General features: G+C 39.8%; 2 protein-coding genes across 5 annotated transcripts; both read left to right on the forward strand.

The window, feature by feature from the left end:
• Positions 1-18,857: 18,857 nt before the first annotated feature.
• Positions 18,858-33,681, forward strand: tfap2d (transcription factor AP-2 delta (activating enhancer binding protein 2 delta)). The gene is made up of 8 exons (XM_053337124.1): positions 18,858-18,896; positions 19,559-20,077; positions 23,014-23,074; positions 28,644-28,809; positions 30,089-30,207; positions 30,358-30,499; positions 32,055-32,168; positions 33,465-33,681. The coding sequence occupies exons 1-8, from the start codon at positions 18,858-18,860 to the stop codon at positions 33,679-33,681; spliced, it is 1,377 nt and encodes a 458-aa protein (XP_053193099.1).
• Positions 33,682-43,599: 9,918 nt separating this feature from the next.
• On the forward strand, positions 43,600-55,748 carry tfap2b (transcription factor AP-2 beta). Of its 4 annotated transcripts, none has more exons than XM_053336825.1 (8): positions 43,628-43,675; positions 45,985-46,446; positions 47,912-47,966; positions 48,446-48,484; positions 49,168-49,363; positions 49,754-49,872; positions 50,930-51,071; positions 55,457-55,748. In XM_053336825.1, exons 1-8 carry the CDS (start codon positions 43,628-43,630, stop codon positions 55,746-55,748), a joined length of 1,353 nt encoding a protein of 450 aa, XP_053192800.1. The 4 variants fall into 4 exon arrangements, with proteins under 4 accessions (XP_053192803.1, XP_053192800.1, XP_053192801.1 ...); XM_053336826.1 differs by lacking the exon at positions 43,628-43,675 and adding an exon at positions 45,646-45,672; XM_053336828.1 differs by lacking the exon at positions 48,446-48,484 and having other exon boundaries at positions 43,600-43,675; positions 49,144-49,363.
• Positions 55,749-72,089: the final 16,341 nt, after the last annotated feature.

Below are 72,089 nucleotides of genomic sequence, written 5' to 3' on the forward strand. Positions count from 1 at the left end.
AGTGTTACAAATTCTGGCTTTCATCCATCACATTGCGAGGAATCTGATAAAAAAGGGACTTTTCTATTTTGAGTTTTCTAGTTTTAATCAATTACAAAATCTGTAATAGGTCTATAAATACAGTGTTTACAAAATGTAGTAATCTTTATCTACTAACAGCCATGCACTCTCACATGAGCTGGTTGAAAATGGGACAAATTCAGTATGATTTCTGCTGAGCGGTGGGCTCTGAGGAACAGAAGTATAATGAAGAACACACTGCTGGTCACAGTTGCCCTGCAACGTTGCCTCAAAATGTTGCCGGTGGCCACCAGCACCTACCCCTCACTTAGCTTAGATTCTCTGCTTCTGCTCGACCTATATTTAGCCCCAGTGGGACTTCAGTGATTATACTAATCTCTCAAGAAATCCACCATTCTCTCTGCAGGCTGGTAAAAGTTGGCAGCCATCTGTATTGTATAACAAAGCAGGGTTCCCTCAGATGTTAAACAAGGAAGTAAGGGGGGGGGGGGTTACCTCCAAGATTAAGATTTTCAGAGCGCCATAAACAAATTTCTCAGTTAACCAGGTTCAGAATAAAGGAAGAGGGGATATGTTTATCTGTCAGAAGCAGTTTGTTTCACCTTCATATCACCAAAAATTGCTCCCAGCTTCATTTTGAAGAGTCTGTGTCCATCATTTGAGCCGAGCTGGGTTTAGATGAAAATGAGGAGAAGGATTTATTCATGGTGTGATCAATACAAAACACAAAAAACTATCCACTTGACCTTCATTTTACCCAGACTGCCCTCACACAGCCAATCCTTACACTTCTTTTAAAAGATAATGTGACATTTTTAACACTTCGCCGTGTTATCTTTGTCCTTTATTGTCTGTTATCTGGGGGGCAAATCTTCCACTTTATTGGGGCTGACGTTGAACTACCCCCATGTTTACATCAGAGCCAGGGTGGTTGCCATGGAGACGGAGTGCCCCTCTTAACTGGTGCACTCAGGAATAATGCATTGTTGAACAGTGCCTGAGGCTACGCACACACACACCCATACACACACACTAATCCTTAACATCTGCTATAGCGTGTGTGTATATGTGTGTGTGTGTGAGTGAGATGCATGTGTAAGGGTGTATTTGTGCACGCGCATAAAATGCACATCAGTGCTTCACCCTGCAAAGTCATTGATAATCAGAGTTAAGGTGGACTCCATTAGGTTCATTGGTATTTGCCTACAGCAGTCTGTCCATATACTGTATATGTGTGTGTGTGTGTGTGTGTGTGTGTGAGTGACTGTATGTCTGTGTATATGATGGTCAAAGTCATGGTGGGGGTGAGTGAGGACTGACATATGTGAGCCTTTTTCACACTACTGGTGCTCCCTCTAGTGGCTGGTGACCCTCACTGCTCTCTCTCTCTCTCTCTTGCTCTCTCTCTCTCACACACACACACGCATGCACACACACTGTTGAGGGGGGGGGGGGGAGAGCTGAAAGAGGATAAAAATGAGAACAATGACAGATAATTTGGTACCATTTCTAAAATATTTTTATATTCAGAGAAGCGATCGCACTTTGAGAAGCAGGGGATTCACCAGGGGACGAGAAGACAGAGCTTCCTGTGGTAAAGGAGATCTAGCTGCTGACTAGCATTTTGGAGAAGATCTCAAAATGGGCTTATTCACAGTCCAGACAGATCCTGTTGGGAATCAGGTACTCATCCTGAGGCGTTGTACCTGCAATAATTACCCTGCTCTGGAAATAAGTTCATAAGGGACTTCCAGCTCTTAAAGCACCCATAGTATGGGCAGGCTCCAAGGACTGAACCAACGCCATTAGTAAGTTTCAGCTTGCTTCTGAGGTGCCAAAGTTTATATCCACTGAGGCTTATCAGCTGCAGAGTGGAACGAGCCAAATATGAGCAATAAAAAGCCAGTTAAAGAATATAGAGATGTTTTAAAAGTATAATTGGGGCAGAGCATCTCGATTTGTAAAGTCTGAGGCGCGTGTGGCAGAGGAAATTAAAAACCGGGGTCGACCTCAACCAATGGAATCAGACAAAAACAGCATTAGATTCCTGCACAACAAAAGCTGTTTAACAAGGGTAATTCTTGCTTGAAATTTGCAAAAATCTGATCTTTTATGCATGCATGCCACATTTAGGTGATGCATTCCTTGTTTGCAGCCTCCCAGAATCAACAAAACTATTTTCTTTTGTGTGTTGTTATTGCTTTGCCAACATTACGCTGCTCCTTTCATGGCAATGAACCTTGTTTAAATTTGAATGTGAATTTGAATTTTAGAGGATAAATGAGGGAGGGGATGAGAGGTGAGAGGAAAAGAAAGTGGGGAGAGAGGGAGAGAGAGAGAGGTTGTCAGTTGCCTGTCTGTGTTTAATGGAGGTCCCTGGTGTCGCCCTCGGGCTCCTTCACTTCACAATTAATGGAGGATCTCTCTGGGGAAAGCCATGCTTCTCAATAACACCTACACACACACACACACATGCACACACCTAACAGTAAACCTTCTGGTTTAGCTGAACTCTGCACCGGAGCGCTGCCTCGACGTGAGCCCCATCTCGGAGTTTGTGTGCTGTGGGTCCGGAGCCAGCTGCTGGTTTATCTATTCAAATCTGAACTGGGTCTGTTTGTGCCAGCATCACCAGCCGCAGCACTGAGCTCCACACAGGGGCTGCTGGAAGAGGGGGTGGTGGTGGTGGTGGTGGTGGTGGTGGAAGATGGTATGGAGATGAGAGGAGGTAAAGGAGGACTGGAAGGAAGGAGCGAAATGCTTTTTCCTTTAGAACTCAGGGTTGATTATATCTCTCCTCTGATCTGTCCGCTTTGGTTTTTCCTCACAGATCTGCAGCGGAGCAGCTCCCATTGTGGGTTCATATATGTGTGTTTGTGTGTGTGATTATATGATTGAACCACTCTAAACACCAGAGAAGACTTTCATATAATACTGTAATAACAACACAAGATTAGCAGACTAGATGTACCTATTATATTATCATATTACCTAAATATGTTTGAACTAAACCTCAAAAAATTAAGTAAAGGTTGGTTTCAACAAACTAGAAGCCAAATAAAAAACATATTACGCCCACAGATGTCATTCTTGTCATTCTTGTCACCTTGGTTCATTAGAGTGACTTTGACTTCTTGACTGGAAACCCCCTGAGGACTTCAAATCAACTCGCTATCTCATTGTTTTAGCTATAAACAACAAAATGGAAATCCTGAATCAAGCTCATCTCCAAAACCTCATGATATATACTATTAATATATCCTGTTTAATGACAGAACAACAGGTTTTATGCTGTCTTCTTAAATAAACCATCAATCGTGGTCTGTAACAAGGTTAAAACTACTGTAGGTTTAATGTTAAAGTAAGTAACGTACAGTAATCATGAGGTTTGAATGAGAATTATATATCATGAGACTGCGATTATATTTGAAGGACAGATTAAGATTAAGACTAAGATAATTTGCACTTCAAAATAATGGGATTAAAGTTAGATTAGGTTTATAATCCATACAACTGAGATTAGGATTAAGGTTCAAATTAGATGTGTAATCCATGTGTTTGTGTCTATGCAGGTTTTGTTATGATATAAGAAGATAATATTAGGCTTAAGTTTAAAATTGGAATTATTGTCTGTGATGTTAGATATTAGAGTTAAATGAAGAATTAGAGTTAGAAAAAGGGAGGCTGATATGAGGGTTAACAGATTAAAGCCACTTTTACTTTTAAAATCCATTCAATGAAGCCCAGGATTTGGTTTCATCTGCAGTGTCGTGGTTAGTCTTTATTCAGAACGGTGTTTATGATCAGGCTTTTATTAATTAGCTATCTTTATGATGACTTTCCCCCTTTTATGCCATTTCCTGCCACATCTCCCTCCCCTGGACGTCGAGTGCACGGCGGTCTCCTATTGGTGGGCTGCCGTTGTTCACCTGGACACTGCCGCTTTACCATTTACATATTCATCAGATGGCTCATGAATATTGATGCTCTGGCTGTGGGCGCAGTGGGTGCCCAGTGGCTGCAGGGCATTGTGGGAAATTAGCCGCATCACTAATTGTGATCCGCCGCCCCTCGAGTGTGTCAATCAAAATCAGGAAGGATGATACTTTTGGGGGCACCTGTAGCTCCGAATATGTATGCATGAAGGGATTGAGGGAGAGAGGAATGGAGAGACAGGGAGAGAGAGTGTGAGTGTGTGTGTGTGTGTGTGTGTGTGTGTGTGTGTGTGTGTGTGTGTGTGTGTGTGCGTACATCCAGGGCCACAAGACCACTCCGTTGCCATGGTAACCTCTACCATCAGAGCTATCGAGGCTAAGGCCCAGGATCTCAGAGAGAGTGATGGAGTGAGGCTGAGAAATAAAATGAGCTGTGGAGACAAGATGATTATCTATCCATCCGTCTATCCATCTATCTATCTATCCATCTACTTAGTGTTATGTTGCTGGTGAGAAAGGTGAAGAACATGTATGCTCTCTCTTTTATACAGATCAGTGAAGCTGTGAAGTTGAAAAAAACCTACTCTTATTGTATATACTGTGCAGAAAGCATTCCACTGTGGTGATATAAGAAGAACCTTTACAGTAAATACTCAGTTTGGGTTAAAGAGATACATGGAGGTCTAAATGCTCTTTTAGAATGTTATCTTGGGGCAAAAATACTGACAGGTGGTTTTTGAGGGCATAGGGCAATGTAGATATCTATAGATTTAAAGGTTAGGTATGGAGATATACTATAGCTTTCTTATTGTCAACACATTCCTTGAACAGACCAAATCCAATAATGAATTAATGCTACTAACAGGTATCGTCTGATATATTGTAATTTTCTGTGCCATAGAGCTCTACTTAACTCCTGCTTGAATAACAATTACTGAAAACTACAGTACCTAGTTTTACCACCAGAAATAGGCACAGTGAATGTTCATCTTTGGGGCTTGTAGAAGATGAAAAGTGCCACTCTTGTGCTAGTCTGTGACCTACTGCAGCTAGCAAGCTATGCAATAGCATGCTAGCCAGCAGGGAACATGTTAGCACTTGTCAGTCACAATATCTGTCCAGGCTACTTTCTGTTGTCTTGTGCTGAGCCGTTTTCTCCCCTCTGGAATTCTCAGCATCATTTAATATTCAATAAAGAGTAATTGAAGGGTGAGCAAGACTGTTAGCGTGGTTGCTAACAATCTTAAAGACATGTTTGCACCTCTGTCTACTCTTTTTGCAATCTATTCTTCTGTTGTGTTGCAGTGTATTCACTGACAGAGGAGCTTCAGTAAATATAAATGGTTTAACACAATAATAAGCTACAGTAGTTTACCTTGTGTCTGACTTACTGCCTCCCCTTTTGCTCAAAGGTTAGCGCTGTCAAGGCTGCAATTGGTCATCATCACACATTTCTATGTTGAAGTTCACCAATGTTGAAAACTTTGAATGGATTTACGATGAAATCCACTGACTGCAAGTATTCCTTTGCTGCAAAAATTATGATATTTCAAATGCACTGTGGCCTTTGGGGCATTATTTTGCCTTTTTAAGAACTTAAATGATCTATTCATGACCTCTATTTTTAAAGAGCTACATTTTCAGTAGGAACCAGAGGCACAGACAGGAAAGAGGGCTGAGAATGGTTAGTTTTGGTCTTTTTGTGTGTTGACAATATCAAAAACACTAGCCTTACCCTTTATTGTAATCTTTTAGACTCTGTATCATCTATTAAAACTCTATACTGGTTAAAATACGCTTTGAAATTCAGCACCAACAATGTATGAATAGAAGCAGCTGTTTTGCCTTCATTATTTGTGAGATATTGACTGATACTCCTGCTGTGAGGATGCACAAGAGTTCCTATGTAAGACAAGATACCTACTCTTATAATAAGATAGTAGGGGTTAAGTACAGACATGCTGCAATCTACCATACAGTATTTAAATACACATGTGATATCCACTATGCATTCAAAAGCTATGACCAGGAAGATATTTACATCATATATTTATACCTTATGTTCATCCTCGTTCCCTATCCGCCGTGCTTGCCTCAGTGTTTTCCTTACATGTGATGACTTTTACACTTAAATTATGTATCTGCCACAACAATTTATGATTGCACCATCCACAATTCAAATAAAAAGATATACATGTGCCAAAGCGCTAAGAAAACTACCTGACATGTGTTAAAGATGTGCTAAAATTACACGCCATCTTGCATTTTTACCACTTGATGTGACGCTTTCTGACATTCCAGTGTGTGTGTGTGTGTGTGCGTTCAGGGACAAAGCATTCAGTGTTATTTCACCTTTTTTTTTCTTTATCTTTTTTTTTTTTTTCGTGAGTGGAAGTTTCCAGAACTGTGTCTTGATGAATTGCATGGCCCGGTTTGGAAGTGTAAGATACAACAGTGTATTGCAGGTGAGTGAAGTCATTAATATTTCCTCTGTATCAATATCACTGGTGGAATGGTGTGTGCAAAAAAAAAAAAAAAGAAAAAGTGTGTGTATATGTGTGTGTATGTGTGTGTGTGTGTGTGTGTGTATGTGTGTGTGTGCGCTGCAGATTGACAGGTGGATGATCTCAGTGAGTAGCGCACCCTGGGATCGACTGCATAATCAGGGAGACAAAGGAGCAGAGGAAGAGACGAAGAGCGAGTGAGTGAGTGTGTGTGTGTGTGTGAGGGATAGAGAGAGAGAGAGAGAGAGAGAGAGAGAGAGAGAGGGAGAGAGGGGGAGAGAGAGAGAGAGAGGGATGAGAGAAGCAGAGAAGTGCGGAATAGTAAAATTCCCAGAGGGGTGAAGGGGTTGTGTGCTCTCGTCTCTGTTTATTTCCCTGCATTTGTTTGAAATGGTTTGTGTGAGTGTGTGTGTGTATATACGTTTCTCTAGGCCTCGTGCTTGTGTGTATGTGTGTGTGTACTGGTATATGTAAACCTGTGTGTGTGTGTGCGTGTGTGTTTGTGTGCGTGTGTGTATGTATGTGTGTGTGTGTTTGGCAGGTGTTTGATGGTTTGCAGCCGTAAATGGGTTCATTGTGAGAACAGCAAAGGTTCCACATCAGGAGACTTCCCTGATAATTATACAGGAGCAGTCAAGTAACCATTCACACACAGAGACACATACACACACACACACACACACACTTTCTTCTCCCTCCCCTCCTCCTTATATGCTTATATCTGTGTTGTTGTGGTGTGTTTCCTGTGTATTGCGGTGTGTGTGAGTGTGTAATGTGGGTGTTTGTCTTGCCATAAAGCAGCAGGTCTGTGATCTCAGGTGCATGCGTATACGCTGCGGTTGACATCCACGCTGGTTGTTACACAGTAAACAGGATTTCACTGGCAGCAGATGACTTAAGAAAACAGCGTATGAGCTTATAGTTGACCAAAGGCTCAAAGCCGGAGGAGTCTGTTATAATTGACCAACTCTCGCTTTCAACTTTTTCCACCTCTCTCTCTCTCTCTTCTTTCTCTCTCTCTCTCTCTCTTCCAGTCCTCTCTGCTCGGTTTGGGTATTGTTTCATCTACTTTTTGTTGGTTTCAGATGCACCTCTGTTGCGTTTTTCAGGATAAACAAAAGCATTAGAGGGCTAAAAACACAACACTGTGAGACAGTTGAGTTTGACAGTGGGGGGGAAATCAATATGGCTAATATGGCAGCCTGTAAGAGACAAAGGCAAAATAATTGATCCTTTGTCATGTTGCACAAATAGAGAGTTTTTCCTCACATTGCAGATCTTTTACTTTAAGATTTTAAATGTGTTGTTACTGTCAAGCTTTCTACCCAATACACAGTGACATGAATCTAATCCTAACATGTTCTCCATTCGGGATACAATCCATTTAACTGAACTAATCTCGCTCTTATTTTGTTGCGAACTCACTGCGACCCCTTCAAGGACTCCTGGTAGACCCCAGTTAACAAAGCACTGAAGAACATAGTTGATACTCAACCCAACATTTAGCTTCTATCTATTTATCGATCCCTCACCTGCTGTACGTATTTCTATAATGATTGTTTCATCCTTCTCAAAGTCAGCTTGTCAGTGTTGTGGATTCCAATTGTGGAATAATGATCAAATATCAAGAGTAACTTCTCAAACCTCTCCTGCAGAGTAATTTGCTTTACTTTTTTCCAGCTGTGTGTGCTCGGTATGTTTCAAACATGACTCATACATGTGTTAGTACGTGCACATTAAAGTGCTTTTCTCCAGCTCGTTCTCCAGCTCGTTCCCCAGCGAGCCAGAGTAACCCCGTCTCTTTTCGTTAGTCGTAACTTCTCTTGTAAGTTTACTAACTGGCTTCTTCTCCCCCTGATCAAAACACCAGAAACCTACTTTTCCTGTCTAGATCAGCAGTATGATGAAAGAAGTTGTGCTTTTGGCCATATTTTGTCAAATGTGTGAATGTTTAGAGCAGGAATTAGGTTCAATCATGGGCCAGACATATTTTTTTTTGCAGTGTTTATTGTAGTGGTACAGGCACAGTGAACACACACAACGCAATATGATTTTCATATGAGAGGAGAGATATCATAATTCCCATTAGTAAGTGAGGACAAACAGAGTTACAGCAGTTTATGTCATTGCTGAAAAATGGTTTATGATCATTGACAGAAATGAGACTGGAACTGTAATAGATACTTTATCCACTGCTTCATTTATGGTGTAAAGTCATAGAGGCCAAATAATGTGTTGAATGTTACTAATCTCTTACATTTATAAGTTCATATTCATTTGGATTTGCATTTTTATCTATTGTAGATTTGTGAAGAGTCATGTAAAAGATTTGATGTAATCTATTAAAAGGGAAAACCTTTGTTAGGGGGTTAAACCTCTTTGTTGGAGGGGCAGTTTTGGTCTATGGGTCACTATTTAGTATCAACAGGTTTTAGAGAATACTGTACAATAGATTGTGCTGTCAGGGTTCTTTAAAGAGTTTCTGCTGATGTCTTCATACTGTTTTTGTGGTAGAATTACTGACTCATCTGAAGTATTACTTGAAGGGGCCCTCGGTGTACAGACAACAAACACACAAACACACACACACACACACACACACACACACACACACACACACACACACACATACATAGACAAATCTTTCATGTCCAGTTGCTGAGTCCAAGAAATCTTAGATACTTTCGGTTTCCCAAGGACTCGCAGCAGTGTAAAATGCTACCTGGAAGTATTCTCCTTAGTTCATTTAGAAAGTGTAAAATGTTAAAGAAACAAATAAGACTCAGTGTGATCAGATAAAGATGTCCAAACCATCACTATAACCAAAACTAGTTGGGAACACCACTCCTCTTTACCATGTTATCTTTCTTACTTCATAGACTTGACATATTACATGTAATGCTCCTCTCTGGTGCCAGATAAATGAATATATACAGATAATATAAGAAGGTTTCTTCATGAAAACTAGTCATTTAAGTTTAGCACAACCACTGAACTCCACAAAAGACAAAACTAGAAACTTTTACCTGCAATATTCAAGTCTACAAGGAGTATCTGATCCTCAGAAATGCTCACTTTAAGTCACATTGTTGCTCCTTCATAAAAGAACTGCCACCTCTTCGATTCATTTAATGTTATGCTGAATTGTGCCCACTGCATTATCTGAAGGCCACGCTAGACTAAAGGTTGTGTACATTGGGCAGGCGGCCAAAGTTGTGGTCTGGCAGTCTTGCTAGAGCTCTCACAGGATTCATTTGTAATTTCAAACCTGAATTGTTGAATAGAGTTTTATCAGACAGCGGCTTGTGCTTCCCATCATAGATTGTGACTGCATGGTGGAAAGGATTGGATGATTTTGTGTGTAAAACATGCAAAGATACAAGGAAAGACAACACAAAGGTCAAAGTTGAAGTTTTCTTAATCAGAGTTTATTTTGCATTTATTCCAGATAATATATTGTATTGAAGAACACTGGTGAATTAATTCATGTGGAACATCAATCTTCATTAATAACATAAAGGGGTCAAAAGGTCAGGGTTTGTAGCCTGGGGGTCTAATTGGCTCCTGTTAATGTTGTCTTCCAGTTGAGTGTGAAGTCTTCTGCTCTTGTTTTCAAGGCTAATAACCGTCCGCACGCATAGTCACACTCACACCGTAATGATGGAAGCCGTAAAAATTACGCAACACTTCAAAAGAAATGAAACTGAAGTGCATCCAGTCTACTGTCCATACTTTGTCATTTTCCTCCACTCTGAATCTGCCCTTCTGAATGCCAAAAGCTCTAAAACAAGCGACTGGCTCGGATCGTTTGATTCTTAAAGATTTTCTTTTAGCAGTAGTCTCGGCCTCTACTTCATCTAGTTAATCCAATGTACATTACGCCCATCATCACTCACACTGCCTCACACACACTCGCACACATACAACATACATTCAAACAGCTCTGCTTTAAAAAAGATTACAGAGATTACACAGGAATTACACGATCAAAGTCATTGAACCTGCGTCGCCCCCCTTGCATGTGTATGCTTACAAGCTTTGAAAGTGAGACAGGGTGTGAGTCAGTGTGTGTGTGTGTGTGTGCCCTCTCTTTTCTCAGAGACCTGCAGGTTAATCTCCCCTTGAGGTGCACTGCCAAAGCGGCGCACTCTGCTGGCTGGGACAAGAACAGCAAAAAAGAAGGGGGAACACCTTTTCATGCATAAGAATAATAAGATAAACACTTTATATATGGACATGTTTGGACTTTTCTCAGAGGATTATTACACACTGTTATAATGCATTTAATAGCTGCTTACTGGAAGGTTAAACAGGCTGTAATAAAGCTTGTTTTCAGCATTTCTTTCCTAGATGCCCAGTTTGGATCTTGTGGTAAAGATGTACCAATGGCAAGCAAGGCCGACACATATTCAGCAGATAAGAACCCAATAACCTGAAGTAGAGTTAGATGGATATCACTAAAGATTGGATAAGGCCTGGAGCTGAAGCTGAGGTAAAAGAGGCAGGAATGAACCTGTAGAGCTGAGATGAGACAAGGTTGTTGACTAAGTTAATAAATGCCAGGGTTTGCAGTGTTATATATAAAACTGAACATCATTTCAGTAATTTGCTTTGACCCTGTAGTCAGATCAGAGCTATCTGGTTAAAGATGGCCTTTGAGCTGTGGTTCAAGAGGTCACGATAAACTTCAGGCATCACTAGATGATTAAGAGGATTGGTTAGATTTGTCTACAGTGTGTGTGCACAAAGCTAAACTAAAAAATATACACACTAAGAAAGAAAGAGAAGCAATGTGTAGTAATCCAAAGCGTAGTCCACACATGGCAGACCTCCTTCATAAAATACACCAGACTATTCCACATCATCATCCAGCAGTGCTCATGATGTAAAAAGATTCAGTGTGAGAAGATAAAGCAATCCAGAACTATACAGACTAACTATACTGTACTGCTGTGATGAGTACCAGGAGTGTTATGTACAAGATGCCCCCCCCCCACCCTTGTGCTGGGTGTGTGTTACAGAGTGCTATGGCTGATGGCATAAAGGAATTCCTCACTGTTACTGTAGATAGCAAAGCAGATAAAACAATTCTATTAATTGACGATCTTACGTCTTCATGTGTCCAAAAATCATTCAAATACAACAAAACACTTTAGATTAACATGAAGCAGGGCACTATAGCATGTAATTCATTTTAATAAGGGATTTGCTAGGCTAAAGGTTATCAACCACTGCCTAGACTATCATTTCTTAGCCAAGTTCTTGATAGAAATCCAGCAGCTTGCAGTGATAGATGATAGACAGTACCATACAAATGTCTACTATAGTACCAATGAGGGAACAGCTGCAGAAAAGGTAGCATGTAACACTGCCACACATTTTCAATGACTACATCTACATGCTTGTGGGCAGTACAAAGATCCCCCCCGCTTACTATCTCAGCCAGCCAACCGTGGGAGTTCTTACGTCAGAGAATCTCCCCTGAAAGTAATAGAAACAGTGTTTGGTCCATTTTACACTGACACATCTAGCCAGCTGGAGTAGCTCTATCAGTTTGCTTTTATTTGTATAAGAACTATTCTATTGTATATACTGTATGTGCTAGTTTAACAATGATCTCATCAACTGTCATGACATTAAAACTGGCTACAGTGAGAATAAAGCCAATAGGTCAATGGCCCAACTTGACACTAAGCATTAAGCTCACCATGCAGAAGAAAGCCTCTATTAGAGCCCATTACTCAAGATCAATTTAAGATCCTACAATCACAGGAGAGATGCATCTTCTGCTTTAAATAAACTGAACCTAGTAACAGAGAATTTTCATATAAGTCACAAAAGTCAGATTTTACTGCCTGTTGCATCTAGCTGCAGGATGTTACAGTAAAAAAAAATACACCCAAAGATGAAGAAGAGGAGGAGAAGGAAGAGGAAGGAGAAATGATGAAAATCTGAAAGTACTTTTTTTTTTTTTTTTTTGCTCTTTCCTCCCTATCTGTACATCACCAAAAAAAAAACTGGATGGGAAATAGTCAAAAGACTTTTAGCTTCCGTGTGATCTGCAGGAGCACTTCAGAAACTCTTGAGAAGAGAAGTTAATGAACATCGATCTCGCACACACACGCACACACATGCACGCACACACACGCACACACACCATAAGCTCACTGATCCAACAGCTGCTGAAGTTAAGTTTTAGAGATCAATTTTTACAGCTTCGGTTATGGGTGACGGGTGATGGCTGTAATCGTCTATTAAAAATATTGTTAATCATTCACAGCAGAAGACATTTCATTGATTGCTTGAATGGAGAAGAAGAAAAAAACTCAACTGACAATCACTACAAGGCGTTTATATATTTTTTTTAGTCTATACCCGCCAATTTTTTATGAGGAAAAAAACATTTTAAGGAGTTTTCTTTCTTTAAAAAAAAAAATGTTGTTGTTGTTGTGTCTCAGTCAGAAATTAAAAAAAAGAAAAGAGGTCACATTTTAAATTCCCACAATAACAGACACGAAGCTGTGATCTCCAAACGCAGGGCTTATAATTATTATTATTATTATTATTGTTGCCATATACAGGCCGAAGGATTAACCATGTCCAGCCAATATGTTGGTGAGTGGCCGTCCGTTGGCAGCAGATTGGCCTTTTCTTTAGTCTTTTCGCAGCAGCTGACACGTGTCTGCCCTGAATGAACTTCTGAATTGACTTCGGGAGTAATTACAGCAACAAAGAACAACAATTAAACACGCTAATTGGCAACACAAACCGGCAATGATACCCGTTGGCTGCCTTTCATTCATGACAGGTAGCCTGAGCACCCATATTATTGCTGCATTTAGGGACCTTTTTTTTTTCTTTTTATTGTGGAAGAAAAAAAAGTGTTTCCTGGAGAGATGGAGGGTCCTTGAAGTAGCCGAAATGTCCTGCGGCTCTGTGTATGTGTGTGTGTGTGTGTGTGTGTGAGGGTGAAGTGAGGGGGGGTGGGGTGTGTGTGTGGGGGGGGGGGGGGGGGTGTCACCCTGGGGCGATAATAATTAATAAGATGTATGCACTTGACAGGACGTAAATGTATATTTGTTTTAAGCCCTAGATTTGATGGTAAAGCTCAAGAAAAAGGGGGAAAAAAGAGGAGAAGTAGAAGGAGAGAAATGCAAATAATCCAGATTCTATGCTTGTTTTTCTTCTTCTATCTTTCTGTCAATCTGTTTCTCCCTGACTGTCCATCTAACAGCGACCACCTGTTTCCTGTCCACTCCTCTCCACTCCTCTCCTCTCCTCACCTCACGCACTGCATGGGGAGAAATTAATTTGCTGCAAATCTTGAAGGCTTAAACAAGGCAGTGACGCCCCCCCCTCCCCCCCCCGCCCCCCAACTCCCCCTTCCTCCTTCCCCCCCTCCCCCCCTCCTCAAACCGACAAGTAAATCCCCACAATTAGCAGATCCATATTAGCATATTAACCTGTGCTTCCTTCCGAGGCGCATCCTTATATGTAGGTCACACACCATTTTTCTTAATTACTTTTTGCTGTTGATGGAGGACAAACATCCTTCTGGGCCGTTTGTTATGTTGCCTTCATTATGCCAGTCGTTATTTGGGCTGGAAAGGTGCGGGCCTACACAGACACACACACACACACACACACACACACACACACACACACATGCACACACACCGAGTTAACGGACGCTCTTGGCCATATGAGGTCGGTGTCTGATTAAAACCAAAACAGACTCATAAACAAGGCCAACACATGTGCACATAGACAGGAAGCAGACAGCACTGTGATTTCTTTAGTTGTGCTTTTTTTTTTCTTCTTCTCCCAACTGATGTATTAGACACATTAATGAAGAATGACTATGTAAACAGTATGCTCATCTTTCTTCTACATGTACATAAACCCTGGTAATATGAAACAGAATAAACAATAGCCTGTATAGCCTATAGGCCTATTATAACACAGTATTGATCCCTGTATACTCACTAAACGCACCATCACTTTGCTGTAAGTGTTACAGTTTGACACAATATACTTAAAGCACACACTTAAAGCTTGCTGCATGCACTGCTATAGCAATAGGCTAAATGACTGCAGGCTATGTAGTGATCTATTATAAATAAATTGTGGCCCACTATTAAACCATTTACACCAATCAGGGCTGCTAGTCAGTTTAAGGAGGGAGAGAGGGGTGACACCTCGCTGGGTAACATGGGGGGGAATGTGTGGGGTTTTATCATTATGTTGTTAGGAACGTGTTTTGATTGAAATTGGTGGATTTTGAGATTATTTCTTTAAATTTAAACCCTGAACTCCCTTTATTTAAATACAAATGTATGTATGTGTGATGAAAATGGCAGAAAACTGATGGTATATCAGTTTAAATCTGATACCATTCGTTCATTAAATAAGTAAAAGATGACTAAAACTCTAAGTGTAGGAGGAACTGTGGTTATTAAAGCCTCCTAACATGATTGTTTCGTCATGTCTTCCGAACACATTTCCACAAATATCGCGCGAACATTGTCTTCCATTGAAATAATAAAAGATCACATTATCAGTCTACAGTCTGAGCTCAAATCCTAATCGTCTTGCTCTCCATGCTGTCTTATTTTCTGACACTTGCTCTAGAAATATGACAACAGGGCCTCCCTGCTCTCTGCAGGATTCAGCGCTCCATCCAGGAACCTTGGGGCTGATCTAAATTCTCGCCTCTGGGCTGTACTGTGCGGGGTTTCGGGCCTTTCCCTGCCTCGTCAGGCGGCAGATGGACTGGCTCCTGTCCGGAGATCAGTGCGCATCTGGTGCGGCGCTCCCAGCCCCCGGTAAAGCGGGGCCACTCGTCGGCTTTAAGCCCTATTAGGACCGTCTACCGTGCAACTGGTGCCTCGGGTTGGCGGCGACGGTGGCTGCACACCCTGCATACATATATATCTGAGTCAGGCAGCAGAATCTACCATAAATACACTAAATATGATTCATGCATCCAATGATCTGTTAAGACACTGATCAATGGAGTGTGTGTTTTTTGGGGGTGGGAGGGGGGTTCCACCAATTTGAATTTCATTGCCTCTACTTTTTGGAGCTCATTTAAATGCTTTTAAAGTTGTTTTAAAATCCAATTAGACCACCAGGTTTGACTCATTTTTAAACCTTCTACATTCTTAGGTTCATTTATGTCATTATGAGTTGAGCAGGAACAGCTATTCCACTAAAGGCCTGTACTGTAGGCTATGTCAGCATGATTTCCCGCCCTAGTGTTTGATCAAGCTTGCCCCCCTCCCATCCTCAAAAAAGAAAAAGGTGGAATCACAACTACACCTTTGGACCCCCCCTCCTGGTTTGAGCTTGTGACTTCCAAACATAATTCTACACAGTTCCTCTTGATATATTCTGTCCAACAAAAGACCCCCCCCCCCTCCCCTCCCGTCCCCAAAAAATAAAAAGCACAACCTCATTAACATCTGATCGCATTTACAATCTCTTAAAGTGTCATTAATTGACACCAAAGCTCTCTCCATCTATCTATGCCCGGTGGCCTTTTTCTTATTCATCCTTCCTTCCTCCCCCCCATCCTCCTCCTTTCCTCCCCTCACCCTCTTCTTTTTTTTTTTTTTAAATACCTGGCGTGCGACAACCGGCCTTCACCGGTCTCGTCGCGCAGAGGTTTCACGTCGAGCCTCGAGGCAAAAACAATCGGTAACGGTTAATTAAAATATAAAAGGCCTTGAGAACTTTCTAAAGGAGGCTATTTAAGGCGACCCCTGCCCCGCCTGGGCCGTTTGTGTTTGCTATGAGGAGATGTTTTTTTTCTTTTTTTCTTCAGATATGACTTCCAGAATATAATCTAAATAGTTTTGATAAAGAAAAAAAGGAAGATGTTGTAGAATATGTTAAGCTTGTTTAGGGCTATTTTCAGCTATGCCACCAGTAATGTAGTGGAATATATAATAATAATAATAATAATAATAATAATAACAGTATGCACCATATAAAGACAAATCAATAAAAACTCAATTAAAATGGGAAAATGTCCACATTGTCTAATATATAAAAAATCAAGTTGTTATTAATATTATTGTTGTTATTATTATTATGGTCGATGAGGACAGAGAGAGAGACGCATGCAGGAACAGATGGGAGGGGAAATAGTTGTTTAATTAAAGTGCAGAGTCAATCCCGGCGTCCCGGCGTCAGCACGGTCACAGTCTGCACTTTAATAATATCAGAGTCGCTTTGGTTACAGTTACAGCTGAGTGGGAGAAAAAAAAACATCCAAAACAAGACTGATTAGGGCTTATCTCTGCTCTGAGCTACTGGTCTCTCTCTCTCTCTCTCTCTCTCTCTCTCTCTCTCTCTCTCCCTCTCTCTCTCTCCCTCCCTCCCTCTCCCTCTCTCTGTGCGTTGGCTGGTTTGTTTTTGAATGGGCAGAAAATCTGACAGACTGTAGAATAAGTCAGCGCAGTGGAGTGGAGTCAGACCTCCATCTCCATCATCTCCTCCTTCAGTTTCCTCTCTCTTCTCTTCTCTTTTATTTTCCTCCTCTTCTCTTCAGGCTGTGACCACAATCTTTGGCTTCTGCTTTCACGCTTTGTATCTCTGTTACTTCCCGGGTGGCCTAAGGGCAAGGCAGCTATAGGCTGTGTGTTTGTTTCTGTATATTTATACTCATTAGATATAGAAAAGCTGGCTATTATTTTGACTCAACACCTGTTACTATTTCACTTTATTATGAGGCTTTAAAATAGAATTTAGCTGTTTGTGTTATTTCAGTTACTCTTCAATTATCCCTGTAACCTATAAGCATTCAGACAAATGTAAACACACTGCAAAAAGAAAAAGAAAAACCCTCCTCTACTATCTGTCTCTACAACACCACAACGGCTCTGTTCAGCTGGGCAGGACCACCCCGAGGGCGCGTGCTCAGGTGAGTTACTACAGCACGAGGAGGAAAAAGCAGAAAGAGAGAGAGGGAGAGGGAGAGAGGGAGAGAGAGAGAGAGAGAGAGAGAGAGAGAGAGAGAGAGAGAGAGAGAGAGAGAGAGAAAGAGGGAGAGAGAGAGAGAGATGGGTCATGAGGCTGACCGACTGACCGAAAAGGATCCCAGCTCTGATTAGCCAGTCCAAACATCACAATAATAAAATAACAATAATAATGATTATTATTATAAAGCAACACTCGCTATCATCCGTTATTCGATCAAAACGTGCACACTCTTTGGTCACACACACACATACACACACATACTATGCTGATTAGAGATAAAGGGAGCTTTCGTCGGTTCTTCACAAAGGCAAAACTCACAGTAGCATAACCCCCCCCCCTCCCCCTCCCCCAATAAAAAGAGAAAATCAAAAGCTGTTTTACATGCATGAAGAATAAAAAATCACTAAAAATGAAAATATATAAGGTTTTAATTTAGTCCACTGCAAATAAAAAGCAAAGCATTAAAGCCGTGATAATTGCCATTACTGACATATTAAATGAAGCTATACAAATGTATAAACTTCCTAAAATATCGTTTCTAATCGATATCTTTCTCATTACATCGAATGATTCTGTGCTGAAATTGGCATAAATGTGTTGTGAAATCGGAGCAGCTTAAAAAAAACAGCCTGAAAACAATAATAGTAAAAAAAATCACTTAATGACATCTGCAGAAAACGTCAAAAAGCCAGATTCAGGTTGAAATTCGTCCTGGAAGCTCTCTACATTAATCACAGTCATGTTTTAGAATGAATGGAAAATCCTTCTTTTTTTATTATTATTTCATTCCGTGGATAATGATCCAAATTAACTTTGTAATATTGCAAAGCAAAACTTACATTTCCGTTGAAAATCATCCGTACATTTTTTGTTTTTTAAAAAAAAGGGAAACTTAGCCGATGTGAATAGAGGAAAAATAGAAATAATAATAATAACAACACGACGAGACCGAGCAAGAAGAGATGAGAAAATACAAACGGGTCAAAAAAGGAAAATGTCCACAAAAAAGCGTAGAACATGTTGAAAGAAGCACTTGGTTCCTTATTAAGGCGAAGATACAATATTTATTCCCTGTCTCCTGGGATGCTCCGCTCCGTCTATTGTCCTCCCATTCCTCAGTGCTGATGCTTAATTTTCAAAACTTCTATATTACCAAGGGACCTACGACATCAGCCGAGAAATACCCTGCAAGTACAAAATCCGTGAGCCAGCCCCGTCCGTGCAGAGGGGAGACGCTCGCGTTCCGCCAGCTTTCTGCCGTTACCGAGAGTGCGCGAGGGGGGACTTTTCCATTTCTCTCGCTTTTTGAGGATTTTAACGCATTTTTTATTATTATTATTATTATTATTATTCGATCGAGCCAGAAAGAGGAGGAGAAAAAAAAACACGGGTTACTTTGGAGAAAAGCACAATGTCAACGACCTTCCCCGGACTTGTCCACGACGCAGAGGTAAGCTCATTTATTTACTTCTATTTATGAAATGAAGTGAATGTGTGAAGGAGGGAAATATTTGGTTTAAAGTGAGTTACGGAGGCATGTTGAAGTCTGCTCTTAGGAAAGCTGGAGCATAACAGAATTATTCTTTTTTTATTAAAATGAAATAATATGCATGGTAGGAGGAATAAGTGGGAGCTGCCGGTAAAAAACGGAGCTTTTTATTAGTGTGTAAGGCTCGTAACAGTGTGATTAGAACATTTTAGGGCGGAACAGTCTCCGCTGTGTCTCACTCAGCTTACCTCCCCATCCAGCATGAGCCACAGAACTGGGACAGTAAATTTGCCAGCAGCTCGGTAATAATAATAATAATATATAACAGCACGCCTTTTTAAAAAACGCTGCAAGGAGAGTGACAGGCATGCCAAAGGGAGGAGGAAGGAAAAAAAAAATACCGATGGCTCCTGTTGCCGTGCGCTCGTTCCCCTCCCGGGCGCGTGGAAATGACATCTCCTTCAGGTGGTTTAAAGTGGGAGAAAAAAAAGAGAAGCTTGTGAGTGTGTGAGTTGTGTTTTTGAGCGTGTTTGGGGAAAGGCAGAGAGAGGAGACACCGGCTGATGCTAAATGACACGACTCATATATTTCCCCCACCGCTTTTTTTCTTTATTATCTTGTAGATACGTCACGACGGATCAAACAGCTACCGGCTCATGCAGCTCGGTTGTCTGGAGTCCGTGGCCAACTCCTCGGTCGCCTACTCCTCCTCCTCCCCGCTCACCTACCCGGCGCCGGCGGGGACGGAGTTTGCCTCGCCCTACTTCTCCGCCAACCACCAGTACACGCCCCTCCACCACCAGTCCTTCCACTACGAGTTCCAGCACTCCCACCCGGCCGTGGCCCCGGAGGCCTACGGGCTCAACTCCCTACACTCGGGCCAGTACTACCAGCAGCTCCATCATGGAGAACCGGCAGATTTCATCAACCTGCACAACGCGCGCTCGGCCCTCAAGTCCTCGTGCCTGGACGAGCAGCAGAGGCGCGAGCTCGGTTGCCTCGACGCTTACCGGCGCCATGACCTGTCGTTGATGACGTCACACGGCTCCCAGGCCTACGGCGTCGGTATGCACCACGCGGACCAGAGGCTGCTGCCCGCCGCCGGCCTGGGCCTCTCTACGCCCGGGGGAGACGACCTGCAGGTACCGGCGGCCTCCATCTTTTTTTATTCCCCTCTTTTAATTCACAGTGTGCCTCCACCTTCAAGCCAGCTACATTATTATCCTCCTCTGCACTTCCTTCAGCTTCTCCTCTCTGGTTCTTTTTTTTTACCATTTCACACTACCTCCAAATGATAGGATAAGATAGGATAACAGACCCTTACAGCTGCTGTCACAAGGCCCAGTGCCCCAGTACCCCTGCCCCACTGGCCTACTATTGAAACCCACCCCCAACCCCCCTTCTCTCTATTGTACCAGCCACACAGCAATTCCAAAAAAAAAAAAATATTGAACAGAAAGACAGCGCCAGATGTCTGTCTGCTTCATCTGTCTATTGTCTATGACACTGACATGGCTCTATGCTGTTTGGCCTGTGGGTTATCTCCAGCCAATGGCTCTGTTCCACTGTGGAGTACTAAATAATATGGGATATCATCTTGAGATAATTTTGTTGCCAGGAATAAGGAGGAGGAAACCAAACGTGACTGTACAGCAGGCTAAGTAAATGTCAAGTGTGCACGGCAGCGTGGCCCTGAAAGGCAGGCCTGTTTCTAAAGGTTAATTGACTGGCAGTCTATACAATCCTATTGTCAAATCCGCCCTTTATTTTTCCACAAGCACACGTGACCCATATTTTACATAATTCTTTTCTATGTAAAGAAATGGTGGAGATGAAAACGGATTCGCACGGTTCTTGAGCATGTGTGTGTGTGTGTGTGTGTATGTGTGAGTGTGTGTGAGTGTGTGTGTCTTTTGAGGCAAAGAAAAGCCGCTGGTTTCTCTATTCTCCGGTAAAGGGCGGATTAACGGATCGGGGTTCAGGGCACAATGGCCAGCTCGAGCACCATAAAGCACCGTAGTTTATCCAATTACCGACTTAACGTCAATCAACTTTGTTAGTTACGCAGCGACATCTGAGCTGGTTAAAACACGCCTTTAGTTAAACACACTTTTAACACACTGACAAATCATTTCAGACGCGTTTAACTATTTAACCAACTTTACCTCAAGTTCAGCTGGATAATAAGAAGTCTGGCTTTTATTGACATGTGTGAATGCTATTACCCGCAAACATTGAACGCATCTCAAAATTTTAAATACGTTTAAATTAATAATTACAGTTATTTTATATTAGTGACAATAAACACTATTTTTAGAGTAATCAGAATTTTTATTTTTTTATTTTTTATAGCAGTTAATACATTTTATTTTAATTACTTATATTATCTAAAAGGTGTGGCAGCAGCTAAAGATGAGTATTAATATAAAAAATAATGTGATGCGTTATTAAATATTGCTTATGTGAATTATAATTGTACATTTATTATTCTTTATGTTATCATGGACTACTTTATTATCTGATTTGCTTCAAATTTAATTATTTGAATTACGTCCAACTAATCCTAATGTATTTGTTGTTATATTAGAAGTTCCTTAAAATTAATAGTGTACCTAATTCATGTTGACTTTATTATATTTTTTATGAATTATTACAGCAAATAGCAGATGCATGAAGACATAAAAGCAGCGCAGGTTTGACCTTTTATTGAAGGGAAGAAAGAAACGTCTTGTGAACCTGAGCATGCACGAGGCGGATGTATGAACGTGAACAGATGCGCCTATGGTCTCGTGCAGCCCGGTCGCATCTTTGAGCGCGCTAAAGAGATTTTCATGGCGAACAAAAGCAGCTGCCACACCTTTCTCCCGTCACTAAGCTAATTCATGCAAGACCTCTGCGTTTTGTATATTGATTTTATAATCACTTTAGCTGCGGAATAGAAGAAAAGAAACAGAGCAGGAGCTGGTTAAGAAAGAGAGGCAACAAGCTCCTTTTCTCCCCCACACTTTATTTTAATCAGGGGGTTCCGCGCGGGCCAGGCCTCGAGGCTCGCACGGGGGATTAAGTGTTTTTTCTGAATAAAAAGCGCGTGTAGCCTTTTCTTGATGACATTGTTGATAGCACGCGAGTCTGATCTGGACCAAAAAATGGCAACGTTAACAGGTTTCCAGAAAGCTACAGGCCCATGTAGATAGTGTGAGCCGCTTGTTGTGTGTTTGCTGTTGATATGGAGAAATCCCCAACAGGTTGGTGCTGTGTCTAGTTCTGGACACTTTGACTCATTTCTCAGTCTGGATGATATTTTGTAAAGCTCTGTTTGAACACTGATCTACATCTTACACTCAGTTTAACTTAAAACCTGAGCCTCAGTACACACTTTCTAATTAAAGGGGCTTCCACCATAAAAAACGACCTCACTCAGAGGTTATAATGTGCTTTTGTTTCCTCTCTCAGTGTCTAACTTGATGATGCTGTGCAGAAACCTATAGGTTCTATATCTGAGGGTTAGGGTCCTTTAAAGGGGTTTCAAGGTAAATCTGATGAGATAATTAAGGGAATAAGGGGAAAAAAATTAAAATGCTGCATAAAAGTCTGTTAATTTTTCTGACATGTCTTCCTTATTTTCTTATGATGCTTTTTAATAATATCAAATCAAACATAAAAAGGGTAAATCATTGGTGCTGAATGCTGAATTAAAACTATGACAGCAGATAAGGGACACAAGCCTTCATTATCCTGACTCGACCTATACAGTCTTTATAATATGGTCTAAAGGGTAATTCAGGTGTGAGAAGTGTCATTATTATTATTATCAAACAGTCTTATTAATCCCACAGTTTCTTTAATTGTGATGTATTGTATGATATTAGGGTTTTACCAAAAAGCCTTGATAATGTTCTATTCTGTGTGAGAAAGTGTTAAACGCATGGAATCATTGATCATAAAGCATCTCTCACATCAACACAACAAAACCAAAGTAAGTTGATGTGTGCTGGAGCTGAAGCCTGCGAGGCAAAGCAGGGTAAACTGTGAAATGTGAGTCCCTGTTCGTCCTAATAATGAGTGCGTGTCTCCGCAGGGCTCCGTGGAAGCGCAGTGTGGGCTCGTGCTGAACGGCCAAGGGGGCGTCATCCGGAGAGGTAAGGCCCCCCGTTTTTCTTCTTCTTCTTCTTCTTCTTCTTCTTCTTCTTTCTTTTCTTCTACCGGAGGCCGTGAACACTCACAGCTCGACACGACAAGACAGCGAGCAGACAGACAAACAGGCGGAACACTCCCCTCTTGTCTGCTGTCAACATGTTACAGCAGGAACGGCCCCATTTTCTCGCCTATTTAAACACTAACACAGTGTACAAGCAGAGCGGCGGTGCTTCCCATTTCCACCCTGAAACACACTGTCACTCAACACTAACCCGTCGCTCCTAACACTGACTGTGACTGCTAAAATGTTAACAGCGCCATAAATGAATCGGGCGTTAATTTAATAACTACTATATAACACTGCACTGTGCTTAAATATGTATTTGACCTATTATACTCTGTCACACTATATAGACATACACATCACATATAGCTTTTAGAAAGTCAAACCTGTAGGCAACATTTTAAGTGCTTTTATTTTCATAAAATAAACAAAATTCTGATTTAATATTTATATTTATTTTGAGATCTATATTATGTATGTTATATTTTCTGTAACGAAATTAAAATGCTATGGAGATGATTTAATCTATGACTAAATCCATTTAAGGCACAATTTAACATGCTGCAAAATGATTTATAATATAACAGGACTATATTATAATTAAAATGGTTGTGGGTTAATTAAACAAACTAATACCATACCAATTAAATAATAGGTCTATTTTTGCTCCATGATTAAAAAAATAAAAAAATAAAATTATAGAGAACACTGTGGTATGCCAACAAATTTGCGTAAAATCGATCAATCAAATATATATATATTTATATTTAGGCGTTATACTCCTTTATTTAATTTTGCTGTTGTCGGTATTTACAATTTGTTCGCCTCTGGGCACATTTCACTTCCCTGTTCTTCTTTTCTTCCATGTGTTCATGTGCGTACTGTAATGTTAACCGTGTCACACGAATCATTACGTGTTTGGAGTGTGATCACTCTTGTCTGAGATGGCACAATGAACCCCAGCGTTTAAAAGCGGCTCGGTCCAACACTTGTGGGGAAGGTGTGGATGTGGACTCGGCCTGCACCTGCACAAAGCAAGCCAGACACTTTCCTCGTGAGTGGCTTTAAACACGCTGTGCATCTGCGTTTGCTCCATCAAAGCCTGCTCCTGTTTTTATATATATACACACACACACACACACACAGAGAGAGAGAGAGAGAGAGAGAGAGAGAGAGAGAGTCATGTGTAGTGTTCTGTACAGAGAGGAAGGCTGTGTCTCGGGTTTAATTTTTCATCAGCTCTGCCTAGGTGTTGGGGCTTTTCTCTCGGATTGACGCGGGAATCCCTTCGCTATCACTTTCGGTTAATGGTGCGCCGTATTTGGCCCTGAGCTCAGCCGCTGCAACCATCACAACCAATAATCTTTGCTTTACCTCCCGCTCCCGTATCGATAGCTTCTCTCGCCTCGGGCGGACGCTTTGATATGCTAATGCCGAGCGGGGCCCCGGATTCAGCCGAGATCATATTAATGTTGTTCTTTCTGACTGCGGCTTTGGCGGCATGAATATTCACATAACCTTTTTCAAAAGAAAATCACTCAAGAAACGCGGATCCTACTTAGGAGGAGTCGTCTGTGTTTTTAATCACCCTGCTATCCCTTTTCCAGTTCAGCTCTATAACAGCAGCCTCACAGATCAAGCTGATCTGTCAGACGCGCGCCCCCGCCACTCGCCCACGTGCACGCGCGCCTCTCTTTTTCTGTCAAGACATTGGCGGGGCTTTTATGGAGCTATAAACATTGTTGTTAAAACATCAGGAGAATGACATTTGGCCCGTGTCTCTTTTTCTTTAATTTTCGTGGCAAACTCGTAAAAGGCGCTTGATTCCGCGTGTGATCCCGCCCGCCGCTCGCGCCGCAGCCCGAGGCTACTCTCCGTTGCTTAAATACCGTTATCGCCTCTGGGCCCGCGCGCTCCACTGACTGCACTACCGGCAATAGCTCTTTTCGATTGCCCTTGGCAACATAAAATACAAACTACTTTGAATCAAAACATTTTTAGGGGAATTAATATGATGTGAACCCGCGGCTTTCAGAGACGCGCGCCCCTGTCAGAGCGCGTGAGCCTGACAGACAGGTCTGCACGGTTTGTGTCACACACATAGACACACACTAGCCGGACTTCACACGTGCACACGCGCCACACACACACATGCACACACATACACACACACACACACACACACACACACACACACACACAAACACACACACACACACACACACACACACACACAAATAGTAACTATCAATCGATTCCCTACAATCGTCCATTCTTGACAGTCTGAGTGAAAGTCTCATGCAGTTTTCTACAAAGTGCTGCCCGCTGGAATACAACAGGCTTCTGTTACTACACCTATGTGATGTCACACTTGTGCTTGTGGGCAAGAGCCGCTGTCCAGGTGCTGACATTTATTTTTTTTAAAGAAAAAGAAAGACGCAAGCTGCTGTCCATGGTGCTGAACCCGGATGACACGTTTTTGAAGCTACATGTCTGACTGCCTTCCTGCAGCCAGAAAAGAAACCATACGAAACTAGTGCATTCCTGCTGATTGTTGAATAATAGATTCTCAGAGCACGAATATAGGTTACAGTTGGACATATATGAGGCTTAGTTGGTGGCCAAATTGTCCACATTGCCCCGGAAAAAAGACTGGCGTGCGCATCTCCGCCTGCAGCATTGTTCTGTTGGGCCTAAATGACATCCTTTTCTTCATTCCATCATATCCAGCACGGCCCTAATAACAAAGCGACACACCCTGCTGTTAGATTTGATAATGAGGCAGATGAATAATAGAATATAGCCTACAGTACATCAGACAGAAACCTTGCGTTTCAGCTGCTTGGGACGTTAGTTCAAGTGAAAGTTTAATAATAATACAGAGCAGTCGATATATTCCAGGAGGATCCAGCAACTCTCATTCAGATGCAATTAAAAATGTGAAAGAGCCTTCACTATCACAACCGCGATCATTTATTCAGAGTTTTCAGGAGTACACAATGAAATCAACTCGGCGGTTGGTGGAAGGTGATTAAAGGAAGGTTTTGTTTGAGCCTCCTGGGATTAAAGCAGACAACTCTTACATACAGACAAATATTGAGTTGAAACAAAAAAAATATAAATATATGTACATAGTATTTAAAAAACTAAATATAATATTTAACTAGTGAAAAGGAGTCTGATGAAGTGCGGGAGGGAAACACATTGATCATGATGATTAAAGATGCTTGATTGAATGTATTTTTTATGGGCTGATTGCAGTTGGTATCACAATCGTTTTTGGCTCAGTTTTCTGGACTTAATTAGTATTGAAACATATATTGTGTATAAAGCTATATAGTGTGAAGGAGTGATATAATTATATATATATAGGCAAAGAAGTAGCAAGATCAAAATAGGCTTTAATTAATGTTTGGTTTGGTGTAGACAGGAATCAGCAATCTAATGATTCATTTTGATCAATACATCCATCTATTATATCATGTTGTAAGATGAGTTTAAATTAAATTTCCATTCATTGTTAATAGTTTGATGCTACTGAAGACTGGTTGCACAGACACATTATAGCACCCAGGAAATAAAGAAGAGGTTGTTCTGTTGGCCTTGTTCTCAGCTACATGGCTTTTTTTTTTTTACTTCTTGTTTTAAGTCCTGATATGTGGGTTCTTTGCAAAGTTCATTCAAAGTTTGTGCACAGCTCAGCGCACCCTCTAAATTTGCATGTTTTCCAATAAAAATACATGTATTTTTTAAAAAGTGCTAAGCTAATATGGATGGTCACTGATGGATGCTTGGTTAGAGCTGAATGAATTGATATTTTTATGCATCCGTTTGTTTGTTTTTTAGACCAAAACAAGAACATTTTGACAGATTTTTTTTTTTCTGAATCAAGCCTCTTCAAGGTCTAAATGCGTTTTTATTGGATATGTTCGACACAGACCACAAAATAATCACATTAAAAGTTAAAAAAAATTGTGGCTCTTGTGGTTCAAAAATCAGAAAATGAATAAATTACTACAGGCATTCATTCCAAAACGAGCTATTCAAAATTAATTACTCCTTGTTTGGCTGCTGGATGGAGCTAAATTGATTATTATCATTATTTATGTATTTTATTATTATTTTGACATATCATCTTATTACCAACTATCCTAATTATTACAAGCACTCATTATAATTTACAGCTCTTGTGGAATCCTCCTTATTAAATTGATGCCTTATTGGTCACTATCTGATTAATTGTGAAAATATTACTATATATACTATATATAACTACCAGTCATCTCATTATAACTGCAGTATATGTCTAAACAGGAGACTATACAGACACAGGTCAGAGTCATTTGTAGGCACTTCATTAGTACACTAGCAGAAGATTGGTGTAATGCTCCTTTAAATTATGATGTGTTGGCTGTGTTGAGCCAGCAGGCAGAAATCAGCTTTGACATGTAGATTTCAAGATGTAGAGTAACTAGATCTATATTGTTAGTATTTGCTTTTATTCTAACATATTTTAGGTGTTGTTGGCATGGTGCAGTAAAATATGAATAAAAGCAATCATAAACATGTTCAGCTTTACTGTGAAACATCCAAGTGTGTCTTTACAGAGGCGCTCTCTGTTACTCTACTCAACATAATACTCCACATAGTATGCAAACAAAAACACATATATACAAATGGAGTGTCATGAACAATAAATCATCTCATCATTCATTTTGAGATGTTATTACCTAGCAACCTAAAAGCTGTACAAACTGGTGGTTTTCTCAGTTCCACTATTCCATTACTACTATGTATCAACTTAACAGACATGCTACGTATCATTAGAGGAATAATGAACTATTATAGTATCATCCACATGATAGCTGATCAACCAGGGACTCGTTACTTACAGTTGTTTGACTTCAGTATAGATTATGCAGAAAAAGCCGTTTGCAATAATGTGATGACCACATATTTGTTTATTAATAAGCTGTAAAAAGACAGTTGGTAGCTACTTAAGTTATCTTATATATGGTCGACATGAAACTGTGCTCACTAACACACATTGTTGTGTTTGTTATCAGGACATACAACCTTAACCAATGCTTCAGCTGATGCTAAAATAAACAGAGCTGCAATTTAAGATTATATTTATTATCGATTAATCATGTGATCTATATAAGATAGCTGAAAATAGTCAATATTGACTGTTATAAATTTCCAGAGTTTATAAATGTCTTGTTTTAACTGAGCAACAGTCCAAACCTCAAATATGTACAATTTACTACCATATAGGACTAAAGTAACCAGGAATGGCTCACATATGGGAGGCTGAAGGAAGTCAATTTGGGTGTTGAATAAAACGATTAAATCCATTAGAAAAACAGTTGCAGATTTATTTTCTATCAATGAATCAACAAATCATTACAGCTCACGTTTGTGTGAACTCTTCCTTTACATGTTTGTAGTGCTACTTCTGCCAGAGCTTGTTCTAACAGGTGTGTGTATGTGTGTGTGTGTTGCAGGAGGAACGTGCGTGGTGAATCCCACAGATCTGTTCTGCTCGGTACCGGGTCGTCTGTCGCTGCTCAGCTCCACCTCCAAGTACAAAGTGACCATCGCCGAGGTGAAAAGAAGACTGTCCCCTCCAGAGTGCCTCAACGCCTCCCTACTGGGCGGCATACTGCGCAGGTCAGTACTAGAAAAAGGCACATTTCTCTACTGATGTAAAGTATAATCTATCAGTTTGAAATAAGAAGTCGAGACTAAAAAGATCCCATAACAACAAAAATACCTTCGCTTACTCAACACTTTAGTTACTTTTTCCCACCCTTGAACAAATATCCTCTAAGAAAATAATGTTTAAGTAAAGAGAGAAGAATGTGATGGGGTGGGGGGGGGGGATTTTTTAAAAGTGAGTGCAAATCTGGCTAGTGTAGCATTGAAGAGCGCCGCCTGAGTCTTTGTAACCCTCAGATGAAACAGACGATATATATATATATATATATATATTTATATATATTTATATACAGTAGCGCCCCACAAAGACTATTGTAGGCGAACGAGGGCTGGGGCTGCACGCGCCGCCATGCCCAGGGAGCCAGAGGGAGGCGAGACCAGGCCAAAGCATGCCAGGATCAGAGGAACCAGAGGAAAGCAAGAGTTGCCAGCGCTGTATTATTGATGAGGCAGAGAGAAAAGGGGAAAGAGGGGGGGGGGGGTGGGAGGAGAGAGAGAGAGAGCAGGGAATATGGCTGCAAGATGAGGCATCAACAAAGTGGAAAAATGTGCAAACAGAGGTGATGATCAGTGTGTGGAGTGAGATGCTTCATGTAAAAATGAGGAGCAAATAGGTCATCTGCCAAAATATCAGAACCACAATCCTTTATTTTTTTAAACATAGAAAAGCAAATATAGAAACTGTGGAAGTGTTGTGCGTGAAGCTCTGTTTAGATGCTGATCAATTAAAGGAATAGTACAAAAAAACTTCAGTAATTTAAACCCAAACATCCCAAAAGGATCATTAAAAAAAGTTTGATCAGAAATGAAATGATACATCATATATGAAACTATTCTGACATGAAACACAGATGCTATTTTACTCTTCTCTCATAACTTACAAGCAGAGAGATAGAGATAGATTAAACAAACATTAAGAGAGAGGAAACTCAAGGGGATGTGTAACCTGGAAGTATATATTAAATATGCAAATGTGCTTTAATTAAAGAATTGAGACCATGACAGTTTTAATTTTATCTCTTTGTCAAATTAGACATCTATACCTTTCATCCTTACTTGCAAAACTCCAACATTAAAACTAGAATCAGGAGCCCATATGAGGTTTTTTAGTGCAATTTGCTAGGAAAGTGATTGGATTCTGATTGATAGATGATTCAAATATTAGGTTTATTTGTGCTAATGTGGTGAGGTGGACTATAGTGTGTGATGTGAAGTTGTTTTATTTTCACAGAGCAAAGTCTAAGAACGGAGGCCGGTGTCTTCGTGAGAAATTAGACCGTCTAGGCCTCAACCTGCCGGCAGGACGGAGGAAAGCCGCCAACGTCACACTGCTCACCTCCCTGGTGGAAGGTAAGCCACTACTCACTCACTACTCTCCTCCAGTCTTCCAGGAAATATTCATCTCACGCCCCTCATATATATTTATATTCAGCCCTTTTAGCGCTTGTCTCATCATCACTCTTTTTTTTTGTTTTTTCTCTCTCTGGTGTTTGTGTGCAGGTGAGGCGCTCCACCTGGCGAGGGACTTCGGCTACACCTGTGAGACAGAGTTTCCCAGCAAGGCGGTGGGGGAACATTTGGCGAGGCAGCACAGCGAGCCGAAAGAAACCAGCGCACGCAAGAAAATGGTTCTGGCTACAAAGTAAGAATACACACATTACTTACTAGATACTTACTGCTACTACTACGCACATACACATTACTTCACCAATAGACAGATTCATTTCATGCTTCACCCTGAATGGATGTTTTTTATTTCTTGGCCATGACTACCAACAGGTCAAAAGTACAACATTTAAGATGGTTTGTCTGCAACTAAAATCACAATCAATGGCAGAAGAGCAGCTGGTCCTCTGCTTATGCTTTCAAATCACATATATACTATTGAAAGTCATTTTATAGTAAATGTATACTATCTACTGCATCTAAGCTCCCATACTGAGAGAATTCTTAGATCAAAAGTTATTGGATCATTGTGTTCTTTAACAAGAAAGCTTAGTGTATTTATTTATAATGACAGGAATGATGCATATTAAATACATTTCTGAAAAGATGCCAGTTAGCCAAAGTGCTCATTTCTAACTGAGCTGTAAGGAAACACAACTATTGGCAAGTAAAATGTCACAGAAATGTTTATAATAGACTCAGTATTTATTACAAAAATGACTTAAAAAGGTTGTTATGATTATTATCTTCCTACTTCTACTCACACACACCTTTCAGGGTATCTGCTGTGTTTGGATTTTAAGATTGTGCTCTCACATTGTAGTTAATCAGGCTTGTGTTTATTTAACCCTTTACATACTTGTTCATATTCTGACTCATAATTAGTCTCTACGCCTACTCACATTCATAACTTCCCCATCAGTCATTAATACATGTTGTAAATCCTTCCATTTAATTCATATTATGGAAGAAATGCATTCATAATCACTATTTTATGGTCCAGTAGAACATTTTATAGAATATGATGAATACAACATGTTTGAATGCTGATTTTTGAGGGTTTTTTATAAGCACAGGTCAAATTTGTACATTTGCATATATATAAATGTGTATCATCTTTACAACATTTTAAAGAATGATGCATTTTATTTAAATGTTAGTATATTGTTGGTCACATTAGGAAAAGTCTAGCTAAAAAGAAATGTGTATAGTGTGTTTTTACAGCTCTCAAATGTAAAAATGGGTTAAATTTGATCCCGAACAGTATGAAAGGGTTAACAGTGTGAGCAACATATACATTAAACTCTCACTGAATATTTAAAGTGGTGACGTGACACAGTTGGAAATCTCTTCCACGTTGATGTATGTTTTATTTTTGAATAAATTCAGCCTGACGATGATTCCACCTATGAGACTTCCTGGTCCAACAATACAAACCTTCATATCTAAATATGGCAGTAAAATGAAATCTGACACTCCAGCTGCAGATTTTTTCAGTATCATGTTGTGAAAATGTTGTGCTTGTGTTTTTTTACACCTGACATTGAGCTGCATGTGGCCATCCATCAACAGTTTCCTGAGGAGGAAATAACTTTAAAATTACATGTGGATTGATTCAAAATCATGAGGATAGATGCAAAAGTGAAAGAAAGAAAATAGACTGAAATTGCGACGGTGGTTGTTTTGGAGACAGATGGTAAACCCCCCCCTCACCCCTCCTCCCCCTCCCCCTCTTTCCTTCTATCTATCAGGCAAATCTGTAAGGAGTTCCAGGACTTGTTGAGCCAAGATCGTTCTCCTCTGGGCTCCTCCAGACCGACCCCCATCCTGGACCTGGACATCCAGAGACACCTCACACACTTCAGGTAACACCCACACCCACACACACACTTACTATAGATATAAGAAAGTAACACACAGTGATTCCAGTGTGGAGTCAACCCTTCACTAATCAAACTACTACACAAACTGCTCTCCATTTTGGCTCTGACCTCTTTATTTTCCAAAGATGTGCAGCTGTGCAGTTTGTTTTTTGGCACAAACGAAGGGAGGAGGAGGAGGAGGAGGAGGAGGAGGAGGGAACAGCGGCTTATTAGCAGAAATGTCACATCTATGGCGTCATCCTTTTGCAGAATATACAAAGTTTTTTTGTATCAAACCTCTGAAGGGAGATGCACTGTAGCACTGCTGCGTATATGTTGGTTGTATATGAGCACAGTTATGACAGACTGAACAAGCACAACCCTTCTGACATGTAGACAGGCGTTTAGCTCTGGATGAACCTGCCTGAGGATCTGAAAGGGCAGAAAAATCACTATCATACTGTGACATTGATTCTTTGAGCCTGTTTTTTGGCCATTTATTTGATTTTTCTGGACTTTTACCAACAAATGTATTCTCTGTTCTTACCCTGCCATCACATGGTGCTTTATCTGATTCCAATGTGTGCTCTAATTTGATTGGAAGGCATTTTTCTATACATTTTTTATAGGAGATATTGAAACTGGAGAAAAATAATAAAATTAAAGGAGCATTCAACTCTTTTTGAACTTTGTATTTGACTTTCCTAAAACAAATACATTTGATTATCATGATTTTTGATCACTATAAATACACACACGTGATGAAGTTGGTATCTTTAAATATCTTTTTTTCCTCAATTAACACACCAAAACTAAGAAAATCAGTTTACTTGACAAAGAAAAGCAGCAAATTCTCATAAAAAGTAAAAACAGGGAATGTTTGGCTTATGTGCTTAAAAAATGACATAAAAGATTAACTGGCCATCAAAGTAGTTGCCTGTTATTTTCATCGATCAACTATTGATTAAGTAACTAATCATTTCAGGTCTAATTAGTGTGTAATATGTTTAAACCAGTTAATATTCATGCCTAGAATTGGCTAAAGCAGTTGTAATATTCAGTGTTTTCTCATTAATTATTGTAGAAACTGGCTGGAAACAGTATTTAGACCATTATAAGACAGAAACCTCTACTCTGATACACTAAAGAAACTGTTTTAGGAGGATTAGAAGCTTCATAACACAAGGAGAGGAAAGTGTGTTGATGAAACAAAAGGGAATCTAAATATCCCACTGATGTTTAAATGAAACCAAAGGTGTGTCACTGTTCTGATGATCTTTTGCGTCTCCTTCCTCACAGTCTGATCACTCACGGTTTCGGCACGCCGGCGGTCTGCGCAGCTCTCAGCACCTTTCAGACAGTCCTGAGCGAGATGCTCAACTACCTGGACAAAAACTCGAGCGGGAAAACGAGCGGACCCAACGACCAACAGATCAACAACAGCTCGGAAAAGTCGCAGCTCCGGAAAACAGCCGAGCCCCAGAGCAAAGACGGGAAAACAGAAAAGACTGAGTAGCCCCCACCCAACTGGTCCCCGTGCCTTGGAGCGCTGCGTTTAGGAGTGTGTGTGTGTGTGTGTGTGTGTGTGTACGTGTGTATGTGTGTGTGTGTGTGTGTGTGTGAGAAGATTTGTTATTTTCTAATGCATTACTTTGTCTTTTTTGGGACAATTCACATTCATGGTTATTTATTTATCTTCTGTTGAAATGTAACACTAAACCTGAGCTGTCCCAAATAAGACTTCCTGATATGTGAGCAAAAAAATGACACATCCTAAGTTAGTGTGTGTGTGTGTGTGTGTGTGTGTGTATGTGTGTGTGTGTGTTTGTGCATGTGCGTCTGTCATAGCAAGGAGGAGCCTCGCCATGGAGACGGCTGTGACTCACCTGAGACTTTTATTTGTTTATTTATTAATTCTGAAAAAAAAAAAACAGGAAGTGAACATGGACATGCTGACATCACAGTTTTCCAGGTCAGGGGTGGGTAACTGCCAACGCAATATAAACACACCATACACTAAGGGTTTGGGGGAGGATTTTTTTTTTTGTATTTGAATCTACTTCATTCAGGTGTGGATTTTCTGCAGGAATTCAAAAACTGACTTTTTTTTTTTTTTTTTTGCTTTAAAGGTTCATTTATTTATTTATTTATTTTTTATTGAAAGAAATCTGTTATCTCCTAGAAGAAAAGTCACAATTTTGCTCAAGTTATCAGCAGACTGATCATTTATAACATTTAAAACAACTAAACCCAAACCCTTCTACATGCACACACACTCCCACACACACACACACACACACACACAGTCTGTTACAACCCCCCCACCCCACCCACCCGTGTACCTGTGAGAGCACTTGAACCCCACCGAGCGGACTTATTTCTATTTTCACTATCAGTGCCATAGCAACCAGTGTGTTTACCATGTGGACAACAGAGGAGAAAAAGAGATGCCACTGCCCGGGGTACGCTACACTGTGGTGTGTGTGTGAGTGTGTGTGAGTGTGTGTGAGAGAGAGATAAAGAGAGTGAAGGGTCCAACTCAGCCATTTTGTAAAAGGTGACTTTTGCAGTTGCCGTCGTTCCTCCTCCATGTGCATGTCTATCTTTGTACACCCCCCCCCTCCCCCCTCCCTCCAGATCGCAAGTTTAGCCGACACGAGCTCTCTGAATCGCCCATGAACATTTGTAAAGATATATATAAATATTTAAATTACTTTTCTTGTAGGCTTTCAACTATATATATGTTAAATCCCTACCTTCTAAAATGCTGGTGTTCAATAAAGACAGTTGTGTTCTACTATTTACTCTGGCTTTAAGATGTGGTGCACGCACACACACACACACACACACACACACACACACACACACACACACACGCCATAAACATACATGCACAGAATAGGAAGCGGTAGAGCAGGAAAAAGACTAACAGAGAGGCAGAACAGATCAAAGCCGGCTTGTGTGAATTATCCATATGAGTTCAGAGTGTTAAAATTACAAAAAGTCAAAGTTCCTCTGTAATTCTATGAGTGAAAGGCTCTACCTACAAAAAAAAAAGAAAAAAAGTTCAAGAGCCTCCTTTGTGTGCACAAGAGTGTGTGTTTTCCTTCAGTTTGAGTGACTTCTGTCAGGTTTTTCTGCTTATTTATATTTAAAAAAAGATGATAAAACGAGAGAGAGAGGAGCAGCTGCCTGCTAGCGTCTCCATCCAGGCTCTCTGTACGTTCTGTTTACTCTTTAAATATTCCAGTCATTTAAAAGGAGGTCACGTTCACTGCGTATCACCACAAAATACATAATCAGACAGGATGCATTTACAGCGATGCCTGCGCTGGTTTGTCACCTTGAATCAATATGAGTGAAGCCTCAGGTGGAAAAGTAATAGTGATAAAGATGGTGATGTAAAAGGAAAGAAGACATAGGTGTAGAATGCCTGTATATGTTATTGGTTGGTGTTGTATTTGACAGATGGTGTTACCCAGTGATTATATGTATATGTTATGATCCTGGGACAATGCTCCACCAATAATAATGCATTGCAAAATAGCTAAAACATGCACAATGACAAGTCAATGACAGTTTTCCCCCAGGTGTTTTCTTTTAGCTTTTGCAATGCATTAAAGCACGAGAGCAAAGCTATACTGTCTGCAACCACTTTGAGTGTCTATACCTATACTATAGAGTGACATACCTATATATATACACCTATATATATATAGAATAGTATTCCTATCCAATTCAATTGAAAATTAAAGGAGCAAAGCAAAAAAATATGAAAACACATTCTGTGCAATGCAACAATGAGTTGAATGAGTTGAAGTTGATCAACAGAAAATGAATTAGCAGCAATTATGATAATCAACAAATAATGTTTTTCCATTTCTCAAGAAAAAATGCCAGAAATTCTGTTTCCTGCTTCTAAAATATTCAGATTTGCAGGTTTTCTCAGTTTTATGTCATTAGAAGTTCAATATTTTGGTCAACAAGCAATCAGCAGGCATCACCTCATATCAGGGAAATTGTGATTTTCCACTATTTTCTTACATTTGATAGGTTAAATAATCAATGAAAAATAATATTGACTGATTATCTGATGATACAGACCTGTTTTACTCATGATCATCAATGTACTCACATAGTAATGCACACTCATGTTTATTCACTTAGCCAGGTGGTGCTTCTTTGTGGGTGTTCAGGGTTTAATCACACGAAACAGAAGATCATTGCTGCAGGGTTTTCCTCATTAGAACACCTTGATCCAAAATCAGCCACAAACAAACTTTAGCAGGATTTTTTTACATAGTGCAGCCAGTTTAAATATGAACATAACTTTTCATTTTGATATTTAATCCTGACTTTGGTAGATATATTTGTTGCATGTCTTGAAGCAGGTGACAAAGAAACCAAACAGACATTAATAAATATGCTCCAGGAAGGTGATTTGAATGATAGAAGGGCTGCAACTAATCAATTATTTTTACTATTGATTATTTTCTTGATTAATTGATTTCACGCTCAGTCTTTAAAATGTATGAAAACAGTGTCAAATGTCTCCCAAAGCCCAAGATGCAACCTCAAGCGCTTCATTTCGACCCCACCAACACAAAGATATTCACTTTACTATCACTACAGACTAAAGGAAGCACAATATATTCACATTTGAGATGCTGGAACCTTTTTTTCTTTGAAAGATATTCTCAAAATGACTCATCAATGATCAAAATAGTTCTACTGATCGACTAATTGATTAACGACAGAAATTCCTCTATGACTTGAATGCAGCGTTTGGCTACTTAAGGATTTAAATGAGTTCAAAATAACATCTGGAATTCTATTTAAACATTTTTCAGGCAGTTTATCCTAATTTTAAGCTTTTGTTCATAAAATTACACATTTTAATCACTTGTTTTAGTGTCAGCTGCCGGGAGGAACTTCAATCATATGATATGATGCGAAGGAATCAGCCTGCTATATAAACTAATGAGACCCATGTATCTCAACCGCTGCATGTGAAGATGTAACCGAGTGATGTGCATGAAGCAAAGCAGCTTTCTAAATTGGCTCTTTGATGGTAGCTGCGTCTCACTGGAGGGTAAATGAGCACCAACAAATAAGTAGCAGCACACTGTACGTACTGTATACGCCCACACACAAACACACACAAACACACACACACACACATACAGACACAGAAAGAGAAGCTAATATGCAAATACACTCAGAAAGGAACTCAATCACACATTCTTTGTTGGTTATTACTTGTGTGATAAACATGTAATCCCTCTGAAACACATCCCTGCTGACCCCGTCCCCCCTCCCCCCCACCCCACACACACACACACATATCCAAATAATAAGCAGGCTGATCAAAATGAGCTGGAAAATGAAATCGATACATTGCCTCTGCCAGAGATTCTGTCAATTGACAAACGGACAAGAATGAATCACAAGTTTGACATCAGTCTCACATCTGCATAATGTGATGGGGTGGCCGATGCATTATTCACAGAGGTTATTGATCGTATTACAATGCAGAGCTCTGTAATCAGTGTATTAGGCTTCTGAATATGTTTTCTGTTTCATTATAAGTCCTCTCTGTATGCAGTGTTCTCCATGTGGTGATTTGATCCAATCATATCAATGCAGTGCTGATATTTACACATGGAAGAAAAGGTTTAACATGCAGAAATATGCATCTTCAACCCAGAAATGCATGCAATGAATACAGACATTTATATAGAAGTGAATTAAACAGTCTGAGGTCTCAGAGGGACTATAACTCCCGCTGACTGAGCCCCACAGTCACGAATACCAAACTCTGCTAACTTCTAAGCCTCGTCTCTCCGCTTTCTCTCTCTCTCTCTCCTCTGAAGCTACAACCCTCCTCCTCTTCCTCTCTCCTGTTTCTCTGCTAAAACCTCCTTCCTCCTCTGTCCTGATCCCATTCAGTCCTTCAGGAACATCGAAGGCCTTTTTGACTCAGCTGCCTGAGTCCTGACTGTCCCCGTCACTGTCTGTCCACACACACACACACACACACATACACACACACACACACACACACACACACACATACACCTAAAGAGCTACTGCAATACGCAAGCAGTAAGACTCTCACACTGCTAAGATGACAGCAATTCTTAGGATGTAACAATACAAATGAAGGATTAGTATGTTAGTGTTAATGTAAATGAAGGGAAAACAACCAAAAATGCCAATGTCTTGTTTTTGGTGCAAAAAACAAAGATCCATCCAGTATACATGTGCCCCATCATTGTCAAGATGATTTTATTTTACTGAAGAAACGTTAAAATCAAGCTGATGGTCCCTGATGAGTCTGACAACATAGATTTCCCCCTTCTCAGGATGTTTACATCTGTGATATAGGAGGAAGTCTTAAGCCTGTAATTGCTCATTTTCAATTTAGAATATATAATAAAAACTGTTAATTTGCTATCACCTTAGATTTGACAGATACCTGCTGCTCACATTCTCCTTGCGTTATCCTTAAGACCCATCAGTTAATTCTGCATTTAACGGCTTAAGACACACTTACAGTGGATATTCAGTGCTGAGAGCTCATCAAATCAAAGCTGAACTCAGGTATCCATGTTGTTGCCTCCTTGCATGTCATTAATCTCTTTTCTGTGGTGTTCTAGTGCGACCTAGTGGCCACCAGCTGAACTGCAGCCTGAGTCTGCACAATTTTAGCACCTGATGTGACTGTTAAAAACAGACTGAAAGAGGGAAGCCCAGGAAACTTACAGGATGAAAGTGTATTTTAAAGTGTTAGAATACTTTGTTCTATGATAAATATAATAAATAATGACTCATCATATCTTGTTACTGTTATCTAGAAGATGTTACCATTGCAAGACAGAACTGAGGTTAATGGTATGTATAGGCAATCTATTTAGATATAATTATACAACCAAATACCTAATGTTTGCAATGATATCTAATATGTCAAGTTAACAGTTGAATGAGTGTGTAGTGTTAGTTTTTATTGTAACTATGTATATTTGCTATGTAAACCTACAGGAAGAACAGCTGTCTTAAGAAACTTATGGGAATCCAAACAAATAAACAAGTGCAAGTTTCTTCCCTTTTTTCTTTAAGGTCTTTTATCATTCATGCCATACAAGCACTGAATGTAAAGTGAATGCATTATGAACTCAAGCTTTGAACAGGTTTGAACTCATTACAATAGTTGCTGCTGTTTTCCTGGCCCTTTGCATAATTGTAAGTTGTATATGTTTTATGTTGTATAGTGTTGGCGTTTGTCTTCATGATATGGTGTGTACTGTTTGCATTGTTAATGTATCGGAGGAAGACACATTTTTACTCAGGTGAACATTTCATTCAAGCCTTTCTTACAGGTGAATGAGGTTCATAGTGCCTCACCGATGTCTGATTAGCTGGTAACAAATACATTAAATTAAGTGGTGAAAAGAAAATAAATCATTCTAATAAGGCCAAAAGTTTACTTCCAGCTGCTCTCGGTTTCTCAGGCAGACCGATCCAGCAGCTCGGAGCATAAAAACTAAAAGTTGCCTCATGATGAGTTTCTGTCATGAACTTTGGTTTAACTAAAAGAATCCTGGTTAACACACTGCAAACCAGTCTGACAAGTATTCTTGTAGAAGTGCTTTGACAAAGCAAAGTAGACACTTACAGGATTATGTCATTGATCTGATTTCCAGCCTTATGTGCTATGATTTAACACACTTAACAGACTACTTCTGCAACAGTGGTCAGCATAGTTGAAAAGTGCATAAATAGCATGACTGTGAATAAAGGCCTTCCAGCGAGGCAAACAGGATATGTTCCAAATCCTGAGCAAAGGTTAACAAAACATGATGGTGCAGCCATGAGGACCAGAACAGGTGGAACCAAAACCTCATTTCCCAGTGAAAGTTAAAGCAAAGACCAAAAACTGTGGCTCATGACTGCAAACAAAAGGCACGGGGAGGAGGGGAAGGCGACGGAGGAGTATTAGTGTGACATTTGTGTAATGTATGCTGATACATCGTGTGTCAAAGCCCTGCAGGACAACAACCACAACCACAACCATGCCTCCAGACTTCCAGACTGTCAGGACATCTGTCATCGCTGACAGTCATATGCCCCGCCATGTGTGTGTGTGTGTGTGTCTGAATGTGTGTGTGTGTGTAGAGAGAGAGAGAGAGAGAAAGAGAGGGAAAGAGGGTTGAATGGGTGCATATTTGGCAGCGGGTCATTCCAGAGAACATGGGAACAGCCGTGCTTCTTAAACATTCATGTCTGGTATCCTCTGTGGCTTTTTTTTTTGCATCAAACATCAAAGGAGCTTAACTATGGCAACCATGTCAGAGAGAACACACACACACACACACACACACACACACACACACACACACACACACACACACACACACACACACACACAAACAAACACACACATACAAAACTATAGACACATATAAGAGAGCATGGATAACTTAATGAGAACTTCACTCAAGACATCTGAACTCAGTCCAGACCTCCAAAACATGTTTCAGCACCAGAACTGAAGCCAAATGAATATAGCAGCTTTTAATGATCCTAAAGGCTAAATGAAATGAAAAATGAAGAAAAGAGATTATTTTTTTTAAATGAAGGAGATTTTCTGGCATCATTTTCCAAGTATTAACTCAAGCAAACACACATAGGATACAAGAAAGGGCATGAATATACTGTAGACTGTGAAGTGTTGCTGTGTTCTGTATGTCAATAGGTTGCAATATGTTTTTGTGTACAATATGCACAAACCGTGAAAATTAAACTCCTGCTGAGATAAGAAAGAATAACTATCACATATACATCACAAATATGTATATAGCCTCCTAAAGACATTTATATTGTAGATAGCCTCTACTGTCATCTTTGATCTTACATTTTCATAACTTTCATAACTTTTCCTCTATTGTTATAAAAGTTCACTTCTGCAACATCTTCACTCATTAAAATAATGATAATGATGATTTTCCACCTTTTTAGTAACTTCATTAAGCCTGTTGAGTTGTAATACAACATGGGACAATTCTCTAGTGAACATACGTTGGCTGCATGTATGGTTTTATGACACTAGGGGGAGCAGTTTACACACATTTGGACAGATCAGATTAGGGAAGCAGTCTATAGTAATTATAAGAAATCCACAATTATGAAATACATGTACTTGTGTATAATATAGACTTGAAAAGTGATTTTTTTTTTTTGGTCTATGTTAGAGCTGTGGTCCTTGTATCTACTATGGTATCTACCCAATTCCATCTGACCAGTTAATGTGTGACACAGAAGAGAGAGTATAAGTACAGCAGGTATACTGAGTAGAATATGGAGCTAGTAGTATTTGAACTGTAGGTGACAGCTGTGATTTTTGTGGTTTTCTGTTACATTTGTTTTGTAGATTCACTGAAGTAAACTTAATAAAAGATATAAATCACAAGAACTCTTAAAGAAAGTCAAGACGAGGCCTTAATAGTGCAAAAATGGGTAACACTCAGTATAAATATTTTATTATATCATTTAGTGTATACTCTGTAGATGTGGTGAATGCCAGTAGTCTATTTTAAAGGGACAATAAAAACTTTTTCTATGTCTTCCCACTCTTGTGATGTCATCGCCAGGATATTCAGGTATCGCTGATTATCATTGCTTCTTGCAGTCTTTTAATGGCAAAGAGATCTCACCACTAAATGAAGACTCATTTTTAAATGGTATGCTAATTTTTGATAGTGTAAGATCCTGAATACTTGAGAACAAATTTTTAAATACTCACTTTTTGTTTCAATTAAACATTTTATAAATGGAGCTTGTTGGGGGTGAAGCAGTTTGTAAATTAATGGCATTTAAATGTCATCATTACATATCAAGCGTGAGATACAACATTTTGTGTGTATCAGCCACCCCAACGTGATTTAATGTGACAAGATCAAACATGTGATATTGTTTTATAATAACTGTGCAGCAATATATAATGATAATAATGACTAATAACATACCACAGCATGAGATATCATTGTATATTTTCACTGTACTTATTCATTGTTAATCATTAATGTTTATATTGTGTCATGTTTATCAGTGATGTAGTGTAATTTTATTTAATTAACACCAAACCATTTCTACATGAGACAATACCCATAGTTAAATACAGGATGGTACCTGTAGTATACTTTATTATAAGACATCAGCTAATTATAACTTCATTAATCCAACTACCAGAAGTCTCAGTTCTGATTTTTTCATAAAGATGCAATGCAAACAAATCATTTAATGATTTAGCTGCAGGTTCCTTCTCTGTCTCTTTCACTACATCATACAGGAAGCTTGTTTATTATTTGCCATCCATATCCATAGATACAATGCTTGATTCTATTGTTGTACTCTTATGAGCTCAATGAAAGCAAATCCTTAACAACCATGTGTTGATATGGCAATAAATATTGAATCTTGATCTACACAGGCGATAAATTTAAGGAAAACCTCAAGAAATGTGATTAGAAATACAATGAGTGAAGATGCCTCCATACACACAGGCTATGAAGAGTCACTGAATGGCCACAGATGAATGATTTGAATTATGTGTTCTGTTTTTCACTCTGTCAACTCAGCAGACAACGATTTCTATCATCATCATGAACACACCAAATGAGTGAAAATCTATAAGAAGAATTGTGATCATTCCTTTAATAGAGTTGTAGGAAGTCTATGCTGAGAGTAATGGAGCTCTTCTAGAAAACATATACTTCATTAAAAATCTTAGAAAAACACTTTTTAAAAAATATTTAGAATACACAACTTATCAGACTTTCTTTAGGAATATAAAAATAGGCCTGCACTGGTTTCCACTTGTGTTTCTAATGTTTACACAGCAACCAACCACCAACCCTTATAGAAAACAAAAAAACGAACTAAATAAACTTAAAAATGAATTAAATATAAAAATGTAACTGTTAAAGTTTTTGATTTAATATGTTTAAATATGTGATATGACTTTTCTCTCTATAGCTGACAGCAAATGTGACCTACATTCAATGATTTATCACTTTGCTTCACTTGGTCTTAAAACACTCAGCCATAATAAGAAATAATAGAAAGAAATCAGATGTGTGATGTTTGGTGGTGTGTTTATTTTAATGTGCATGTGTAATTATTATAGACACGTGATTAATAAAGAATCCATTCTCTGTATGTATTTGCTGCTGCTCCTGCTTTATATATATACACGAAGCCTATACTGCTGTCAGCCCGCCCTATAGCTCTTCTTCACGGTAGTGGTGTCTTTACAGGGGTTCCCCATTCACAAAGCCAGCCTGTCTGACTCTACAGAGGGCGGAGAGAGAGAGAGAGAGAGAGAGAGAGAGAGAGAGAGAGAGAGTTGAGGCATCCCTTCCTCACTTGGCTGCATTCGGTTTACCGACACCGGAGAAGCGACCATGCTGTGGAAACTAGTTGAGAATGTCAAGTATGAAGATATTTATGAGGTAACGTTGCCGTCCAGCCGGTTGTGTCTTGGGGAAATAGACTGATTAGACATGCTTTTTTTTTTAAAGGAGAAATGAAATGTTATTGTGTGTTAAGTTGAGCGAGGTGTTCTCCGGGAGGCTGTAGGCCTGTTGTTATTTGTGATGCGGTGACTGTGAATATGAATCTGAGGATGTTTCACTACATGGCTCAGTTTGGTTTGGGAGAAATGTGGCCCGTTTCTGCGCTCATATATTTTGGAGTGTATTGGTTCTTATTTCAGTTTTGTTTATTGGCTTAAAGATGCAGGTCAAGTCGATAGTTGGAGGATGATGATGGGACAGAGGGAGAAAAATCTAATATTGGATATTTGTATTGAGTTCTTTAATTTCCAGAAATATTCTTAAAACTAAATAGGACCATGCTTTTTGTAGAGGGAATTCATGTTTGTTAGAAATATAAAAATCGCAACTTTTAGAATATTTTTCAGCTCTAAAATATCTACAAAATATTTAATAATAAAAAAGAAAAGAAAAAGACGTTTCAGATAAATCAGTGATGCTGTAAAAATAATTCATTGGGAAATAGTCGAGGAACAAATGAATGTATGGTTTTATATATTTTTTTAAATTATTATTATTATTTATTAGATACAATCATTTGGAATGAGCTGGGTCAGAGTGTTGTGTCAGAGGTATGTTAATCATTTGGCTTTGATCCCAGAACAATTATTTTTCTAAAACGAGGAGAGGAGAGAAGGGGAAGAAATAGCCTACCGCCGAGCACGGGGGCGAAACGCTGCTCCTGCTCGCGCTGAATGGGGCTCGATCACAAAGCGTAAGAGAAAGGGCAGCTCGCGAGGCCCCTCGGCTCAGCCCGGTGGGAAGCCCTTGTCTCGTGCCGCACATGGCTTTTCTCCCACGGAGCGAGGGAGGGGAGGATATAATGTCGTTAAACAAGTCATCCAAAAGGGCAAAGAGCGGCCGGTAGTCTACAATGTAAAGTTTAATCGCTTCTTTTGACTCGTGACACCATTCACACGAGCCCCTCCGCGCGCCCTGTAGAGTCTTGAGTGTGTTTCCTAATAATAAAAGGCAGCTGCAACACAACATGAGCCGCCCTTTATATATTAAGAGTCTTAGTGTAGCATGAGGAAGTTTTAGAAGTCTAAAATATGTTAGAGTGACTGGAGAATAAAAAATCTGGTCATGTTTGTGCAGGTATTGTGTGTCTGTGCGTAAAAGTAGACGTGCTTTTACTTTGTTAGGAGCCTTCTTCTTGATTTGGCACAGTGGCAAAGAGTAAAGACAGAGCGTTTGACCCTGGTGGAATTAGTGTCATGGTTCACCCAAGTAAGATTTACATCACCCTGTTCATTGTTATCCACAGACTTGACTTATGTTGGGTTTTATAACGTCAAAGTCTGTTTGTGCAAAGAAAAAAATAATATTTGCGCAATATTTGTTTCCAAAGGCATTTTTTCAACGTCAGATTTTCCCTGTAAAAGGCCCCAAGAGTGTGTTTTTATATGATGGGGGATTCCTCCCGGGTCTGGACACCCTGTTCGATTTCTCCTGCGAGAGAAAAAGAAAGAGAGAGAGAGAGTCTTCTTTCTGTCTCCTGCTGTTCGCGCGTCGTTTTGGGCTCTCCACGGAATTTAAACGTCACTCACGGTTGCGCGAGAGGCTTCACGCTCCATGTGTCGCCAGTCCCCTGCCTCGCGCACATTAATATTCCTGTAAGTCTCAGTCATGAATAACAATTACACCGTATACCGGGGGTAGAGGCGGGAGCTCGGTGCTCACACTCAGAGCGGCGGCAGCTCCGGGCGGAGGAAGGTTGTGTGTTGTGTGGAGCTGTAGAGAGAGGGCCGTGCCTGCAGATACACACACGCTGCTTTTACCTGGAATGACTTAGTGCTATTCAACCCAGCACGAGCTTTACTATCCTGCTGTTTAACCGTGAACCCGCTCGTGACACCAGCATACAGATGTTAGTTCACTCCTACTCCACTGCGGTGAGTTTTCCTCCTCACTGTGTATTTCACTATTGGTTTATTCTAACAGTGAATCAGTTCATATGGCTATGAGTTTTTTTTAGTAGTGAGACATTTATAATGAGGCTATAAGATCTTTCCTCCGGGCTTTTGTGTGCTTTGTGTTCAGGAGATGCAGAGACAGTTAGGCTGCTGTGGCTACATCACCAGAGGCAATCCTCCAGTAAATGCATCATGATCCTAGGCCTCCATATGCTTTCATTTGCTTAAAATGTGCTTTCCATTCTGCAAGGAGTTCATTTTTTTCTCTTCTTCTCTGCATCCTTCCTGAAGGACCGGCATGACGGTGTCTCGAGCCACAGCTCGCGCCTGTCCCAGCTGGGCTCGGTATCGCACGCGGGACCATACTCCAGCGCGCCACCGCTGTCTCATGCGCCCTCGTCGGATTTCCAGCCTCCGTACTTCCCGCCGCCGTACCAGCCGCTCGCTCACTACCAGAGCCAGGACCCGTACTCCCACGTGAGCGACCCGTACTCCCTGAACTCCCTGCACCAGAGCCAGCAGGGAGCATGGGGGGCGAGGCAGCGGCAAGACGCAGCCGGGGATCGGATGGACAGCTCCTCTCTGCTGGCTCAGCCTCGGGCCTCTCTGCCTCAGCTGTCCGGGTTGGACCCACGGAGGGACTACGGTGGCGTGCGTCGGCCCGATGTGCTGCTGCACTCCGCTCACCCGGGACTGGATCCCAGTATGGGAGACGGACTGCTGCAAGGGCTGCACGGCATGGAGGATGTTCAAGTGAGTCAAAGGTCACAGCTCAGAGTCATGAGTGTAGTCTGCATGAAATATTATTTTCTTCTTCCATTTATTGTGATTTTTAAGGTATTTTAAGGATTATGGGATCACTCTATTAGATAAAGGTGAGACTACAAGTCAGTTGTTTTCAAGTTGGCTCCAGGAAGGGACTACCAGGGAATGTGCCGCTGGAATTATATTACAATGAATCGAGTATTATCTCAATAACAGACAAGGAATTTATGAATTGTAATCATGAATTTTACAACCAACTAAACAATCATATTTACTGCAGGTACAAATGCTTGCCTGCTAATATTAAACAACTCAGTAGCAAGTTTTTCCTAGTTTAAATGGCAGCTAGAAAATGCTGCAAATAAACTAAACTAGAATAAATCAAAAAAATGAAACGTATAAAAAAGGGGAACGAAATGGATTGGTAATTGTTGACAGTCCTCTTCATTGTCTCCGCATGTTCTCCGTGCCATTAGAGTTGAGGTCAGTGAACTCCGAGCAGCTCCCTCAGGGCTGGACTCTCAAGCAGCTGCAGCCTGAAACGCAAATGGCCCACAGCTAAGCAAAGTGTCTTCAGAGACATCTTCTTTGATGAGAGGACGCTGATGTGTGGAGTAATGATGGGCTGCATGGATCAAATGTTGCTTATGTAGACTGAAATCCACCAGCCTAAAAAAAAAAAATGAATTCAAAAACAAAAAGATCTAAAGGGACGCTGCAACATTTTAATATATTTGATAGAAGAATAATATTAATCCTGTGTTCTAGATCCTATATATTAGTATTATTATTTCTACTATTTTTATTATTGCAGTTCATACTATTAGATTTTCTCTTTTTTTTTTTTTTTTTTTTACATGATCTGGATTTTTTTAATGTATTTTTTGTTTGGTGCAAAGGTTCCAAATTAACAGAGCGAGCTGCTAAAGACTCGGTGAAATTGACTTTATAGTCAGCTGTGTAGGATTTCATCTTCCCCTCGTCTCTCCCTCAGGGCACAACCATCACCAATTGTGAACTGATTCTCATTTCTGGCTTTCTCGTATGTGTGCCATGTATTTATTAACCCCATATAAATTTGTTTTTTTTTACGAATTATCATTTCTTTTTTATATACGAGTGTGAAGCAATGATGACATCAGCTCTGTTTAACAAGTAGTTTATTCGATAGGATGATGAATGAGGCTTTTTTTATGACAATTGTAAGAAGCATGAATGGATTATAAAAGCACGTTTGATTGATGTGTGGAAACAAATTGCTTCAAATATGTATTTTTCCTGCTTTATTGCAACTGAAATAAATCCTGTAGGGATTTTTTTACGTGTGCTGGAGCTGGATTGTTTGATTGAATTGAACTGATATTAAGCTTGACGTTAAGTGGCTTGTTACAGTGAGGATCATCGTGTATAAAAGCGCTCTGTAATGATTCGTATTCATCTCGGTTTCAAACAGACCATTGACGACACCAACGGAACGAACATAATGGATCAATCAGTAATTAAAAAAGGTAAACACACACACACACACACACACACACACACACACACACACACACACACACTCTACTCTGTCTGCATGAGCAATGTTGCCAATATAGTACAAATGCACCAATATATTAAAATGACAATATATAATAGAACTATTAAATATATTTCAAAATAAAACTATAATTTGGGAACTATTTTATTCATTCTTAACACACTCAGACTAAAGGAGAAATGCATCACCACTGACAAGAGGTGGCACCTCATCTTGGAGGTTATTTACTCCATGTATTGCTAAGTAATTAATTCTGTGCTATGACGTATGATGTTTATGGGATGCAGAGGTGGATAAATCAGAGCCTACAACGCACATAAAGGGGTAAATATGAGAACCATGTGGACCTATACTGGATCAGACCATACAGGCAGTGCTCCCTACATTTTGGGTCCAGGATGAGGAGCTGGAAGCCGGGGATAACGATCCCGGTATATTGACTGCCAGGCAGTGTGTCGCTGACAGGCTGCCATGCTGCCGCTCTGATGATGTGAGGTGATTTAGTTACGGGATGTTGAGTGACTGAGCTCCCCGCGGGGCATTTAAGCCGCTGATGTAATAAATGGCACTGCTCACGGAGATCTCGTGAGCTCGTTTAGAGCTAATCTGCGGTATTATCCCCCGTGGAGCTATCAAAACCCCCTCGCACTGGCCCCTACGCACGAGGCTTCTTCTTTCTTTTCCCTTTTTTTTAACGCCATTAACACGAGCATTAACACGCGGGAACCGGGATGAAGGAACATCTAGTTGCTGCTGGTGGGAGTTAAACCGGCCGTGGAGAAAAGACAGGGAGGTGGTTAATGCGATTTGGGAGCGCGAGCCAATCAACAATCGATAATATTGTAATGAGAATGTCGCGCGACATTAAATAACAGCAAATGCCCGGCGCGTGGGCGCCTCATTAGGCCGGGGCCGCCCTCTGAGCGCGTGTGGTCTCATATACACTGAACCAAAGTTTGACATAGCACAGACATTGAAAGTTAAAACACACACACACACACACACACACACACACACACACACACACACACACACACACACACACACACACACACACACATCCAGGAGCAAGATCACGTCCCAGATATATTATTATGTAAGATATCAAATCATATGAATAACTTCTCGAACCTTCCTCCTTTTAGTTCCCATGCCACCCAAAAATATGGGCTCTCTGATGCTCGGCAAGGACGGCCTGATCGGTGGAGTGACCGTGAACATAAACGAGTTGTTCTGCTCGGTACCGGGCCGCCTGTCGCTGCTCAGCTCCACCTCCAAGTACAAAGTGACCGTAGGGGAGGTGCAGAGGAGACTGTCCCCGCCCGAGTGCCTCAACGCCTCCTTGTTGGGGGGCGTGTTGAGAAGGTATGACTGCAGCCTCAGAGCATGTTGGCACATACACACACACACACACACACACACACACAGAATAACCTGTAGAAGCTGTGTGGATAGTATCTGACACATTTACATACACAGGACAGGAGCATCTTTTAATTAAACCTAGGGCTAAAACGCCTGTGTGTGTGTGTGTGTGTGTGTGTGTGTGTGTGTGTGTGTGTGTGTGTGTGTGTGTGTGTGTATCTGTGCCATTTATCATCTTCATTCTACTTAACAATTACTCATTCTCCAGAGACAAACTGAAGCACAAGCTGATGAATGATTGGAGTGCATTTTTTTAAAAGATAAGTCTAAATATTTATGTTCTGGATGCTTCATCATTTCACATGCATTTGGTTTCCGTTGTTTCTACAGAGCAAAATCCAAAAACGGTGGGAAGTGTCTGAGAGAAAAGCTGGAGAAGATTGGACTGAATTTACCTGCTGGAAGACGCAAAGCTGCCAATGTTACATTACTAACGTCACTAGTAGAAGGTGATTGGTTCATTTGTGCTTCTTTTTTTTACTATATAAACGTGAAAAGTGCAGAAACATATGCCAGCTTTACTCTGAAGTGGGGACAGGTTTGACAACAGACACCTACACTGTTACTTCTTTGTATTTCACGAGGTGTGTGTTAAACTGACATCCACTGTGAAACACCATCACCAGAAATTGCCTATAACCAAAATTACAAAGGTCATGACCTGAGAGGGATTTGGCAATGGCACTGTCTGAATAATAAAAAAAATTAAATAAAAAGTAAGGATGAAGTGTCAAAAAAAGAAATAATGAGAGTTGAACAGGTGGATAGAGAAAGGTTAAGGTCTCTAATTTGTAATTAATTAATTAGAGGCCACAGTTTGGGCCTGCATCATTATATTCCAACGTTTGAACCACAATACATAATATAGTCTTCTTTAGTGGCCTTATTTCTGACTCATACACTAAATTTGGTCATCTGTTGATTTAAACTGAGCCATTTTTTTTAATTTATATCTAAAAGGTAACAGTTTCCTTATATGTTGAAATGTGGTTTAATATTTATATAAGCATGCATCTTTATTTCTCAGACTTTCATATGCTTAAACGTGACTGCCTGTGTCCATTCTTCCCTTCAAAAGACCAAATAAATCAGCCTCCTCTTTTTTTCTTAAACCATTAAATCTAATTAATTGGCTCTTATCGTTAATGTTCACAATAAAACAGTGAGAGTTCTACCACGTTTTATTGTTTCTGCTTCAGCTGAAGGGGCGACAGGTGAGGGGGAACGTGTGCGTAAAATGATAACCATTTGAAACAATTGCATGGATAACGGACACCAGGAAAGATGGCATCACAGTAAATTAATTAATAGTTGATGATTAAAAAAAAAAGAAAAAGAGGGATAAGGGCTGAAGCGGGTTTAGGGGTTTAGATAAAACGTGAGGAGTGAAATAGAAATGCGCTAAAACATCTGGATGGAATATTTATCTGCATCTTATTATTCCTCATATATTTATTTAAATTGACTAACAGACTACACACACACACACACACACCTTCCCCTCAGGTGAAGCGGTCCACCTGGCCCGGGATTTCGGTTACATCTGCGAGACGGAGTTTCCCACCAAAGCCGTGAGCGAGTACCTCAACCGGCAGCACACCGACCCCAACGAGCTGCACACGCGGAAAAACATGCTGCTGGCGACAAAGTGAGTTTGATGGAGCGTTTGATTAGATTGTGTTCCCTCATAGCTTTTAGATGGCGTTTGCTCATATAGATGCCTGCACATACACACACACACACACACACACATATATAAAAGACAATGATAATGAGATTTTAACCTGCGATTTCTGTATTTAGACAGATTCAACCAGAGTGAAAGTTGGAGAAAAGAAGCAACAATAAAAATGCAGATTACAAAAACAAAATCAAGTGAGCCACTTTAGCTTGAGCCATATAACGCAGCAGATGTTCTCATATTTCAATGTCCTAAAGCTCCATTTGAGCCCAGAAATTTCCATTTGAAACCATTTTGGTTGCTGTTGGTTTTAATTACATAACTGCACTCATGCAGGGGTGAAAACAGGCCAGTCTTCTTATCCAAATAGGAACATTTAATGAAATTATTGTGAAATTAAACTCTTCCCTCATTTTCCTGAGGCCTCTATGGCCTCCTATTAAGGACCCCCCTGAGGGTGCAAGCCCCCTGCTATACTCTGTACTGTGCTGTGCTCTGTATCACACACAGTCCATTCTGCCACAGTGAACATAGCACTGTTATTTGGAGGGAAAAAAAGAAAGATTTCAACATGGATTTAGTCTGTAATGAAACGGTTGATTGAGGAGGAAAAAGGCCACAATTAAAAAATGTGGGCATTTAAGCATAGAGCAGAATTATGCAAAGTTAGGAGCATCATAACATCTACAGTAAATACAAAATATAATTTGATTGCGATATATAAACTAATTCTATAAAAGCATTACCTACATCCCCCTTCACTTTGTATGCAGCTGCATAACTTAGCATCTTCACAAGCTCTTCTTCTTCTTTTCTTTTTTTTACAGCACACTTTTATCTTTATCTTCTGATGAGCCTTATGTGATACAGGACCTCTTTTATGTGCCCTATAGAGCCCACAGACATAAAACACAGCGACAGCCTCAGAGCTTGTATGTTTGACCTTTGCTTCTGGTCTTAGAGGCGATCCCATTTTACCGGTCTTCCTTGTAAAAGTTACTTATATTAATCCATTTCTTATGGCTGTTAAACTGTGGAATTGAATCCAGCATCTTGTGATTACCTTTAACAGCTGAGCAGCATAGATTTTTTTTTAAACAGAGACACAAGGGCAACAGTGATGAAAATCACTTTGGATTTTTGCCTATTTTTACAATCACCAAAGAAGCCCTAATGACTAGCCCTCTTCTGTGGCCATTTATTTAGCCAAATGTGGGTTTTCTTGATGAAAAGGTTGCAAGCAGAGTAGTAAACCACCTAACAAAGATCCCCTTTAGGAAGCTTGTATTTTTAGCTTGCATAAATAGTGCTGGCCTGCACTGCATAAACCATCTGCCTGTGCATTTATGTGTATGTGTACATATGTGTGTGTGTGTGTGTATCCACGCTGTGCTCAGTACGTACGTTTCGGTGCTTGGGATGTTTGATGCTCTGATTCAAACCTGTTCCAATACTGTGTGTCGTTGCTGCCTGTTAGAAATTCATTATTTAGCAGTGAAGTGTTTCAAGTCGTCAGAAAACAACAGCGAGAGCCGTGAGTGTAGCCGGGGGTGGCTGCTTCTCCTCTCTACTCTCCTAACCCCAGCTGGGCTCGGCCTGCACCGCCTGTCACTCATTTGCTGTAGCTCTGCCCTCGGGCCGCTTACAGGGTGTGTGTGTGTGCGTGTGTGTGTGTGTGTGTGTGTGTGTGCATGTGGCGTGCAAGAGGGAAAGCCAGAGATAGAGAGGTCTCTTGAATATAAAATGTGGGCCTAAAAAAATCAGACCGTGATTTGCTGAAATTTAACAAGGAGAAGGAGATGAGGAGGTGATTTATATTTTACTGTTGAATTTTTGTATGAAATCTATAGAGGGATGGAATGACTCAAAATATACAGCATCACTGCTCTGGCATTAGTTTCACTTTATTTTCTAACATCCATTAAGGCCAGTGCTTTTTTTAAGGTCCTCTAATCAGCTATGTGTTATTGAAAATGAACCTAAACGCATTTAATTAGTTGATTTATGGCATGTTCTTGTTCTCAATGATTATTTATTTAAACATAAACAACATAAGGTGATATTGTGATACTGTCTGCAGTTTCAATGGTGACTAATGAAGTCTGATTGAAACTTTGAAACATTTAAAGCATCAACTACAATCTCAATTTTTCCTCAACTCTGCTCTCAAGGTGTATAACTCTGTCCAGTTACTAAATGAAGTAGAAAATGAGGGAAAGGCTGAGGGGAAGAGGGTTAAAATAAAAAAGCAAACTGCTATATTTGATCACAAAATAAGCCCTGGGATATGGTGAATATCACTTAAAGGGGACATAAAAGGAAAAGTATCAGGAGGACAGGTTTTCCTTTGCGATTATATTATGTCATGAAGGCATATCCTAGGATTTAAATGCATTTAAATGTTATTATTTTACCAACTGCATCAGGTATAAGAGACAATGGGTCAATCTGGTATAGGATAGCATTATTTTAATAAATAACAACTCAGTAAATGTATATCTATGAATTTATTTGTTACATTTTGTTTTATAAAGTTAGGAAAGCAACATTTAAGTCAAGTGTGATTTTGTCTTACTAATAAAAGAATGATCCCAGGCTTATTAATGAACACTGGTGTCATCTAAGTATCAGCTGATACTCAAAGCCCAGGTATCAATATCAGGACTGAACAGTTGGATTGGTATATCTCTAGTAATTATGAGTCAACTTAGCTATTTACAGCAGTTGAATAAAATAAAAACACAATGATAGAATAAGTACAACATTCCTGTGACCATTTAATAACACAATTCAATACATTTATTAAGGCTGTAGTGTCTAATTCAAGTTTTTCTATACTGATTGTGTCTATCAAAGCATCCTGGTTTAACAGCTCAAATGTCATGATTAGCACAGTACTGATGCAGCAAGCTATAGCTCAGAGTTTCCATTTCCATTATATAAGTGGATGCAGTTGCTCGGCCTTCCGGCTGCTGCACCACCTGCAATAATTTCATCATCCAGGCTCACAGTGATGGGTTACAAATACTGTTTTAGGGTCTTTTTCTACTCAGGTGATAATACAATACTAGAGCAATATCTGCCTTCAGTTTGACTTACATTGGAAATCATATAAGAATTTAGTGGAATAAAGTGATCTTTTGTTATTAACTTCATTTAAATATGTAGATTTTAATCATTTCAAAGTAATTCAGCTCATAATGGCTACTTGCAGTGTGTCTGTGATACATGTTAAAATAAGTAATCACTGTTTTTTTTTCATAACAAACAACAACATAGAAGTTTAGTATTGAATTCAATCACAAAACCCATCTAGACTTGTAGGATAACAAGATCACTAAGAGCAGCTTTGCATGTTCTTTATGTACCAACTTAAGTGCAACAGCAGGAAGCACAGCTGGAAGTGTCAATTATGAAACTGAATCCTCAAATTAAGTAAAAAAGTACATAAAAAATAATTTTTTTTTACTATTTCATTGACTTAACATATCTAAAATCTACCAAACGAAGAGAAGAGTTTATACAACATGCATTTCATAATCTTTTTACTGTAAGAACTATATTATTTGTTGACTTGACCTAAAATTTTAAAGCCAGCCTTTCCACTCATATTTATAAGACACATGATCCACTGAACTACTGTAATCATTATTTCTACATTCAGACAGCAACAGTCGAAATTTAATTAATGAGGTATTCGGTGTTTTTTTCGGGGGGGAAATCCAATGGCTAATATTACTGAAACCGTAATGCCATTTGTGTCTGATATTTCCCCTCGTTTCTTAATTTCATCATTATTGAACCAGCTTTCGGAGAATTTTTTGGGATGGGCATCTACATGTGATTCTGCAAAAATACCCTCAGTGTAATAAGTGACATTATGTTTTCCTTTAATTTGGCAATTCGTGTTATTTAACTGACATGTTTAGCAGGATTACACAATATACAAGCTCTGCAGCATTAGCCACTTATTATGCATGGATTTAAAGTGATTACATTGCTTATATACCTGTTGCAAAACTCATCTATAACAAGATATTTTGAGTGATAGTCGGCTTTTAATGGAGTTTTTATGTGATAAACAATCTGTGTCAGCCTGGCCAACAGTGGGAGGATGTGTAATTATACACACATCATGTAGGTGCAGGGATATTAGAGGGCAGTAACAATGAAAGGAGAGTAATGCCCACACACTTACTACACAGCCACAATTCAGATTTGAATCTAAACAGACAGTTTTCAATCCAAATTGGGTATTTGTCAGGTCAAAAACTGGAAACTGGTCAGATTTAGAGTTAAATGATAGAATGAGTCCCCTCCTGATGTCTCTATGTGTCTTTTCTCCCCTACAGACAGCTGTGTAAGGAGTTTACAGACCTGCTGGCCCAGGACAGGACTCCCCTGGGCAACTCAAGGCCCTCCCCCATCCTGGAGCCCGGCATCCAGAGCTGCCTCTCCCACTTCTCCTTCATCACGCACGGCTTCGGCTCGCCCGCCATCTGCGCTGCCCTCACCGCCCTCCAGAACTACCTCACCGAGGCCCTCAAAGGACTCGACAAGATGTTTCTCAACAACCCTCCCAACAACCGGCACGGGGACGGTGGCAACAAGGCCGGCGACAAAGAGGAGAAGCAGCGGAAATGAAGCAGGGGGGAGCGGGAAGACACACAGACAGAGGCTGTTACTTCTAGCTTTACACCACTGCGACTGACCTGCCATAAACAGGGCTGAGGTGGAGGTGGAGGTGGAGGAGGACGAGGAGAAGGAGGAGGAGGAGGAGGAAGAGGAGGAGGAAGGCTTGGTAGAGAGAGAGAGAGAGAGAGAAAAAGGCAGAGGAAGACACCCGTGGGCCAGTGTCAGAGAGCACAGAGGGATTTTTCATCTGTGTTACGTTCTTTTCATTCCCCCGAGGACATGGTGGTTACTGTGTTACATCCATTTCGCTCCCCCTGCCTGCATCCTGTGAGACTGAGATGCTGTGAGCAGCCGACAAACGTGTGTGTGTGTGTGTGTGTGTGTGTGTGTGTGTGTGTGTGTGTGTGTGTGTGTGCGCGTGTGCATGAGTGAGCGTGTGTGCTTGTGTTTTGTCAACATCCGTGTGCGTCCTCACACAGAAAAAAGCATTTGTGGGTATGAAGATTGCGTGATGAGCATTCTATCTGTGAAAAAGGTTTGTCTGCTTCCTTAACACAAGTACGAGGAGGGAGGGTGTTAATTTATGTGTGTAAATATTTATTTATATTAATTTAAAATGGATGGTTGTGTAAATAGGTGTGCCAGCTATTTTGGAGTAGGCCTATTTATCTGTGATTCGACCTTTGTGAGCCGGCAGGGGGACGGGACTCATCCAGTGTTTTTCTGTTCTTATAGAGCTGTTGTCATGGTGCTGATGATGGGTAGACATGCTTCTAATTGTCCAGTGATTTCATTTCTATCACATTGATAATAAACCATGTGTTTTATTATGCGAGGTGTGCAGCCTGCGCCTTTTCTCCAGGAATGTCCTCCACTGAATTGGGGGAGCCGACCTACCTTCAATTCAATCGAAAATGTAAAAAAAAAAGATCTTTATTAGCTGATGTTAGGGCATTTACCTTTACTTCACTTCATGAAATATTCATGAGTGAATCCATACTTGAAGTGTTTTACTTTTGGGGCATATACTGTATGAGAAAATGCATTATTTTTCCGCAATTGGATTTGGATTTACCCCAACAGTGATCCTCAAGTGGGATTGGTCAAATTCAAAAGGAATTGAGAAATGGTGAGAAATGTTTAACCTGCTGCTGCCTGTTCATACCAACATGAATGGGCCAAAAACAGCTTTGAAGTGACCCAATTTCCTCATTTTTCACTTTAACTAATATACTTCAGTGCACTACCTTTTATTTGCTGCAGTAGACAGTACATTTCTGTTCGTCATGACAGCATTGCAAAACAGAACTCAGAACGGGTATTTCAGACATCTCTATAAAACTACTCAGCTTGACTATCAGCCTACATTTGCTGTAGAGCCAAAGAGAAGAAGGTTGGATGAGAAGGCTCTTTATCATTTATCATTTTATTTATAAGGGAAGAAAATGTCTGGAAGTTGTTATATTCAATAACACAATCCTGAATTCTAATGCACATAAAGGGGTTATCCCACAAAAATTCATAGTAAAATTACCACCAATATTCATAATGCAGGATTGAAGGAATTCCCAAATGAAATAACCGGACATGTAATACATCACTAAAGTTACTCACATTTACTGATGCTAGTTATGGTTCTCCTCACAATAGTACATTTATTTGTTGAATAATGGTCAATGCTTATATTTCATATCTATGCTCCAAGTCAGAGTCAAGTTAAATTAGGCCTATACACTAACTGAGCATTTTATTAGGAACACCTGTGTAATCTAATGCAATCCAATACAACAGCTCTGACGTAAATTCTACTTTTACGAAGATTATACTTTTTCACTTCTTGTTGGCAATGTCAGAAAGGTGATAATTCAATTGTATATTTAAAGGTCATAGTGGGTGATGGTATTAGAGTGCATATTAATTCAATATAATGTAGTCGGGTACACTACCACCACCCACTATGACCTCAATAATAAACATAAAGTAGAATAAATATCTACGCATCCAATATCAACAGCATATCAACTAAATGTGGACCTATGAGCTTTGTAAATGTAGAATATATGGCAGAGCTGTAAATTGCATAGGTGTACCTAATGAAGTGCTTGGTGATTAATTTGTATGATCAAAGAGATTGCTGATTGGGCCTTTAAAAATGTTAATATGTTACTAATGGTCACTTATGGTTAAGTGTCAAGATTATAATCCCAAAGGAGAATGTGTAATAGCCTCCTAATAATAGCTTAGTAATAATAAAAGTAACAATAATAATAATGACAATCTTTGCAGGGTGGTTTAAAATGTCTGTAGCCTAGTCCATATAATGCAAAGCCCCTGAAATGAATACTCTCTCTCTCTCTCTCTCTCTCTCACACACACACACACACACACACACACCATGATGGATACGGTCTTATTCCGGGGAGATAATTGGCTGTATTTTCCAGCCGGTGAGGCGCTCGTTCAGAGAGGCTTCTCTCTCGCACGCGCGCAGGGGGAATAGAATCGTGCCTCGCGGACCCGCTTCTGCGGCGGGGATCTACCGCCGGTGTGCTAATGACGGGAGAGCGCGAGAGACACGCAGAGAAAAGTAGAGAGAGGCAGAGAAAGAAAGCTAATGAGAAAGAAAACGGGGAGCTGGAGAGACATACAGAGCGTGTGTGTGTGTGTGTGTGTGTGTGTGTGTGTATGTGTGTGTGTGTGTGTGTGAGTGTGTCCCGCGGGCTGACTGTGACCCGTGGAGTGGAACGCCGCGTGACGCAGGTGCAGAGTTCAGCACCCGCATGTCCGCGAGCGATTCCCGCCTGTACAAAGCCGGGAAGCTGCTGAGCATCAGTGGCTCCAACAACGACAGGTTGGCTGGAGCCATAAACAAACAAACAAGCTAAAGAAAACAACACACAACAAACACGAAGAGGCACGTGAGGCTTTAGCATAGTCACTCAGTCAGTATCAATCAACAGGACAAATGACAGTTTATTTATTAGCATTTAACAGTAAATCAATGATATTTAAAAGAGCTGGAGGACATTTTAATGTTAGCTTACTTTTCTGTTGATTCAATGCGTGACTGAATGCTTCAAAGAATTGATTCTTTTTAGATATAAGTAACTTTGCTAGTATGTAACAATACTGGTCTGGTTTAGGAATCTAAAATAACTAATTATTTAACTATAAATAAATAAAAATAACTTGTATAGGTTTGTCAGAGATAACAATGTTACTAACTGCTCAATTACAAACAAATCCCAAGCAAAGAAAGATTACATTTCACAAACGTATTAATTCTGCTAGATGATAAATGGATACTGGAGTTTGTGGAATAAAAAAAACAAAAACAAAAACAGCCAGACTAAAGAAAATAAATAGAGCAAAATTTAATCTTAAAATGTCATTAAAGCTCAAATGACAATACACGAAAATATTACATGTAAAGGTTAAATATAATCAACTAAAATCCTCCATAATGAAAAGAAATTAACATCTACAAAATGACTCCATGCCACAACATTTAATCACAGCAATGTTTCAGTCCTACATGGATCATCATCAGGTCACAATGCTTGTAAAAATGGGAAAAACACAATTATATTTATACATCCATGCCCACCAATAGACTCTAATGACGACAGGTGTGTTTAACCAGCAAAGCTGCACAGGGTGATCAATATCTCAAAGCAATTTAATAAAGTACATCAAATAAAGCAGGAATACAAATGCCATACTTCAAAAACAACATGTTTTCTTCCTAATAAAGAATTAATTGGCAGTAAGGCGTCTCTTAGGCTGCTCACTAACTATTTATGAACATGGAGCCTGTTTCTCTCTTCAAAATAAGAACCCAAACTCATGGTTGGAGGAGATTTTTGTTCACATTGAGTCACAAAGTTGGTTCTTCCATTCTGTGTATTGAGCCTCAGGCCTCCTGGAAAAAAAGCTTCATTGTGGAGTCAAAGCTCCATCTATACAGACACTACCTGGTGTTCACAAATGAGTCTTCCAGGGTCACGCAAATATTTTAAATTCAAGCAATCTTGTTGTGGTAGGTTTTGCTTCTTATTCCAGATAAGCAAACCAAACTTTACTTTAGTAAACAGGTTGAATTAAAGTTTGAAGATTTCAAAAAGCCAAAAAAGGTTTTGCAAGTTTCATAGCTTAAAATGTAGCCTAAGGGTAAAAAAGCTTCACCGTTACATTTTATTACTCACAATTTTTTTTAAATAATACCATTAAATGTTTATTGAGATTTTTTTATTTAGTAGCACCGGTTATATAAAGAGTACATCATGTAGGTGACATTAAAATCCTATAAATACAAGCCTATGCAGATGTCACCAGTTGATCATGAAAGATAATGTCTAATTTTGAGTTCACTTACACCTTCCAACTTTTTTCTTGACTTAAATAATATAATTACATGACAAATAATTACTTAAAATAATAATCATAACCAGTGGGATTTGGCTTTAAATTGTATTTTATATCTGTCTTGTTAAGTATTTCTCTCCTTAAGGACATTCCAGTAGCAATGCAAATCAGTGCAAATACACAAGTTTGAAACCTCATGCAAAACTCCAGACAACAACCTTGATGTGTCAGTACCACTGTTTGCTGCTCAGGTAACAAATGCTTATTCATATGAACACAAATTCAACTGAAAATATACATTTTTAGGGCTCTTACAGGAGTTTGTAACACAAACCTCCGATTCCCCCATTCTATATTACTGCGAGGACACTTTCGTTTTGTTTTGTGATAGCAGAACAACTCCAACAGTGAGATTATATTAAGACTAACAGCGATGAAAGCTGTGATCCTGTGACACTGCTGAAGAAAGTCAGTGAAGAGGGCTTACACCAAAATCTACAGAGAAACCAATAGTATGGAGATGGAAAGTCTGGGTAACACTTCAACAGACCTTAAAATTAAGACATGGAGGAATGTCAACTTTTAGACTATTACATAAGTGATTTTTTTTTTTTTTTTGGTTTATGAAAAGTATTAAAGTTTGATGGTATAAGTTTGACTTTTTGTAGGTGGTGCTCTGTTGTTATTGCTAAAGTACATCACTTCCTGTACACCAGGGAAAGATCCACCAGCTGCAGAGTGGATGGAACAGCAAACCTGCATACAATATGAATCACTTGTGTTTGATGAATTGGTGATAATGGGAGGCAAAATTTAGTTTTATGAAAATGTCACAGGTTGTTACTTTAATGAGCAGAACAGTGGAATGTAATCCACTTATGAACATAGAGCGAGCTCATGAAAACAATGAAAACATTTGATAGAGGCAAAGTATGATAGCAGCACTGATGGTCTTTTTTATATGTAGTTATGTCTAGATTTCTGTCGGTCTGTCTGTCAGTTTGCCAGAAAGTGAGAGAGCAGGCCCCCATCAGCAAAGCCCCTCAGCACTCTGTCACGCAATGGGCTGTAAAAATGCTTATCCAACACACACACACACACACACACACACACACACACACACACACACACACACACACACAGGTTATCCAGCATGCAGACAGCCGAGTGCTGGTCGGGAGTAATTCCTGCTCGGGGCACTGTGCTCCAGGCAAGGCAGGCGCGTGCTGGATATTTCATTATTCATTAATTTACTGTTTAACAAATCCTGTCATTACTGAGCCAGAGCCGAGTTCACACACATACACACGCACACACACAAAACACACACTCGCAGCAGTGGGTGTCAGGCGTGGCAAATCGGCCTGTTTGATCCCGGCCTTCTCAACAAACGGAGAGAGAGCCATGAATAATAAGAAACGCGGAGCCTCGCCGGAACGAGGGAGCGTGACACTGTCTCACAAAAAGCCCTTTAGCATGGAGTAAAGCTCCGCCGGGGCCTCACCGAGGGCCCAGGGTTCATTATATGAAAAGACAAAACAAACAGTTGGCACAACTGTGATCGATATGAAAGGCAAAGCTCCCACACACACAAAAGGCGAAAGCGAATCAGTCATGTTTGACAAAAGACACTGTACTGTTTCCTTTCTGCACATGGAGGACTCTAGCAGAGCTGCTGTTTACTATTTTCACTGCTCCATTAATGGGATAAAGATTAAAGCTGTGAATGTTATTGGCTCAGCCATCCTTGTTTTTGGCTCAAGTCCTTACAAAAACAAAGGGGTATCTACTCGAGTTTCTCATAAAACAGTTGAATATATACAGAATGATGAACTCAGACACTAGAGTAATGACTTTTACTTTCCCTTTTCAGTCTAGTTCACTTAATTAATTAACAGAGGAAGCCTCGAGGCTGAAAATATTCATTATTTCACAGGAAGAAAAACATGTATCATAAATATTATAATGATATATTTGTGTTGTACAAATACATTCTATTCATCACTCAGTAACCAAAACCACTGTGTTAGGATGTACGGTTTGCAGCTAGAAAAGGTAGAGAAAGGTGAGGGACTTGACAGTGGACCTGGCGTGAGAAGTTAAAGCCTTCTGGTCCTGACACTGATTGCCAAAGCGAAGGGATAAGACTGGCATTCCAAGGAGAAACGACTTTATTTCTCAATCTGCTGCCCTCAAGTACACTGCGATCTGTGGGTGGCCACAGACTTGATGTCATTAACATGTGACATATGTAGAGCTGACTGGGAGTGGCTGGAGGCCAGTGTTTGTCTCCTCTGCTGTTCTTGTGTCTGTGGACCAGGCAGGCTGAGTCTGGGCTTTGTCAGCAGTCAAGCAGCCAGCCAGCCAGGCCACTGTCTGCTGCTGTTGATAGTGAACGCGTTTATCAGTATGCATGACGGACAGTGTGCATGAATGTGTGTTTGCTGGTAGCTCAAGGCAGGAGGGGGTGGCGGTGGGGGTTGAAGATGCGGGGGGGTCTGGCTGTTTGTTCTGTCAGGGGGGTCCTTGCTGGATGTGTGGGCAGGCAGGGACACGGGCAGTCCGGGTCCCTTAAGGTTGGGTTGAAGACGCTGAGTTGAAGTGACACAGCTGCTGCTGCTGCTGAGGCAAGGCTGCCTCTCCAGACGGGTCAAGGTTACACAGAGGAGAACACACTCATGCCACATCGCTTCTCGCGCTCACTTACACACATAGACACCCGCACACAAACACAAACACACAAAGCAAATGCTCCCTCTAAACCAGCAACACAATGTCAAACACATCCGATCACACATAGCATATAATCACTGGAGATCTTTACAGGTTCAGCATTTTAACAGATTAGAATCTGGATTAACACACATTAATGAATTACTTTTTGTCATGTAATCATGCTAATATTGATGTTGCCATGCCATTGGCTGGTACCACTAAAGGGCTGACTCATGCCTACATATATTGTCATGTAGCCTCTTACAATTGCGACTGCACCTGCTGAGGTTTCAGGCTATGTTGAGATACATGCCTGTCATATGATTATTACCTTCCTGGGATGTTGCTGTGAATGGTACATCCACTATGACCACTGAGGGGTGATGAATCTACAGAATAAACTATAGAACACCTTCAAATTACATGTTGAACCACTATTAAAATACAGCCTTTAGCTAATGAAAATGTGAAAAGATGTACAAACCTTTAGTGAAAAACTTCTTTTCAATCGCATTTTCAGACTTTCAGGAGAGAAATTCCTTGTACACCAGACACCATTGACCACTTGCAACCTCTTACAACTCTAAAAGTTGTTTGATAAATTTACAATGCAGTACAAAGTCAAGAGGTTGTAATATGTAGCACAGCAAGCTAGCAAAGGGCTGTAAACAGAACTGCTTTCCACGCATGTGCAGTGGTGTCTGCTCTACAAAGAACTACTCTCCTGAGACTGAAAATGAGCAGTTATTAGTTTCTGGAGCCATTTCTAAACAATAAACCGTTAGCTTTGCTGACAATAAGAAGAATATAGAAAATGACCAGTTGTATCCTTTAAGCATAACTTGTTTGACATGACTATAACCTTTCTACCAGCCAAGAAGGTTTGGTTGCCTAAACTGTTAAAGAAGTATCGCTATCGTTGTGTATTCATTCCACCAATGACAGTAGTTATTTGGAATTGTGTTGACACACACCCTTTCTGTAGTACATATGGGGGCCTGTTGAGGAGTTTGGGTGTTTTCATTGCAACCAAACAGCAGTAGATTCAAGGATTAAGCAGTAATTAAAAGTCAAGATAATATCCAAACATACTGTAGGTTATCCATTGATGCTACCTGCTTCATTTTCTTTCTAACACCAGCTCAAACTGGTTTAAAATCATTTTACTATTATACAACATACTGAACTGTGAAAATGTGCTTGGTGGAGCTGACCTTGACATTCACTTCCTCCTACACTGCACAATGGGTAGGTGATAATCATTGAAATCTGCAGCTGTAATGAAAAGTGGCAAGATCTTACATGGATTCAGTACCAGTAGAAGTGAATACTGGTATAAGATATTTCTCAATACAGGACAAAGAGGAAATGAGTAAAACATTTTTGATGAGATGAGAATAACAATACATACACCACCTTTCCTGAGCTCCGCCTTGGAGAGTGTGTGTTCATTATTAACTCCTTGTTCATTCAAGCCTAACACACATCTACACACACACTCTCCCTTGAGAACCAGTTGTTATTAGCTGTGGTTATTGTTGAAGGCACGCTTGGGTCATACCACTTACAGACACAAACAGGCAGGATCTATGAATGGACGGAGGGGTGTCACTGCAGGGGGTCAGATATGAGACAAGAGCATGGATCGTAGACATGATGAGGTTTCAGCTCAGAAGAGAAATAAATCTATATTTAGTCCAAAGTGGATACCTAGAGAGAGCACTAAACTCTTAAAACAGTTTAATGAGGACAGAGGAAGAGGATGACCGAGGGGACCAAGCAGTAAGGCTCAAGGAGCTCAGATGTGGAAAGCAAAAACAGTCATTTATTTATTTAAATTAGAATTCAAAAGTAGCCAACATTTAAAAGGTACACGAAATGTGAAACTAGAAAAATAATTTGAAAAGCTATAAACCATTCAGTGACCTCACAAATGAAAAAGTACTTGAAATTGAAGTGCTAACCGTGCTAAAAAGAAAGAAAAACTACAAACACTGGTGTAGAATGAAGCAACTGAGGATGATATTGGCAATGAAAATATTTAGAGCTGCAATTGATTGATCAACATGTTCTCACTCCCAACTCCTCACATACAGTTGCTTGATCAGGACCTTTTGGCACCACTTTTTTACTCACTGGATATCACTTTAGAGTCATTTTCCAACATGCAGGGCTGTCCATTCATGCAATATGAACCCTCCTGCAGTGCTGTACGATACTGTGAGCATCGGTCCAGGGGGTGAACTGGAAGACCTTCTGCCTGGAAGTATTTTCCTCGCTGTCAGTGCTGTGTTACGGTTTTCTTTTAATGATATCTTTAATTTTTCTCAATGCAAACAGTGCCTCCTCAACAATTCATCAGGTCAGTGTTAAGGCCATCAGTTTTAATGACGTCACCTTTTGTTATGAGATAAAGTTTTGTCCGTTTTTGAGTAGCGTAGAGAGTTTTTTTTTAATTTCTAAGAATATGTGACTGAGGATATTGAATTAATCATCATTCTCAAAACAGAATTCCTCAATTAATATCAAGCCACATCTTCCAATAAAGCACTCAACGCTTGAAATCAGTTTGTTAGTTAGTTAATTAGATTTTCTACTGTAGCCATATAAACAGGATGAAGACGAGGTTATCAAACTGGACTTTACATGTTACATCCCTCATTTAATCCCTGCACTTGTTACTTTCACATATTTCATTAAACTGGGCTTGAGATTTTGCATTCAACCTCCACTATTATATAATACACTTCACTTCTTGTCCATAGCACAGTCCATATTCCCTTTGTGCAGTCAATATTTCCAGTTTTATACCTCATTTATATCTCAAAAGTCTATTTAATTTATAATATTACTATTATTATATAATATTGTTTATGATCTATGATCTATGATCTTACTTGTGTCTATTTTATCTGTTTTATTCTTATGCGTTTTGTTTTTGGGCAGCAAACGCCAAGCCACATTCTTTGTATGCTTGCATTGGCTAATAAAACAAAAGGATTGAATGGACTGTGTAATGCTGACATAAAATTAAAAAAAAAATCCAAAAAAAATCATAAAGATACAAAATAATCTCCCAAATCTCCAGAGTTGTGTAAATACTAGCCTATGCAGGCATCGGTATTTGATGACCTTGGAATGAACCCTCACCCGAATCAAAGCCCTCCAGGCCTTCCTCCAAGCCTGGAGTACTGCTCTAGATTGTCAGCAGCATTTTAATCTCTGAAGGTGACTCATTTTGGTCACTAATTCCACTACAAAATAAAAAACAAACATAGCAAAAAGCTTCATTTTACTCTCTGAAACTGAGCCTGGGATAGCTTGTGTCCATAAAATGGGAAAATGAAAACTTTGTAGTACAGCTATACCAAATACATCAGTGGAAAGGTCTCGTCCTGGAGAGTAACATGTGTCAGCATGAAGACTCTACATGGCTCCTGTTTCAATATACTTATCTTTGAACCTTGTCCTCAGTGCACGGTTAAAGGCTTATAATTCTGCAATAAAAAGGACTACAGACATGGGACCAACTGCTATAGAGAGCTCTTGACCTCAGGAAGAAATGATGATAAGTATAATCAACAACTGGGGCCACTGTCAAATATGGGTAAAATGTTTCAAATAAAGTTTCATCCTTTTACCAATTAGATATTTATAATCTGATTACAAAAATGTGTTTACCATCTCTTTTAACTCCTCAGTGTAACAACAAAAATTATATTTGAATTAAAACTACAGTTCCCTTGATACAAATCAGCACCACAGTTGTAGTTCTTCCGGTTTGCAAAGTAGGTTTGTAAATATGGTTGTAAAAAGTTTTTAAGTTAGTAAGTTATTTAAGTAGAGACGAAATTGCATGAAATGACACGTGAAAAGCAAAAGAAATGCATCTGACGTGTTAATCATAACTTCCATAACTGCTTAAAGTCTGCTGAGGGGCACCTTCCTGAAGCTGGCCTATCAGAACAGAGTGGGCTCATTAGGAGGGCTTTCTTAAAGACACAGGAGCTAAAATGTCCTGTTTAAGACAGAGGCTGAACTAAGGGAAGATAAATTAGGGTTTTTTTTAAACTGAAAAAGATATTGCTTGAAAAGATATTAAAGTGGAACCCCAAAATAAAATTATAGACCTGGAAATGTACATCATGCGGCCCCTTTAAGGAATAACATCATCATGTCAACATCTGGTCAATGAGCACACACCCATTCAGTAACATCTGGATGTGTATCTGCATAATGTAAATGCAACACAAATAGTGTGATCAAAGATTTGGAGAAGCAGGGTGATGATGTGTTGTAGAAGAGGATGATGACGGAAAAAACTGAAACTGTATTATCTACTGTTTGTTACTGATATAATAGAAATGTTGCTTTGGCTCATAGACAGAGAGACAGTGAGAGAGAGAGAGAGAGAGAGAGAGAGAGAGAGAGACAAAAAGAGAGAGAGAGATGGCCTCAGGGCGATAGAGGTTTCTGTTCAGTGTCTGAACAAAATGCCTGGTCTGATCGAGTGAGCAAGGCCATGAACCAACTATCCACCCCTGTAGCACACAGCCCACCCTCATAATACTTCTAACACTGTGTGCGTGTGTGTGTGTGTGTGTGTGTGTGTGTGTTTGTGTGTGGGAGACTGACAAACAGATGCAGTAGACACACATTCAGAGAGTATGTGTGTGAGCGTGTTAAGACTGGATAGATATACTACTATATAGCCATCAGTTACAACATCTACAGTTTTATTATTATTATACTTAATATAAATATTGATAGCTTTCATAACTTTTTAGGGGGGGTGAAGTTGAAAATCGGACTCTTTATTATAATAATTATTATTATTATTATAACATATTTTTCTACCCCTTCCATTTCCCCCAAAGTAGACTTAATGTTGAAAAAAAAATCTCAATACACACTATCTGTCACCATCACATCTATACTGTTTCAACTCTTCACAGAAGCTATGTAATAAATACATTAAGTGAAATATTAAAACCTACAACTTCATGGTTTTTATGATCTACATGTCTTGTTCATCATTTTATACACAATTTTGACATATTTTATATTTTTGGAGACTTCAAACTACTTTTAACTTCTTTAAAACATAAAATTTAAAGTTTTTGTTTATGATATGTTTTTACCTACCTACTTACTTATGACTTACTAAGTAGGGAGTAAGTACTACTGACTCACTACTTACTACATACTAAGTACTTATCATCTAACTACTAATTTTACTACTAACTACTACTTAACTACTTAATTAGTACTCACTAACTTACAGCTTAATTATTAACTACTTACTACTCACTAACTTACGTACTTATAAACTACTTACTTCCACTATCACTTATTAATGTAACATACTGTTTTACTTACCACTTAATTCTTACTTATAGCATTAAGTTCTTCTCACTCCTGCGTAAAGGTCAGCGTATTTGCCCCATATTCTTCTTCACTTCCTATTACACAATCATTTTCTGAGCTATAGTTGTACAATGATCTACTTTAATGTCAGTTGCAAGTGTTCAATGTTTTCTTGCAGCATGAAACACAACTCTAGGATTCCCAGAAACTTAAATCCCAGGTGAAATTTGGTTTTAACCTTTGAAAAACTTTGAAATCTGAGAATTGGCAGCCTTAAAACTGAATACCGGATGGTCATTCCAAAAAGTACAATATGGACCTTTCAATACCCTTATCAGCTGAACCCAGTGAATGTCTGTGAGCGAGCAAGTGCAAGACACAGACAAGGAGACAAAGGGGACACTGGTGTGGCCGATGGGCTGCTTGGGTTAGTTTGGATGGCAGCAGCAGGGTTTTACTTGATGCTGAACCAAGAGGACAGGAGGAGGCCCGGCCAATGACGCTCATCACATCTGAAGCCCCCATCTGTACTGGTGTCTCCCCACCAGTCAACTAGCCAACACACACATACACACCAACACACATGGCTCTAATCTCTTCTGACAGTGCTCACATTCAGTTAGGCCCCACAGTGCTTGTGCATGTCACTGACCATGAACAAAACATACACTCCTCTACAGGAGACACACCACAGGACATGGGGCGTGGACACCCGAGAAATACCACAAGACAGGGGTGTGGGGTGTGTGTTCAAGGGAAGGAGAACAGATGCCTGCGGGTCATGTCATATCTCTGACATTAGGGCAAAGTCAATGGCAGCCGAGCCAATGGAAACAAAGAGACGCCAGTTTGCAAGCAGTCGTGTTGGGTTCTACATTAGGCCAAAACACCATATTATTCTGTATTTCTGGTTTTCTTTTTACATATTTGGTGGCTGTTAGTGTTTCCAATTGAATAATGGACATTGAACTTCTCAAACTCTCCCTGGATCAAGGGTGGAACCAAAAACATTTTTCCCCAAAGTAACATTTCTCAGAAGCCCAGAAAGGCAACGCAAAGATGAGACCACCTATCTTGTGTTAACTGTAAATATGATGAAGCCATAAGATGTTTAATTAGTTAATTATTCCTGTCAACTTTCAATGTTCAAAGTCAAGTCAAAATGTATTTGTAGAGCCCATTTAAAATAACTACAGTTGACCAATAGGGCTTTAAAAGTCAAGCTCAACTCAATGCCAACAAGAAGAAGAGGGTCCTCAGCAGTGACTTCAGAGTTTCTAGGGTCTGAGCAGTTTTTATATAAATAGTTAAGATGTTCTAGAGATTTGGGGCAGACATTGAAAAGGCTCTGCATGCCATGTCTATTTATGTGCCTGGGTTAGGGTTAGGGTTATCTCAGAACATCTAAGAGCATCTGGTTGGTTGACCTCAGTTCTCTAGAGGAGTATGAAGATGTAGGAGTTGTCCTAAATAAATTGGCGTCCATCCATTTAAAATCCATCCTGAAATGGACAGGAAGTCAGTGGAAAGAGGCCAATATTGGTTTTATGTGATCACACTTTCCTTGACCAGTTGGAAGAGGAACTGCTACATTTTGTACTCACTGCAGACGACAAGGAGACGACTGCTTCTCACCCGCATACAAAGCATTACAATAGTCTACCTAGGGGTAATAAAAACATGAACTACTCTCTCTCTCTCTCTTTGGGAAAGAGATCGGCATTTACCTTGGCTGAAAGTTTTAAGGGGGGAAAAAAAATCAGTTTTGACAGTTGAACTATTCTGTTTATCAAATTTGACGGAGCTGTCAAAAACCACGCCAAGGTTGTTAAAAAAAGGTATTTTGTAAGAAGCTAAAGGTCCAAGAGTAAAATCATCATCCAACAGGTCTGGTTGTCCAAATATAACAATCTCAGTCTTATTTTCATGAAGACTGATAAAGTTTAAATCCATCCAAGTTTTGATATCGTTTAAGCAGTTAAGCAAAGGCTACATTGAAAAGCAGTCTTGAATAATCACTGACAAAAGATTGTACAAACTGTATTTTAATGCATTTGTCCTTCAAGTTTATCAGTTAACACTCAAAAAAGTGAGCTAGTCAACAGATAAACACAAATAGAGGTGAAAAGATATAGATTTGCTCTCAACAGGACCATGTGAGGTAAAGATCTATTCACTCAAACTGAAAATGGTTCAACCAGGGAGAAAGTGAAATAATCAAAGACAGCAAAAAAGTTATTATGCCCACCAGGTGACTGAAATATGAATGAAGATGGAGAGATAGTTGAAAGTTGTCTGGCTGATCTGACCTGGACGTCTCCACTGTATGGATGTTCAGCCACAGAGTTTGGTGGAAAGTAAGTTACGGGTTGTATTTTGGTAAGCTTCGTGCTTCAGTCGTGTTATCAGAGTTACCATAATAAGCAGTTTCAGATTGGTAAGCGTTTTGGGAGTCTCAGATTTTTCCCTGAAGGCTCACTTGGTGCTCAAGTGCCTGAAAACTAAACATGGATGATTCATGCCAAAGTTAAATGTTCGAGGTTATTAAATTCGTATTTAATAGATACAGATGTTTAGTTATATTGTCAATGTTTTTTACATATTTGCCCTAAGTAGCAATGTGGAAAGCAAGGGTGTAGAAGTCAGCCTGCTGCATGGGCATGTAGTGTGTTTGACTTTCATGCAGACTGGAGTTCATGTCCTGTTGTAGACCTGCAATCAATATTTTTCCTTTTTATCAACCTTAACAACATCAATCTGAGATATTGTAGACATGTGAAAAAATGTTGCACCCAGGGTTTTGCATAATCATACATGACTGAAGTTGTTGTCAGGAGATAGAACTTTTTACAGTATGCAGGATTTAAATGTTATCTTTAAATATACCAGTATATCAGTATTTGAATAGTAACTTTGATACACTTGTCTGCCAGGACTTACACTTACTTTGTGTTCTGTAGACATGGCCCGGAACACAGCCAATGAAAACACATAAATTCAGTTCTTATTGTGTCTGAGTGCTGCTTCAGACTTAAGGCTAAAATAGCTTCATAATGATGTAGGCCTAAATGTAAGGTACCACAGATAACTGCACATCATGAATTACACTAAAAAATAACTCTGGTTCCCATCTTCCTACATATTTATTCAGCTATTTCATCTTATTTCTGGTATGTTCATTATTGTTTAAGCTATTCAAGACACCTCTAGATACATTTGTCATTTAGACAATGCTTCTCTCTCTTTTTGTTCAAAAGTTAAGAAAAATGACATCTTAAAACCGAAGGAAAAGAAAATCATTTTTATCCTGTTAAGAAAAAATATTGACACTCACACACACTCCCCTGGGGTTGTTTCTCATATTTTTAGCTACTGTCAAAAATTATTACTTTAGATTTCTGTTTTGTGTTTTGGGTAGATGAGCTTCCAGTGCGGGTCCCTGGAGAAAAAGTTGGAATCCCAATGCGCCAGCTCTTTGGCTGCTGGCTGCTTAGCGAATGGAAACAAAGTCAGACGTTCCCACTAGAGAAGCTGTGCTGTTTACAGACTGTTTTAAAGCAATTCTAGTTTTGCTAAGTGGTACACAGTGGAGTGTGGCAGGAAAAACGAGGGAAGAGGAAAGCAGAGGATGACTGAAATAAAAGATGCAAGTTGGGTGTGAACCGAAAACATCATGTAGATGCCATGTACCCCTGAATCTGTCATTCATTTCAGCAAATCCTCATAAACAGGTGTAGTAGAAAATGGTCCACATACCTTAACTTATTGATATATTGTTAAGTTTAGATAACTAAAACTGCTTTCCTTGTTTCACCAGTGAATCCCAACTTAAGGTCCATTTACAACCTTTTACCAAGGCTTTCAACCACATTACACCTTCATCAACTGCACATGAGTAACTTT

Source organism: Scomber japonicus, chromosome 17 (genome assembly GCF_027409825.1).
Source record: "Scomber japonicus isolate fScoJap1 chromosome 17, fScoJap1.pri, whole genome shotgun sequence".
In the NCBI taxonomy this organism is placed as follows: domain Eukaryota; kingdom Metazoa; phylum Chordata; class Actinopteri; order Scombriformes; family Scombridae; genus Scomber; species Scomber japonicus.

Excerpts from the sequence above, each read along its gene's own strand:
- tfap2d (XM_053337124.1), top strand. The coding sequence starts at position 18,858 with ATGTCAACGACCTTCCCCGGACTTGTCCACGACGCAGAG. Across the intron at positions 20,078-23,013 it reads CCGGGGGAGACGACCTGCAG|GGCTCCGTGGAAGCGCAGTG; the intron begins GTACCGGCGGCC and ends GTGTCTCCGCAG. Across the intron at positions 23,075-28,643 it reads AGGGGGCGTCATCCGGAGAG|GAGGAACGTGCGTGGTGAAT; the intron begins GTAAGGCCCCCC and ends TGTGTGTTGCAG.
- tfap2b (XM_053336825.1), top strand. The coding sequence starts at position 43,628 with ATGCTGTGGAAACTAGTTGAGAATGTCAAGTATGAAGATATTTATGAG. Across the intron at positions 46,447-47,911 it reads ACGGCATGGAGGATGTTCAA|ACCATTGACGACACCAACGG; the intron begins GTGAGTCAAAGG and ends GGTTTCAAACAG. Across the intron at positions 47,967-48,445 it reads TCAATCAGTAATTAAAAAAG|GCAGTGTGTCGCTGACAGGC; the intron begins GTAAACACACAC and ends ATTGACTGCCAG.